Below are 72,089 nucleotides of genomic sequence, written 5' to 3' on the forward strand. Positions count from 1 at the left end.
CTTACGCGGTCGGGTGATTTATGGGACCCCCTTGACAGTTCGCTTTGAATAAAACTCCTCCAGCAAGGCCCAACCTTGGTTTTACCATTTGCCTCACCTAGCCCTTTCTCCCTTGGGAGTCGCGCATCTCGAGGGTCATCTTTATTACAGCCCCCCCGGGCCAATGCTTGTCTAAGTGTTGGTCCAAACTAGAGCACCGTGCGGGACCATCCCTTGGCAACTTGGGTTACGTCGGTTCCTGTACGCTTAGCTTATCCGGTGTTGCCCTGAGAACGAGATATGTGCAGCTCCTATCGGGATTGTCGGCGCATCGGGCGGTCTTGCTGATCTTGTTTTACCATTGCCGAAATTTTTTGTAAACCGGGATTCTGAGTCTAATCGGGTCTTCCTGGGAGAAGGTCTATTCCTTCGTTGATCGCGAGAGCTTGTCATGGGCTAAGTTGGGACACCCCTGCAGGGTATAATCTTTCGAAAGCCGTGTCTGCGGTTATAGGCAGATGGGAATTTGTTAATGTCCGGTTGTAGATAACTTGACACCAGATCCGAATTAAAATGCATCAACCGTGTGTGTAGCCGTGATGGTATCTTTTCGGCGGAGTCCGGGAAGTGAATACGGTTTCTGGGTTATGTTTGACGTAAGTAGGAGTTCAGGATCACTTCTTGATCATTACTAGTTGACGACCGTTCCGCTTGTTCTCTTCTCGCTCTTATTTGCGTATGTTAGCCACCATATATGCTTAGTCACTGCTGCAGCCTCACCACTTTACCCCTTCCTTTCCTATTAAGCTTTGCTAGTCTTGATACCCATGGTAATGAGATTGCTGAGTCCTCGTGGCTCACAGATTACTACAACAACAGTTGCAGGTACAGGTTATGCGATGATCATGACGCGAGAATGATGCTTGCCTATGTTGAGTTCTTCTTCTGCTTCTTCTTCGATCAGGGGATAGGTTCCAGGTCGGCAGCCTGGGCTAGCAGGGTGGATGTCGTTTGAGTTTCTGTTTGTGTTTCATCCGTAGTCGGATGATGCTCTGATGTATTGTGATGCTGTATTCATGTGGCATTGTATGCCTTATGTATGTATCCCCATCTATTATGTAATGTTGATGTAATGATATCCACCTTGCAAAAGCGTTTCAATATGCGGGTCTATCCTTAGTGGGACCTTCGAGTTCCTTTTGGATAGGGTCGCATATTGGGCGTGACAGTCGGCCGGGTCGCCGCCGCTGGCTCCGCTTCTCCGGCCCGCCCGCTGCGCCGGCCGGGTCGCCGCTGCCGCCTCCTGCTGGCCGGCTCTGCCTCACCGCTCCGTGTCCCACGCCGGCCGGGTAGCCGCTGCCGCCTCCCGCTCGTGCATGGGCCCCCCACCTTGCGCCTAGCCGGCTCCGGCTCCCCCCGCCTCTGGGCGCCTGCCCTAGGCCGGCTTTGGGTCACTGCCCGTGCCCTGTCTACCCGCTCTGGCCGGCTGCTTGTGCAGAAGAAGGGCCGACTGCCCATCCGACATTGAGAAAAAGAAAAAAAGTGAAGCCGGCTGGAGATAGAAAGAAAAAAAAGAAAAAAAGCCATCGGCTGCAAAAAAAAGAGGTTGCCCATCGCCTCCGCGATGTCGCTCTGTCGACGGTCCCGCCCGCCTCGACGCCCGACCAGACGTGCCAAGCCGGCTCGGCCGCGTCCCGCCCTGCCGCCTGGCCGGTCGGGCCTAACCGGATGGCCCCCCTTCGATCACCCGGAGGATCGAAGGCTACCCCCAGTGGGTGCGCCAGCGTGCTCTGCGAGCGCCAAGCCGCGCCGGCTGTCATCGACAATCTCCGCCTCGTCAGCGCCAAAGCAATGTGAGCTCCTCACCCGCGTATTTTCTGCACCACGCAAACCGGATACCCCCGAGCAAAACTCGGGGACCGATACGTCTCCAATGTATCTATAATTTTTTATTGTTCCATGTTGTTTTATTATCAATCTTGGATATTTTATAATCATTTTATAGTCATTTTACATCATTTTTTGGTACTAACCTATTGACATAGTGCCAAGTGCGAGTTGCCGTTTTTCTATGTTTTTTGCATCGCAGGAAATCAATATCAAGCGGAGTCCAAATGCCCCGAAACTTTACGGAGATTCTTTTTATGGGCCAGAAGGAAGAAGATGGGCCCTGGTTGCACCTGGGGGGAGTCCCGAGGAGGGGACAATCCACCAGGGCACACCAGGAGGCCCTGGCGCGTCCTGGTGGGTTGTGCCCACCTCGGGTTCCCTCGGACCGCCTCTTTGCTCTATAAATACCCCCAAAATACCAGAACCCTAGGGGAGTTGACGAAATATTCATCCAGCCACCGCAGAGTCCAGAACCACCAGATCCAATCTAGACACTGTCACGGAGGGGTTCACCAATTCCATTGGTGCCTCTCCGGTGATGCGTGAGTAGTCTTTGTAGACCTACGGGTCTGTAGTTAGTAGCTAGATGGCTTCCTCTCTCTCTCTCTCTCTCTCTTGATTCTCAATACAATGGTCTCTTGGAGATCCATATGATGTAACTCCATTTGTGGTGTGTTTGTTGGGATCTGATGAACTTCGAGTTTATGATCAGTCATACATTTTTATATCCATGAAAGTTATTTGAGTTTCTTTGATCTCTTATATGCGTGAGCTCTTATAGCCTCGTATTTCTTCTTCGATATTTACGTTTTGTTTGGCCAACTTGATCTATTTATCTTGCAGTGGGAAGATGTACCCGGTAGTGGGTTCAATCTTATGGTGCTTGATCCCAGTGATAAAAAGGGAACCGACATGTATGTATTGTCGCTACTAAGGATAAAAAGACGAGATCTAATATATGCCGCAATAGATAAATGGATCTTATCTACATCATGTCATCGTTCTTATTGCATTACTCCATTTTTCCATGAACTTAATACACTAGATGTATGCTGGATAGCGGTCGATGTGTGGAGTAATAGTAGTATATGCAGGCAGGAGTCGGCCTACTAATCTTGGACGTGATGCCTATGTAATGATCATTGTCTGGATATCTTCATAATTATTTGAAGTTCTATCAATTGCCCAACAGTAATTTTTTTACCCACCATTTGCTATTTTTCTCGAGAGAAGACACTAGTGAAACCTACGGCCCCCGATTCTTCCTTCTCATATATTTGCCGTGTGATCTACCTTTCCTTTGCGTTTTTTATTCAGATCTATCAAACCAAAAACACAAAAATACTTTGCTGCACTTTATTTTATTTGTGATCTATTATTTCAGTCTATTACAATTTTCTCCTGTCTCCTCGCCAATTTCTGGCGCCGTTACCCGAAAGGGATTGACAACCCCTTTAACACGTCAGGTTGCAAGTGGTTGTTATTTGTGTGCAGGGGTTGTTTACGTTTTGTCGCTTGGTTCTCCTACTGGTTCGATACCTTGGTTTCATAACTGAGGGAAATACCTACCGTCGTTGTGCTACATCATCCTCTCCTCTTGGGGGAAATACCGACGTAGTCCTAGCAGACATCATCAAGGGAATTTCTGGCACCATTGCCGGGGAGGATCTTCAACATAATCAGGTTCCTAATCACAAATCTCATCTCCTTGGAATTTACATTATTTTCCATTTGCCTCTCATTTTCCTCTCCCCCACTTCACAAAAATTTGCCATTTTATTCGCCCCTCTTTTTCCATTCGCCGTTTTCTTGTCAGGTCTATCTCTTTACTTGCCACCATGAATGATTTCGGTATGGCAGAAATAGATGATGGCCTAACTCCTAAAATGGAGCGTGCGGGCAATCTGGATGCCAAAACTTTTGTCTTGGGGCAAGGGAATTTTATGGGGAAAGAACATATCCAGGAATTTTTCAGTTGTGTTGGAAACTTAAGTCTTGATGATATCCCTATACTTCAAAGGACTAAATCTTATGTGGAAGCTATTTTAGCACTAGTTCTGAAACTTGAGACTAAGTCTATCCGTACCCATCCTACTTTGCAAAGATTGTTTTATGAGTTTCCTGTGATAAAGAATCCTAAAGAAAAAAAATTAGCCACTCTTGTTCTTATGGACGAATTTGACTACATAATACAGGAAGCTAGGGAGATCTTTGACTTTTATGGTATGAATCGTGAAAAACCCGTAATATATGAGATTCTTTATAATAGTGATTATGCTTTAAGACACTTGCTTGGGGATAACAATTTTTTATGAGAATCTTAGAAAGCAAGTCCCTGTTTTAGATCTCATTCAACAAGTTTTCAATAATGTTAATCAACATTATTCTTGGATAGCTACCGGAAACCAAAAGGGATATGATAACAAGCAACTTGATAGTGCTAATGTGTCCATGGAAAATGTGTTTTATGTTTTATTCACAAAACCTCCTGAACAAAACACCTTCAAGGGAAACGCAAACAAGATGACAAAACTTAGATCCTTGCCTTACGCCTAGCTAAGGGCGTAAAACTATAGTGCTTGTTGGGAGGCAACCCAATGAATAAAATTTATTTTTGCTTTTTTACTTTCTGTTCTTGTGTGTTCACACAATTATGCTACTAGTATGATTGTGTTTTTTGTATTTTAATTAGTGTTTGTGCCAAGTAAAACCTTTAGGATCTTCTTGGGTGATAGTTATTTGATCCTGCTGAAGAAGACAGAAACTTTGTGCTCACGAAAATAATTTTCATAAATCATAGAAAAGAGCTTGTGTCCTGATTCTTTTTACTTGAGATTAATATACAAATTACCCAGGTCGTCCTAATTTTGCAGAATTTTTTGAGTTACAGAAGTTTTCAAAAGTTCTAGATTATTACATACTGTTATGTTTTCACAGATTCTGTTTTCTTTGTGTTGTGTGCTTATTTTGATGGCTCTATGGTTTTCTTTGATGAGTTTTTGCCATAGAAAAGTCGGAATACAGTAGATATAATACAAAAAAAATATGAATTGGTTTGACACAACACTTATAGTAGTGGTTTGCTTTCTTTTACTAACAGATCTCACCAAGGTTTTGTTGAATTTTGTGTGATTGAAGTTTTCAAGTTTTGGGTTATCTTACGATGGATGAAAGAAGGATAGAAGAGCCTAAGCTTGGGGATGCCCCAGCATCCCAAGCTATTATCCAATAATGAGCAACCAACTAAGCTTGGGGATGCCCCTGAGTGGCATCCCCTCTTTCTTCTAACGGCCATCATATTTTACTCGAGGCAATATTTTTATTCGTCACATAATATGTGTTTTGCTTGGAGCATCTTGTATGATATGTGTCTTTAATTGTTTTATTTTGTGTTTTAAGTCATCAATCCTTGCTGGACACACCTATTTGAGAGAGCCAAAATTATATCATGACTTGTTAGAATTGCTCTCTATGCTTCACTTAAATCTTTTATGAGCTGGGACTTGCTCCAGTGCTTCACTTATATCTTTTTGAGCACGGTGTGCTTAGTACTTTTGAAGAAATGCTCTCTTGCTTCACTTAGATTTATTTGAGAGTTAGTAAAATTTTGAAGAAATTCTCTCTTGCTTCACTTAAATTATTTTGAGAGAAAGAAAATTTGTTATGCTCATGATCTTCACTTATATTTGTTTGAGCTTATGAAAAGCAACACATGAAAATTAGTCCCAAAGTGATAGATATCCAAGAAGGATAAATTAAATAAAAATGTCATGAAGATCATTGGACAAAATAAACTTGATTCTTAGTAATAATTTTGAGATATGATGATGTGATATGTGAGTTATGTTAATGAGTAATTATGCTCAAGTAAGAATATTGGTGTTAAGGTTTGTGATTCCCCATGCACGCACGAAAGTCAATAATCATGCAATGAAAATTATATCCTACTTGTGGTGCATTATTAGCTGTTAATTATGCTTAATTCTTGCTTTACGAAATTATTCGTTTCTTGGTTGGTCGCTTCTCAATCTTTTTGCTAGCCTTCATTTTGCACCAAGTATGACCTCTACTTGTGCATCCAAAATCCTTTAAACCAGTTTTGCCACATGAGTCCACTATATCTACCTATATGCGGTATTATTTTGCCGTTCTAAGCAAATTTGCATGTGCCATCTCTAATTTTCAAAATAAACTTCTCTTTTGTGTGTTTGTTTCGCTCGCGATACGGTAATGGGTGGCTAATATTTTCCATGCTGGATGTGTTATAATCACGATGAGTGTTTATTCACTTGTCATTGCACGAGAGTAAGGCAAGGGTTTTAGGGGGGATGCCCAGTCCCGAAATGCAAAAATGAATTTACTTTATGTTGTCAAATAATAAATTCCTTGGAAAGTGTTGGTATGAAAGGCAACCGTGGATTCAGCTAGCCATGGAAAGTGAAAGTATGGTGGAAAAAGGAATAAACTTTATTTACTGTTTGGGAACCGCCTATGGCATATCTAGCATGGAAAGTGTTCGAAACTCTGCGTCATTTTCGTTGGTGGGATGGATACACCTACCAAAATATTTTTTATCTCTATTTTTCGCTTTGAGCTCTGGCACCTCTACAAATCCCTACTTCCCTCTACGAAGGGCCTTTCTTTTACTTTATGCATTTTTTACTTTTGAATTTGAGTCTCCATCTTCTCTTACAAAAGCACCAACTAGGAGGCAATATGATCGTGAGTAAGTATTGGGTGTAGCTAATATGCGAGTTTGTTTCATGAATGGATCAATGTTTGAGCATGATGGGCCAGGGATAACTTATTTTAGCATTGATATTTTGAAAGACATGGTTGCTTGTTGATATGCTTGAGTATCTAAATTATTATGTCAAAACTAGACTATTGCTTTGAATCACATAAAAGTCCAAATGTGCATGCTATAAAGAAAAGAATATGATATGACTTGATGAACAACACTCCACATAAAAAATTCTGTTTTTATCACTTACATACTCGAGGACGAGCAGGAGTTAAGCTTGGGGATGCTGATACGTCTCCAATGATCTATATTTTTTGATTGTTCCATGCTGTTTTATTATCAATCTTGGATGTTTTATAATCATTTTATATCATTTTTTGGTACTAACCTATTGACATAGTGCCAAGTGCCAGTTGCTATTTTTTCTATGTTTTTTACATCGCAGGAAATCAATATCAAACGGAGTCCAAATGCCCCGAAACTTTACGGAGATTTTTTATGGGCCAGAAGGAAGAAGATGGGCCCTGGTTGCACCTAGGGGGAGTACCGAGGAGGGGACAACCCACCAGGGCGCGCCCTGGTGGGTTGTGCCCACCTCGGGTGCCCTCGGACCGCCTCTTTGCTCTATAAATACCCCAAAAATACAAGAACCCTAGGGGAGTTGACGAAATATTCATCCAGCCGCCGCAGAGTCCAGAACCACCAGATCCAATCTAGACACCGTCACGGAGGGGTTCACCACTTCCATTGGTGCCTCTTCGATGATGCGTGAGTAGTTCTTTGTAGACCTACGGGTACGTAGTTAGTAGCTAGATGGCTTCCTCTCTCTCTCTCTCTCTCTCTCTCTCTCTCTCTCTCTTGATTCTCAATACAATGGTCTCTTGGAGATCCATATGATGTAAGTCCATTTGCGGTGTGTTTGTTGGGATCTGATGAACTTCGAGTTTATGATCAGCCATATATTTTTATATCCATGTAAGTTATTTGAGTTTTTTTGATCTCTTATATGCGAGATCTCTTATAGCCTCGTATTTCTTCTCCGATATTTGGGTTTTGTTTGGCCAACTTGATCTATTTGTCTTGCAATGGGAAGAGGTGCCCGGTAGTGTGTTCGATCTTACGGTGCTTGATCCCAGTGACAGAAAGGGAACCGACACGTATGTATCGTTGCTACTAAGGATAAAAAGACGAGATCTAATATCTGCCACAATAGATAAATGGATCTTGTCTACATCATGTCATTGTTCTCATTGCATTACTTCGTTTTTCCATGAACTTAATACACTAGATGCATGCTGGATAGCGGTCGATGCGTGGAGTAATATTAGTAGATGCAGGCAGGAGTCGGTCTACTAATCTTGGACGTGATGCCTATGTAATGATCATTGCCTGGATATAGTCATAATCATTTGAAGTTCTATCAATTGCCCAACAGTAATTTGTTTACCCACCGTTTGCTATTTTTCTCGAGAGAAGCTACTAGTGAAACCTACGTCCCCCGGGTCTTCTTTCTCATATTCTTTGCGATCTACTTTCCCTTTGCGTTTTTATTCAGATCTATTAAACCAAAAACACAAAAATACTTTGCTGCACTTTATTTTATTTGTGATCTATTATTTCAATCCATTACAATTTTCTCCCGTCTCCTCGCCATTTCTGGCGCCGTTACCCGGAAGGGATTGGCAACCCCTTTAACCCCTTTAACACGTCGGGTTGCGAGTGGCTATTATTTGTGTGCAGGGGCTGTTTACGTTTTGTTGCTTGGTTCTCCTACTGGTTCGATACCTTGGTTTCATAACCGAGGGAAATACCTATCGTTGCTGTGCTACATCATCCTCTCCTCTTGGGGGAAATACCGACATAGTCCTAGCAGACATCATCAGGGACCACCTCCGCCTTTATTATAGTTGCACAACTGATTCGCCCTGGCGCCAACTAGCCTTGGCCCCGGGGCTGGCCGCTCGGCCCGATACGTCCGTTCCCACAGACGGTTTAGTAGCGTATACGGTATCAAAGTCCCACTCTCAGCCACAGACCGCCACACGGCTGTCCGGCTAGCGAGAGCAAAAACTAGAGGTTACCCCACGCGAAAAACGTCCCGGGAGAAGACGGCTTGGACGACTCGGTCGTTTTCTTTATGTGCTCGGTCGAGCCCGCTCCCAGAGTCTGAGTATTGTACACTCCATTCTGTGGCCCACTCTCAGCCACAGACCGCAAAGCGGCTGTCTGGCTAGCGAGAGCACATGCCAAAGAGCGGAGAGGACATGAAAAAGATTGAAGGGGGCTCAGACGAACCGAGTCGGCACCCTCTGCATAAAACTTGCACTGCTAAAAGCAAACATTTGATATATCTGCGCAGACTAACCTTGTATTTTACATGATCATCTCCATGGGGAACTCCCCCTCGCCCGGAGGCTCGGAGGCAGGTTGCAGGCCCGACGCTGGCTGCAACCGGCATTTCCGACATCGCCATCTGCTTCAACAACGGCAAGACCCTCCACCCGACTCTTTGAGTCGTTTGGAGGCTCAGAGGCTACACCCAGTGGGTGCGCTCGCGCGTCCCCACTCAGCTGACGGACTCTACGTCCGCGCCCGGTAGGGCCCCGCGCCCATCAGTCGGCAAACTCCACGTCCGTGCCCGGCAGGGCCTCGCGCCCATCAGTCGGCGGACTCCGCGTCCGCGCCCGACAGGGCCCCGCACCCATCAGTCGGTGGAGTCTGTGTTCGCGTCTGGCAAGGCCCTGTGCCCACCAGCCGGCAAACTTCGCGTCCGCGCCCACCAGCTGACGGACTTTGCGTCCGTGCCTGGCAGGGCCCCGCGCCCACCAGCCGGCGGACTCTGTGTCCGCGCCCGACACCCTCGACGTCATCGTCGGCTTCATCACCAACAGCAAGACCCTCCGCCCAACTTTTCCAAGTTGCCCTGAGACTCGGAGGCTACACTCAGTGGGTGCGCTTGCGCGCCCCCACTCGGAACACACCGCGCTTGTTGCACGCCCGCCGCCGGCTGAAACTGGCATTTCCGACACCATCGTCTGCACCAACAACCGCGAAGACCCTCCACCCAAAATTTCCAAAGTTACCCGAAGGCTCGGAGTCTACACCCACCGGGTGCGCTCGCGCACCCCCGCCGCGAAGCAAGCTGCGTCGGCTGCGGTCTGCAGCCAGCCGTCATCGACATCTTCTGCTTCATCGACGCCCGCTAAAAAACCTCCGCGCAACTTTTCCAAGTTGCCCGGAGGTTCGGAGGCTACTGTCGGGGGGATGACCCCCGGGTAGGCCCAAGATGGCGAAGCGACGCTTCAAAACATCGGGGCGACCGACGCCCCTCAGTCTGGCTGCTCCGGCCGGCTCGCCACCCGGCCGCTCCAGACGGCTCCTTGTCCGGCTACACCGGCCGGCTCGCTACCCGGCTGCTCCAACCTGCTCCCCGTCCGGCTGCTCTAGCCGGCCTGCTGTACGGAGTCAACCACAACATCGACACGACACGAACAAGACGGCAATACCCCGGGCACTGCTGAGCAATAGTGGCGCACTATAGCCTGTGTCATGCGTCACCTCGCATGACATCTCCAATAGTGTAGTTGGTGGGTGGGCCACCGCCCACCATGCCCACTCCCCCACTATAAAAGGGCACCAAGCCCTCCACTCTCTCATCCATTCTCTCACTCACACACTCACGAGATGAAGCTCCAAGCCATCATGCCCACACTAGCTCATACACACATTTATGATACAGCTCCAGGAGCAACTCTGTACTACGATACATTCCTCATATACAGACATGCAGGAGTAGGGGTATTATCTCCCCGGAGAGCCCCGAACCTGGGTAAACCTCCGCATGCTATTCGCATATCCGTCCCGGATATTCCACTGTAGCCTTCCTCCACCCACGATAAGCCACCCGTGGCATCTGCAGTGATGCGGTTCCCCCTGGCTATTCCCGTGAAAATCCCACGACACAGTGCATACAATCTATGCTACTAAGCATCCCCGGAAAGCCCCGACTGGCATTCATCGTCAACAAACCGGGTTGTATTTGCAGCATTTGGCACTCTCAAGAACTCCGGGCCAAACACCGCTATCACAACCTTGCAGAATCTATACAGGAGTCTAGGTACGTCGACTCACTTATTCGAACATACTCATCAATGAGATCACCGGGAACACTGTATGCAAGCATCCGAATAGTTGCAGTGCATTTTTGATAAGAGGAGAAGCCAATCTTTCCCAGGGCATCTTCCTTGCACTCGAAATACTTATCGTACGCCACCACCCTCCCGGATACGGTTGAACACATGTCTAGCCATACGGAAACGACGACGAAATAGGTGGTGTTTAAAGAGCGGGTTGGGGGTCTCAAAGTAGTCCTTCTAGAGTAGGAAATGACCGCTCTCTTGATTGCGATTCAATACCGGAGTGTGTCACGGGATCGAGCCCCCTGAACATCTGTAGTTGCCTACTAAGGTGGTCATGGACGTCCAACACATCGGCCACAAGCTCCTCATCGTCGGATGAAGAATCATCCGAGTCACAAATGAAACCGTGGAAAAAGAACTCGTCGAGGAGTCATTGGTACCTTGCGGGTAAAGCGTCGAACAACTTGTGGGCATGGTGGAAGAAGCTGGCCGGTGAAGAGCCTTACGCCTTCCCTGGACCAGGTAGCAGGTCTGTCAACATCCGGCGAGTGTGCGGGCGTCTGACGGAGCGAGGTCCCCACGCTTGGGTACTACAGGCGGTGGGGGTGGGGGTGGTGGTGGTGACGCGACGTCAGAGGTGCTGCGATGGCGGTAGGGCGAAGCGGTGGCGACGACGACGGGCGTCGGGAGACGTGCTTGGGGTGTGGGGTGGGGGTTATGCATGCAGACGACTGGGCGGCAGCGGCGAGGGGGAGGGGGGACTGGTGGCTGGGTGTGCTGGCTGTCGATGGGAGGAAGATGAAATGCCTATGTGTCACCGACTGACGGGTCAGAGGGATAGGCGGGCGTCACACGCGTTCATTTCGTGTCCACGTCGACACAAATGAGGCCCAATTTTGGACGTGAAATGAGTCGCGCGGCGGACAAAAAGCGGGCGCGCATCCGTTTGATCGGCATGTTAGACCAGACTTTTATGTCTGTTTCGATCCAAATGGACACGCGCGGATGAAATGGGCCGGGCTCCTTGGAGTTGCTCTAGAACATTCTCATGAGGAGACTTTTGTTTTTAGTCGACTCCACCGGGAGACAGGAGGCCCTACCCACGGGCCTACCCACCATCATCCGTCATCACGTGCACGACCGAGTCCTAACGGGCACCTTCAGCGCCGGTTCGGCTTACTGGCGCCCACAGGCGATGGTACTGGGCCGGCCCAGCAAATTTTTATTGATCGCAGGCGAAGTTTGCTCGCTCCTGGGTAGGGCGAAAAAATCGGCAAAAATAGGTCTCATAGTGGATCGAACACACGCCCTCACAAACAAGTTTACGGAAAGCTAACCACCTGGCCTAGCTACCTGCTAGTGAACAAGGACAGGGCGAATTGTTTAACAACACTTATACGAGCGCAATTTATTACACATCTATTTACTGTAGTGTTTGAATTTTCAACTATTTGAAACCATTTCGAAAAAAGTTTATGAATCACAAATGAAATCATTGATTTTGAAAAAGTTCATCAATTTTGAAAAAAAGTTCACGATTTTGAGAAAAAAGTTCATCGAATTTGAAAAAAGTTCATCAATTTTCAAAAATAGTTCACAAATATTGAGAAAAAAGTTCACGGATTTGAATTTTTTTCATCAGTTTTCAAAAAATAGTTCACAAATATTGAGAAAAAGTTCATCGTTTTCGAAAAAAAGTTCATCGGTTTTGAAAAATAGTTCAATGAGTTTGAAAAACATTCACAAAATTGAAGGAAAAATTCATCACTCTTGAAAAACGTTCATCGAACTTGAAAAAATGTCATCAATATTTTTAAAAAAGTCCATCAGATTTGGCAGAACGTTCAACAAATTTGAACAAAAGTTTACCAAATTTGAAAAGGTTCATTGAATTAGAAAAAAGTTAATGGAATTTGAAAAGGTTTATCAATTTTAAATAAAATGTGGATACATTCGAAAGATTACAAAACGTGTTCATAGTTTTCAAATCTATTCACTTTTTCAAATTTTGTTCAACATTTTAAATTGTTCAGTGTACATCAAAAAATGTTCAATGGGTATTTAAATGGTTTTTCAGTGCATATCACAAAATTGTTCAATTTGTAGTTAAAAATTATTCAGATTATATTACAAAAATGTTCAATGTATAAAATTTGTTCATCTTATATCAAAAAAATGTATAAAATGTTTTAAATTATTTCGATGTATATCACAAAAATGTTTGCTGTGTAGTTAAAAATTGTTCATCGTACACCAAAAAAATGTTCAGTGTATATTTGAAAATCTCTAGTCGTATATAAATTTTTGTTCATGTTCTCAATAATTGTTCACGTCTTAAAAAGTTCATGGAATTTTAAAATTTTCATCAAATTTTTAAAAAATTTCATCGATTTGATAAAAGTTCATGCAATTTTAAAAATTTCACGAATTTTAAAAAGAAAATAAAAAAGGAAAATGAGAAAAGAAAAGGAAAAAACGAACCAGAAAAAAAAACGCCCAGAAATCAGCGAGCAGTGAAAGCTGGTTTGGTGGGCTCTCGCGGCCTACGTAAATAAAAGAAGGAAAATAAGTAAAAGGACATGGTCTATACGGTGGTCTGTTGGTTAGTGCGCAGCTGGTTCAACAGAGAGATCGTGAGTTCGAGTCTTCACATTGGAAATAATGTTTTTGCTGCAGTTTTTTATCAGAAAGAAAAAGAAGGAAACGGGCTGGCCCAGCGCGCGCGGGGGTATGCGCCGGTTTGAGGAAATAGAAGAAACGGGCGCTTAAGGCGCCCGTTAGGAAATGCCCACGACCGATGCCCCAAACCAAAGCGCCAAAGTCGCCTGGCAGCCGCAGGCCACGCAAAGCTGCGGCCCGCAGAAGATCCCGGCCAGTTCTTGTATCCGCCCGCGCTTCGTCCAATGATCCCCTCCGTACGGGAGGAGCAATCCTATGAACACAACACACGCACCAGCAGCAACTCGCCCCACGAACCACTCACTACTAGTCAAAAGCACAAAAGCCACCCCCAAGATCAAACCCCAAGAAATCCAAGCACCCACTAATTATTCCACATCCCCCCGCATCGATCCACAAATATTCCCCGCACACAACAACAAAACAACGCAGCAGCAGCAGCAGCCAGAAAAGAAAAGAGGGCAATAAAAGGTGCCCGAACCCCCGACGAAAAAGAAAGAGGGGGAGAAAAAAGGGTTTGGTTTTTATTAAGCGAGAGGAGCAGCAGTAGTACTCTTACTACCCTAGCTAGCATACGATGGAAGCGATCCAAATCGGAACCCAATCCCAAAGGCGCATGAATGATCCACCAGCTCCAGCAGTGGCCCTCCCTGTTGCTGCCTCCGCCTTCCTCCCGCTGCTGCTGCTGTTCCTGTTTTTCTTTCCCCCAATCTCCCCACATCCCTATCCCCCCTCTCGTGCGCCTCGTCCCCCGTTGTTCGTAGTGTTCAAGTCATCATCATTAGTACTAGTGTTAACTGTCCCGCTTCGCTTCGTGGCGAAGAAGATCCGGCCGCACATCGATTCGACTTTTCCTCGCCTCGCCTGCGGCATATAGTGGGAAAGTGCCGCATTCGCTCCTGTTTCTTGGTGCGGGGAAAACCCTACCAGAGGGGAAAGCTTCTGGGTTCCTCTGCTGGAGTTCGGATCTAGGTTTCGGTCCTCGCCGCCATGGACGCCGCCGGCGCCGGAGACGGGCCGCCGCGGGAGGCGCCGGAGGAGAGGACGCCCCAGACCCCTGCGCCGCCAGCCGTGGCCGCCCCGGCCTCGGCCTCCGGGGGCGCCGCGGGCCCCTCTGGCTCCGGGGAGAAGCCGGTGAAGCGCATGATGAAGACCCCCTACCAGCTCGATGTTCTCGAGCAGACGTATTTAGGTGCGCGTGTTTCGATGTTTTGAGTTCTGTCGGATTTTTTGGGTTGTGTTCGATTCAGCTTTTCAACGAGGGTTCGGTTCATCGTTTTCGTTTCGTGCAGCGGAGCAGTACCCCTCGGAAGCCATGCGTGCCGAGCTGTCAGTGAAGATAGGCCTGTCAGACAGGCAGCTGCAAATGTGGTTCTGCCACAGGCGGCTCAAGGACCGCAAGCCGCCGGCCAAGAGGCAACGGCGGGACGAAGAGGGCCCAGCAACACCTGTGCCCGTACCGCCACAGGTGTTGCCGATACAGGCAATGCTGCTGGGGAGCACTGACATTATGATGAGCGCCGGCAGTCCTTACGATGAGCCGCTGCTGCCCCCTACTCACTCCCGTAGGGGAGCTGGACGGTCTTCGGCAGTGCCCAGGATTTCTGCACCTGACATTGGGAGGAGGTATTATGAGCCATTGTCTGTTATGCTGCCACCACCCGTGGCGCCGATGCAGTTCAGGCAAGCTGAGCTCAGGGTGATTACTTCTGTCGAGTCACAGCTTGGGGAACCGTTGAGGGAGGATGGACCCGTCCTCGGTGTCGATTTTGATCCGCTTCCTCCAGGCGCCTTTGGTGCACCAATCGGTACTTTTCCTAAAATCTTAAGTTATTGTGTTCAACGTGAGGGTTTTGAGCTAAAGAATGCCCAAGCTAATTTGTAGTTGAACCGGGTGGAAACTTTCAGGTCTCATTTGTCCGTGCTTAGTGTGATTTTGCATTCAGGTTTTTTATGTAGACTACTCTTAAACCCATTAATCTTATGCATCATTTTCTCTATAATGGATTAATGGTGAAGACTTAAATTTAGTTTACTCTATTTGTTACTTTCGTAACTTCCTTTTACTGGGAAGTGGAGAGTAGTAATATGGGATTGGAGTGACCGGATGAGTCATTATCTAATAATGAAAATGAACTGTAGATCATATGTTGGAGAATAATGATTGATCAACATAAAGCAGAAATGAGAAGTAAGACAAAACATCCCTTTGAACTTGGATTAAGAGGGCCATGTAGTATAGACTAACTAATTTCCTTCCAGTGAGAAGTGATTTAGATAATAACTACTACATATCATAGGATCTTATCAAACAAAGACGAATAACCTTTTTATGAATAAAGAATTTCACTGTCAACCTTGAACTTAAGCAAAAGTTCACTTTTCGACCCTCAAGTCTAAAGCCATTTGATTCGTAGCCTTGAAATATCGAAATCGTCCATTTTTACCCTTGCCCTTGGGTAGTTTCACAAGTGCTGATGTGACTGCCACGTGTCCACCACATCACTGCCATGTCGTAGCAGTGTACCATGTTCCGTTTATTGATATGTTTTCACCTATTTTTCTTAGCATCTGGTGATTTTTTTATTATCTTAAGTGATGGAGCTTGTTTTGGATTTTCGGAACTTGTTCACATCACTTAAAAGTTAAACTAATGAAAATGAAACCATAAGGGTGAAAATGGATGGTTTCAATAGTTTGAGGTGGCAAGTCATACGGTTTATAGAGTTTTAAGGTAGAAAACTGAACTTTTGACAGTAGACCTTTTTCCTCATTTGAATGAAATACACAGGAAGAAATAAGGAACATTAGTCGGTAATAACATTCCACCATCACCCTATGGAAAGTGGTTTACATTGGATCAGTCTGTAACACGAAATCCTAAAGTGCCTTGATCAGTGATCAGTAGTAAGTGTTCAGGGGTGAGCTATGGGCGTGTGTGCGGCAAGCTGCCCACCGCCCGAAGTCTGTAAATCTGATCCAGTGGCTAAAATGCGAGTTTGCATGACAGCACCTTGTGTGGGGGTGTTTCATTAGACTCTTCCAGATTATTGTTATACAAGTAAAAAAATAAACACACAGTTAAGCAATTGCCTAATGACATATAACTAAGGCCTGTACCATTGAGCTTCTCTATTTGGTGAAAGAAGATTCACGTGTGGTATCTATTGATAGCATGGACAGAGTCACCATTTATTCATAATTTCACATCCTTCTGATTGCTGACATACTTTTTCTCACGCAGTTCCGGAGCAGCAAAAGCAGCCTGTCCGATCATATGACGCAAAGATATTTTCTAGGCATGATCCGAATCTCTTAAAGGTAAATATTTAGGAAACTTGCATAAGTAAGTTTATGTATCTTAGTGCCTTATAAGCGTGTAGTGGATTTTCGTCACTGCAAAAATTGTTTCTGTAAACTTCTGTTTGCTTATGTTATAGAGTACCATTACTGCATCATTGAGATAATTTTGTATGGTAGTTCTGAGTCGACATTTTAGTCCATTGTTACATTGTTGGTTTGTATAACTTTTCAGCATATGGATATCATGGTAACTATGCTACTCTATTAGCCCCGTCCAGGAATTGTATTGCTGTCCCAATGAAATGAGTTCAGTGTATTGTGCTTAACACCAACGACGGAGATTTCATGATCTGGAGTAGGCCATGTATTTGGATCTACCAAATGGTAAAAAACGTTGGTGCCAACACGTGTTGATATGGCATCGTTACTGTGTAGTACGGATGTCTTGTCAACGTCATGCACAACCCTTACTAAAAGGGAAATAGCACCGAGTTTCGATGCATGCATTGGTTGTGCTCAACTGCAGTTCCAGGTTTTATATGGCCATATTTAGTGGGAACACTTGCTCTCTTTACGCGTGTTACTTCATCGGTTTACGTGTCACCCGTTGATACCTTTTCCATTGAAGTTCTCCCTTATCCAATGTTCCTAATTATTTATAACTATCTTCTCAGAGAGTCTACCACTATCTTGTTCTAATCATCTGTCGTGATCTTTATTTTGAGGACTGAAAGTGAGAGCACTGTTGGTGCGATATTTTATTCTAAGGCTTGAGTCCCCCTCCCCCTTGATTTCTTTCTCAAACCCACCCCTAATTGTTTATGCACCTTTTCCCCCACCAGGTGTCCTCATTTTTGCCCAGCATGGAGCACCCTTTTGTTCCGAATTCGTTTGCTGGGAAGAGAAAATCAATGGTTGGTAATCCACCACCTCAAGTTCACCCTCATGGTGGATCGAGGGCAGTTCATGAGTATCAATTTCTTCCTGAGCAGCCAAGTGATACATACGAGAGAGCAAGTAGATCTCATTACTATGACACTCCGGTTGAAGCTTCAAATTCGAGGATTCCATCTCTCACTCCAGGACCGCACCTTCTCCATGTATCTGAGGAGATGACACCTGGTTATGCTTTTGAAGGCCAAGGTCTTCTGCCTCAATCTGGCAGGCCTCAGGTGTTTTCTGCAGTATCGACAGATTACGAGATGAATCAATCTAATAGCAACATTAATTCTGTGCCAGTCGATGGTCAATTTGGTAGTTCTCATGTTGCTGGCTTTGAAGACCCACTTATATCATCGGAAACAAGGGCTTATCATGATGAAGATGCTTCTCGAGTGGATAGGAAGCGAAAAGTATGTTTCTCTCGAACCTCATATATGCATCTTTTTCTTCAGCCTTGGACATTTGTGAGCATATTGAATTTATCTGGCATGTTCTTCAGCATAACGAGGAAGCAAAAATTGCAAAGGAAGTCGAAGCTCATGAAAAACGGATTAGGAAGGAGCTTGAAAAACAAGACATAATGAGGAGAAAGGTATCTGCTTGTTTTCAGTTGATGGATATCATCAGCATATACTATTTGGCATGAAAGTCATTTATGGTTTCATGTCCTTGCAGAGAGAGGAACAAATGCGCAAGGAAATGGAGAGACATGATCGTGAAAGGAGAAAAGAAGAGGAGCGATTGCTTCGTGAGAGGCAAAGAGAGGAAGAGAGATTCCAAAGGGAGCAAAGGCGGGAACATGAGCGCATGGAGAAGTTTTTGCAGAAGCAATCTAGACGAGTTAGTTTTTTCAGTTCCTTTGAAATAAACTGTAACCCAGATATAGTACTGTAGTATATGTAGCACTAATTCTGTTTAGCATTAAGATCTGTCTACATATTTGCAGGCAGAGAAACAAAGACAAAAGGAGGAACTCAGAAAAGAGAAAGAGATGGCGAGGCAGAAGGCTGCTAATGAAAGGGCCACAGCACGAAGAATTGCACGGGAGTATATGGAGCTTGTGGAAGATGAGCGCTTGGAGCTAATGGAATTGGCTGCGCAAAGCAAAGGGTTACCCTCAATGCTTTGTCTTGATAGTGACACATTGCAGCAGCTGGATTCATTCCGAGGTATGCTTATTAAGTACTATTGTAAGTGAAATACAACAAAATCAAACCACTCCCGAATCTTGCACAAAAACTTAGTTCAAAATCCACCTCTAAAATTTATTGCCCAAAGAACTGATCAAAGTTAAATGGTGTCTAGTGATCTGAAGTCCGAGTGATTCATTTAATTAGTTAGTACTCGTTTGGTTGTGTATATATCCTTTTACGCACGAGTTATGACAGTATCAAAGAAGGGAAAAATCTAAATGGTTATTACTGGAGGAAGTGAGCTATGCATGCATGCAGAATCTTACACCTCATACTGACATCATCGACATATTGTACTAAATCTGAGTTTTTGATATAATTTATCTCAAACCGTTAATCCAATTAGCAATCCATCTTTATTTGTGAGTTTGTCTTGACGAGGGCTTCAAAACAAGACCCCATGCTGTTTCGTTTGATGAATGTTTTTTGTGGCGCCAGTTCCCAGATTATAGTACCACTGTTGCCATGTTAGCAGTTAACAGTTGCTACATTATAGTGTACGGTTCCAGGCAAATGGCAAAAGTTTATATGTTCTTAGGAAATGTAGTGTTCATGTAGAAACTAGAGTGAGTATTCAAGTGCTAAGAACGTTTAAGAGATGGTAAAAACCCTAGGAGTCCTATCATGCAAATCTTTACAGTAGTGGCAACCTGGTAGCCAGGTTATTATAATCTGGTAAGTACGTGGCTATAATCTGGCAACCGTTGACAAAAAAAGAAGTCACCGAAACATGTGAACATGGGATCTAACTTCGAAGATCTTGCCGGAACGAAGCCAACGGTGAAACTGATCGTCAATTGGATTAGTGGTTCGAGAGATATGTTTCTAGTTTTAAGAGTTGAGAGAATGTTGCTGATGTCATGCTTACATACTACATGCACACATCCTCTCTGTTTGCTGCATACATGCATTAGGGAAAAAAAATGGGGCGCCGCTGTGTAAGACTAGGGTGGGCAAGCTTGCCATGTCGAAATAGATGTGCAACGTCGGCCGTATGCTTTTGTTTAATGCATCATTGTTCCAACACGTGAAGTCTAACTGCACATTGCATTTTTCACCCCCCCTCCCTGCCTCGCATTCTTCTTCCAGGCATGTTGAGCCATTTCCCCCCTGAAATGGTGAGATTGAAGGCGCCATTGTCGATAAAGCCTTGGACAGGATCCGAGGAAAGTGTTGGAAAGCTTTTGATGGTAATGGTCTGATTGTTATATATGGTTGTTGCAATACTTGCAGTTGGCCGCGCTCCAATAATATGCAGATGTGCAATCCATTTCCAAAGAGATGTTACATTACACATGCTGCAAAGTGTTGCTTTTATCTTATCAAGAAATCACATATATGTTGCATTCTTGGTTGTATATCTTTCCTTGTCTTTGACTTTTTGTCAAGTGCATGTGGTAAATACTCCTTTTAATACATTTGAATCAGGTCAATGTGGATATAAACGACGCACCATGATCACTTCTTTTCCAGAGTATGCATACCATATTCTAGCATTCCATTGCCCCAAGAGATATTAAACCTAGAAGCATAGGACTAGCTTGTTGTTTTATTGAAAAGACATGTTCTGATCTTGTTTTAGATATTTCCATTAGGTGTTGTAGTGTCAAACTGCCAACAGATAATTAGAACACTTCATTTAATTACTGGACTACGTAGTAAGTTCACATTCATCTGTTAGTTATGTGCTTAGCTCAGTACACCTTTTGCAATTAACATTCTATCGGATAGAACTGCTGGTAATTTTTAAGCTAAAAAAATGCGCATGCTATTCTAAATTCCGAGTTATATAGTTCAGTTATGTGTACTTGATAATATTTGCAGTGAAACTGTTGCTACATGAATTGCAGGTGTGGAAATTCTTGATTACTTTTGCTGATGTCCTCGAGCTTTCTTCAGTTACACTTGATGAGTTTATTCAGTCTCTTCATGATTATGTAAGTGTTTTCTTTGGAGAGGGTAATTATCTGCCCTGGACTGTTCTAGTAAAAGGGACAAGGGGGGTGAATATATTTGTATTGTTTACTTGCTATATTGGGCATAAGAACTTGTATCAACATGTTTGCTGCAAAAAGTTATCACAGCACTAATATTTATAAATTTTTACCAGCACATTTTTGATAAACATTGATGATCAAACTTGGACCTGATGGACCTTGCAAACCAACCATTGATAGGTTTTTTGTATCTAATGTTTGCCATGAATTTGGTTTGTTATTGGCTACTCTGCTGTTTCCATCAATTTCATAGGTGCTATGTAACTACCCTCTTTTTAAACCCATAAGTTGTTCGATGTCATCTCTCCTGGCTACCTTTTCTTGTAGCTGTTGGTGAAGGCAATAATAGCCTAATAAGTAACGCCATGAGTTTGCTTACTGGATTTGTTTTGTAGGATTCAAGGTTGTTGGGGGAATTGCATGTTGCTCTTCTGAAATCTATCATAAAGGATATCGAGGATGTCGCCCGAACTCCGTCGGTTGCATTGGGGGTAAATCCAGGAGGTGGCCATCCACAAATTGTTGAAGGGGTATGTGTGTGCAGATATCCTGAAAGCTCTGATTGTTCCTTCAGTTTATTTGTTGTTTGCATGAGATTATATATTTTAAACCTTTTTGCAGGCATATTCTTGGGGATTCAATATACGTAACTGGCAGCGCCACCTCAATCTTCTTACCTGGCCTGAAATTTTACGGCAGTTTGCTTTATCTGCTGGTTTTGGACCTCAACTGAAGAAAAGGAATGCTGAAGATGTTTTTTATCGTGATGAAAATGAGGTTTGCATGCTATCTCTATACTTGTGCATGACAAGAAACACTTCTGGAAGAGTTTTAACAAGATTCATATAAAATTTGATATATAGGGCCAGGATGGTCAGAATGTCATATCCGCTCTCCGAAATGGTTCAGCAGCCGTGCGTGCTGCCGCTTTGATGAAAGAGAGAGGTTACACCCATCGTCGATCTCGGCATCGCCTCACTCCTGGGACGGTAAAATTTGCTGCTTTCCATGTGCTTTCTCTTGAAGATAGCAGTGGTCTCACAATATTGGAAGTTGCAGAGAAAATCCAGGTATGCAGATAAAGATATGCTAGCTTTATCATGCCTTCTGTTCTTCTATCTCTAATTTAATAGATTTATTTGCTCTTTCTCTGTTCAGAAATCTGGACTGAGAGATCTTACCACAAGCAAGACACCTGAGGCATCTATAGCTGCTGCCTTGTCAAGGGATACAAAACTTTTTGAGCGAACTGCTCCTTCAACATATTGTGTAAAGTCCCCTTACAGAAAAGATCCAGCTGATTCTGAGGCTGTGCTGTCAGCAGCACGTGAAAAAATTAGGGCTTTTCAGAATGTGCTGTCTGACTCTGAAGCTGAAAAAGAGGTGGATGATGTTGATAGAGACGAGGAATCTGATTGTGATGATGACCCTGACGGTGATGATGTGAATATTGAGGTAGGAGATGAGAAGGGCCCCCTTCTTGCTGTTAAAGCACAAGGTGTAATACCAACTGCGACTAAAGTTGGTGACGTGAAAGGGGATCCAGATGATTTGGATGCTGCATTAACTCAACCAATTAGTTCTACTACATCTCGAAAAGATATCGCCATGCTTTCTTTAGGCGACTCCAGTGCAGTAGGTACTTCAAGTGTTTCACCTCTCAGAGCTTCATCAGATCATCCTGAGGTAATCACTGGTGATCCTGAAGATACACAGATCGATGAAAGCAACCAAGGTGAGTCTTGGGTACAGGGACTAGCAGAAGGTGACTATTGTGATCTTAGTGTCGAAGAACGTCTAAATGCATTGGTCGCGCTTGTTGGTGTTGCCACTGAAGGGAACTCTATTCGAGCTGTTCTCGAGGTAAAGATCCTTCAACTATCCTTTCAGTTGTCACTTTCTTATTAGGCAACACTTGATCGTAAGAGTCTTGCAGGAACGTTTGGAAGCAGCGAATGCCATAAAAAAACAAATGTGGGCGGAGGCACAACTTGATAAAAGACGTTCCAAAGAAGAGTTTGCTAGCAAAGTGCAGTATAATTCTTACACGAGTTTAAAGGCTGATGTTATTCCAGAAAATAATGCCACAGAGACTACTCCAACTCCAGTCCGTAATCTTGATATAGACAATGATGAAAATGCAGGGACTTCAAACAATAATGAGATACTTAATCAACAGAATAATGCTGGCATTGTGTCTTATGAAAGGAATGGCACGGGGCAAGAAACCAGTGCAACACCAGATAATTTATCTGCTCAGCAGTATGCATATGCCGATAAAACACGGTCTCAGTTGAAATCATATATTGGTCATAGAGCAGAGCAGCTGTATGTTTACAGATTGCTTCCCCTGGGACAGGATCGGAGACGAAACCGATATTGGCAGTTTTCAACTTCCACATCACCAAATGATCCTGGTTCAGGAAGAATCTTTTTTGAATCGAGAGAGGGATATTGGAGGGTTATTGACTCAGAGGAGGTATTGATTTAGTTTGTATATATTTGAGCTAACCTGGTTATCGTACATATAACTCAAAACTGCAGTTTACTCGTCAGAACAGAATTCTGGAGAATATGTTGTTATGCTAATGAATATTCTGCTCTCTTTTTTCTGTGTTATAGTTTTTCAAGTACGATTTAACCCAGTTATACAGCACACTTAAATTTTTTGTAGTTATCAGAACACATTTCTGGAGAGTATGCAAGTACTATTGTTTTATCTTTTTTCTATGTGTTATATTTTTTCAAATATGATGCACTAGTCCACTTTTGAAGATTGATGTTAGCTTTCAGATCGTATGATTTTTCTTGAACCATTTATGCCCTGTTTAGAGTGCTGGAATAATGTAGGATTATTTTATAGGAAACAGTAAATTCCCACAGGAATCGCGGAAACTCCCTTGTTGTTTATAAGTTCGTAGATGTTAACTTTTAACTTCAACCTAACTAGTTTGAAGTTGGTTCTGTACTAAATCCCTCTTTTTAGATGAACATTTGAATTTCGGTATTTACTCTATCTACAATCTTTACTCTGCATGCAGTCCGTGCTTACCTTTTGAAATATATGACCTAATGCTGTTTTGTGTCCACAGATGCATATACCGTGTAGAAATCTGAAACCTGTTTGCCTCTGTTTCCAATGTTCCTTTTACAGTCAGCCATAGCAGGATATATATAGTGCATCCATCACATCGTCTCTAATCTTTAGATATTCCGTGTAATAAAACTGCAGGTGTTTGATGCTCTGGTAGCTTCCCTTGATACACGTGGCAGCCGGGAGGCACAACTGCACTCGATGCTGCAAAGGGTTGAATCAACCTTTAAGGAAGGTATTAAGAGGAAACGGGACGCAGCCATTGAACAATCAGCTGGAAGGTACCTAAAGAATGGAGCTACTGATACAATGCGTGCAAGTTATCGTAGTGAGTTTGGAAGCCCAAGCAGTACTCATTCCAGTGTCTCTGCTGATAGTGCCACCACATATTCTGATTCGTTCAAAATAGAGCTTGGACGTAATGATGTGGAGAAGATATCTATCTCAAAAAGGGCGGATGGTTTTTTAAAATGGATGTGGAGCGAATGTTGCGATCGCCAACTGACATGTGCCATGAAGTATGGGAAGAAAAGATGCTCTGCACTGATGCATTCTTGTAATTACTGCTATCAGATTTACTTAGCAGAAGAAAGGCACTGCTCGTCTTGCCATAAGACCTTCAAATCCATTTATAATTATTCTGAGCACACGTCACAATGTGACGAGAAGAGAAGAACTGACCCTAACTGGAAGATGCAAATTGCAGACTATTCTGTTCCAATTGGAATGAGATTGCTCAAGTTGCAGTTAGCTACCATTGAGGTGAAGTTTCTGTTGGTTGTTTGCTTCTCAGTTTAGCTTACTTGTCCACTGTAGCTGTTTGATGATATATTGGTGTTTTTTTACAGGCTTCGATACCATCAGAAGCACTTCAACCTTTTTGGAGTGATGGATATCGGAAATCTTGGGGCGTGAAGTTGCACTCTACCACATCCATCGAGGAAATATTCCAGGTTCTGCATTTATTTCTCCCTTACTCTGGACATGTGGTTAGATTTTTTTGTTTGGCAAACATTTATTGCCTTATGTTAATTGTTCTCTGAATATGTTGGCTAGAAGCAGTTGTGGTAGATGGTCAAGGCCTTATTAGAAAACAGCCTGAAACATTCATGACAATAAGACTACATTGTTCTGTGTCAGTGAATGTGGGTAATTATTAAATTGCTGAAATAGCGTTGGTTATAACCAGGATTAACCATCAAGCTGACTGACCATGATAGCTTGAACCATGTGGTTTTGAGTTTTGACCACTTCACCAGCAATGCCATCTCTTACTAGCTCCAGCCTTAGCATACATGAATTGAAGCACCAAGGGCGATGCTAATGCAACAGGCATAAACACTTTTCTTGAAGAATTTAGATTGTTTTGATGGCTCATGGCTTCCTATCTTATTACTTCTGTTACTCTCTTTTGGAAACTGGACTATGTTTTTATCGCTCATGGCTTCCTATATACTCTTGGAAATTGACATAGCTTGTTTTGATGACTCATGGCTTCTTACTGTTACTCTCTTCCTGGGTATATTTACACGATTCAAGTACAGATGCTGAAAATTGCGTGCATACTGATGGGTTCATTCTTATTTCATTTCTCTACCTTTTCACATAATATCTGTGCTGATGTTCTTCTCTCCCTTGCAGATGTTGACTCTGCTAGAAGGTGCAATAAGACGAGACTACCTGTCTTCTGATTTTGAAACATCAAATGAATTGCTTAATAACTCAAAGACAGAAGATATGCCTTCCCAGAATCCTTCCTCACTACCTGGAACTTCTGTACTTCCATGGGTTCCTGACACTACTGCTGCCATCACATTAAGAATGTTAGACCTTGATTATGCTGTTTCATACGTACAGAATCAAAAGAAGGAGAGAGATGGTGGAGATTCCATGGTAAGATAAAGTTCGAGAATACTGCCTTTTGTTGTTTGAACTTTAAGTAGTAACTACTGTATAAAATAGCATACTATCGTTGAAAAGTATTCGAACGTACCAGACTTTCTACTTCGTCTCTCGCTTGCTTTGCACCTTCTTGCTCTACTATACATATGAATTAAATCATTTATTGTCATCAAATGTTCAAGTTGATGATTTGTTTGTATGACATGTATGTTGCTTTTCATGTTTAATGCTACCATTAGCTGTGTGATTATTTTTCCCTTCCTGCAGAAGCTTGCATCAAGGTATACTGTTGTTAAGAAGGCACAAGATCTAGAGCCGTTGGAACCAACTGGTTTTGACCTGTATGATGCAAGGGGGTCTCCCAGTAGTGGCCGCAGGGGTCGTGGAAGAGGAAGTAGAGGAGGTAGCAGGGGAGGAAGAGGTCGAAGTCGAGGTGGAAGGATCCCAAGAGGTATTAGCAGCTCATCTAGGATTGAATTTATGGATGAGGATGCTGCATATGAGAAAGCCCCAAGAAAGAACGCACGTCGAGGCCGTGGCCGTGGCCGTGGCCGTGGGCGCGGACGTCGAACAGTTAGGCCTCGGCAGCCATCATCTGAGGGCAGAGGCAGATCAATTCCAAAGGCTAATCTGCTGGGAAGCTTCAGCATGCTTAGCAATGTGAAGCCTTCTGCTGTTGAGGAGTCTCCACGAAGCTCAGGTGCAGAAGAGTGGGGCTTGGAGAGCAGAAGACCGTACATCCAAGGTGATGGTGACGAGAACAGCTCTGAATCCGAATCAGATCAATCAGAAGACAACGGGGAAAACGGCCAGCCCATGGATGAGGAGTATGAGGAGCAGGTTCCAGATTACTCGAGAGCCTATTCTGGTGGGTTGAGACCCCATGCCCATGTCATGATGGATGATGAGACCGAGGATGATGATGAAGACGCTGAAGGGGACGGAGAGGGCGACGAGGAAGAATACGACGTGAACCATGCTTCGGCTGATGTTGATGATGAGATGGACGAGGATGATGATGATATAGGTAATGATGGGGATGATGGTGGTGATGGAGTTGAGGTGAATGCAGATGAAGATGAAGGCGCGACCTCATACTCGTCAGAGTACAGTGAATAAGAGCTTGTCTCAGGTGACCATTTACGCAGGTAGTGATACTGGTGGACAATAATAAGCCTTTTGCCCCTTTTTTGGGGGCAAAGTGGGCTAGACGTGGAACGGGGAAGCTGTTGCTCGGTGGGTTGGTATGTATGTAGTACAGCAGTCAGGTTTGTATTGGTTATCTGGTGGCACATCATGGTGGCTGCCTCAACAATCTGCCAGTGTAAAAAGTGTGTGCCTTGTTAGTTTACTAATTCGTTGGAGCAATGCAATTCCCTCATGTGTACAAGTACAATGTGCCCAAGGCAGAGTATAATTTTTATCAGAAGAGCCGCCTTTGTTCTCCCTTGCATGATATTTCTTCTGTTGGGTGCTGAATCTGGATTTTGTTTTCCATTCTCGCAGTGTAGTTAATTAACGCCGTTGGTCACCGATCCGGATAAGCTTGGGCGCAAGTGGTTTTGGGAACTGGGATATAAAAATGTTTGCATATTTGCTCTCCCCAGGCAGGGGTAGGATGTGGTACAGTGTTTGACATTTGGAGCATCTCTATCATTGACGCGGTTGAGCAATAACATATGGTACCTGTAAAGCCATAATCGATTGCTAACGACTATGTGTCTTCCTCAGGTCATGATTGGTATGCCTGGCCCCTCACATGATTGAGCATATGTTGGCGTTAAAATGTCAGTCTAGAGATACCGACCTTTCATTCGTTTCTCTGTCACTAGCCACACTTAACACCTCCAGGCAAAACAAAATTAACACCTCCAGGCAAAACAAAACGAACACAGATCAACGAAAAAGAAGATATCTGTCACGCAATAAAAACAGACACAATGAAACGCAGAAATTTAAAAAGCAACACAAAAGTGATACTGATGACTCGCGTCTTCTCATCAGATGGTCATGTTTCTTATGGTGAAACCTGATCATCCAGGTTCAATTTCTAGACTTGAAATGGGTGATCACGTCTTTTTTCCCCTCTTGTAAGGTGGCTAGTGCAAAGCCTTCCTCCCTCGATGAGCCTGTGGATTCGCCCCCCCTTCGGCGGAGGCGGTCGGTGGCGAGAAGGGGAATCCTGATCCGTTGGCTCCGGCTAATAGATAGGTTAGGGTTTCAGTCTTTGCAGGGGCAGCGCTCGGACGAATGGTGACGCTTCTTCTTCGACTCTGTCTTCCAGGCTCCGATCCTTCTCAAGTTGACCAGTTGGGACGGATTAGACTGAGCTTCGTCGTAGATTCCTGCCAGCTCTTCGGGGCGACGAGGTTAGGGTTTCTCATCGTGCGTAAGTGACAACGAGATTTGGTGTCAGATTCTTTGGATTGATTTAAAGGTTCAACGACGACTACTTCTCCAGGGCACTAGTCCCTAGGGATACGTGCACGAGTGCTTTTTGGATGTCATCGACAAGGTCAAGCCAGCTTCGGTATGAGTGGCGAAATCGACGCGTCGATGACTAGCTCTCGCGCGGCACTGGTTGTTCGATGGTCCAAATTTTGATGTACTTTTATTTAATTATGTTTGGGATTATCAACCTTTATAATACTTCCATACTAAAGCAGATTTGATCCATTTAAAAAAAGTGTTACTTCCATACTAAGCATCAAATTTACCAGGACTAACTAGAAAGCACCTAAATCCGGAAGTAATCTTAAAAAAAAATTCAATTATGGGAAAAAGGAGCAATATTGTACTCCTTCCGTCCCATAATATAAGAACATTTTTGATACTATACTAGTGTAAAATACACTCTTATATTATGGGACGGAGGGAGTATTTGTCTTCAAGAAAAACAGAAATTGCGTTTTCATTATGGTCCGACAGAAGGACAATTACTTAGATATGTACATATCACTAGAAAAGCAAGAATGTCAACAAGCCAGGTTTTACTACAATTACTTGAAATGAATTTGAATAATATCCTTTTTCGATTGGGTATGGCTTCAACCATTCCTGGGGCCCGCCAACTAGTCAACCGTACACATATTTTAGTTAATGGTCGTATAGTCAATATACCAAGTTTTGGTTGCAAACCCTGAGATATTATTACTACGAAAAATAATCAAAGGTCAAAAGGTTTGGTTCAAAATTATACCCACCTGATAAGTGCCACATGTGTGGCATGAAGGAACATGGTCTAAACGCATCCATCCACATTCATTCTGCCTGCACGAATCTTACAGCAATTCCCCGTGGGTCGAGTGCCACATCATCATGGAGTGGCGTGTGGTGAAACTGCTGCTCGCCCGAACGTCGTCTCACACGACCACCACCTGCGGTTACTTGAATCGGCGTGCGGGGGAATTGCTGCTCGCCCGAACGTCGTCTCACACGACCACCACCTGCGGTTACTTGAATCGGCGTGCGGGGGAATTGCTGCTCGCCCGAACGACGTCGCACGGCCACCAGCCCGCGGTTATTTCGACACGTAGCCGTTTTAATCGCCCCACTCACCTCCACTTCTCCTCCACCCGTATTCCACTCCATTCCCTTCTCCATCCTCGTGACAGTTCGGCAACACCGAGGCGATTTCACGTCAACTCTCCGGCGAAACCGAGGTGGAAGGGTCGTGAAGGCCGGTTGCTGTTGCTGGGAGTCCATGCAGCACTGCATCATGGCGAGACTTTGAAGTCACGCAAAGGTAATCGCGTGAAACCTTTGACGCTCCCCCTTTGTGCTCCAGTGGCGATTCCATGGTGAATCAACGGTGGATGGGGGAGGGTTCTCATTTCCCGTCGATGGGAGTTGCCGTCGCGTAGATAGGTTCGACGCGGATTTGGCATTTTAGCCGCGGGAAGCTCCACCCGCAGCCTCAGGGTATTGCTCCACGCCGCTCCTCTGTTTTCCGCGGTGGTTCCTTGTCGAATCCGCAACGGAATGGTACAGGTGACCGTTTCCCGTTGCCATTGGGGGGGGAGGGGGGGAGGGGGTCAATCCCCGCATGCTACCTAGCCCTGGGCTCGTCGTTGGGGTTTCTCATAGTGTAAATCTGCAGACACATAACATGATATGTTCGTTTTGTATGAACCCCTAGATTTAGATTGCTTTTTTTGGCACAAATATTCGTTTGAATTTATGTAGAATACTGTGTTTGATCATCACAATTTGTGAAATACCATGGCAATTTCCTGTAACCAGAAACCTACATAATTTCCATGTTGCTGAATGCGAACAAAGCAACTCCTTCTGAATCAATACCTTAAATATTTTTGCTGTACTGCTTAGTTAGTAGATGGCAACTTCCTCATATCCACAAACCCTTACTTGCCATGCTTCTTCATGGCAACATGGCAACTATCCCTGACATGAAACAAATACACGTTTTTCCGTTCCTCCAATTAGCAGACATGGAAACTTTGTCTAAACCACAAATGCATCAGTTGCCATGCTACATCATATTGCCATGACAATTTTATTCTGTTTTCCCCAACACTACACAATTTGTTTTCAACTAAAACTATCATGTTATGTACTAGTGTTGGGCATGCCACGTTACCTGCGTTTTTTGTCATAATTTGTAGATTCCTTACATTTTTAATAAGAACATGACAATTTCTGTTCAACCACAACTCATCATTTAGCCTTGTTAGAGCATCTATTGCAGACCCCTTAAAACCGCGCGGGCCGTACAATTCCGGTGACTATACGGGATTGGCCTGATTTTTGGGCCAGGCCAGACCCTGTATAGTCAGCCCGACCCGTAAAAAACTTACAGTGGCCTGGAAACAACCCCCCTCCCGCGCAGTATATATCCGGGTCCGTGGCCGCTATACAGGTCGAAACCCTACACCCCTGCCGTCGCGATTCCACACCCCCCTATGATTTCTCGCCGTCGGTGACATAAATCCGCCGCCCGGCCCATCGATCCGCCATTATGTGGGGCGAGATGTGGAGCTTTGGCCGACGCAGTGGCGACGAACCCAAGAGAAAGCGTTGCGTCATCTCCGACGCAGCGAGGAAGCGATCCGTCCGGCGGTACGCCAACCGTGGCCTTGAGCCATCGCCACCCCTTCTCCGCAGCAAAATGGAGGAGTACGACCGGCGGCAGGCTCGGCTCTCCTTCGGCGCGGGCTGCTCGTACGACACGTGTAGCTCCTCCAGTGCGTGCATCTCGTGCACGCCGCTGTCGCTGGTCAAGAGGTAGGCGGAGGATCGCCCGCCGCTCCGAGCGGTGAGGAGGGAGCATGAGGTGGAGCGGCCGCCCGCCAGCGTCGGGCCAGAGGACTACCTCCCTCCTCCGAGGCGGCCGTCATCGAGGCGGCGATTCTCGCGCGCAGTGCGCGGGAGGAGGAGGAGGAGGTGGTGCAGCACCGCCACCAGGACAAGGAGGTCAACAACGTCCTGCTCTAGCAGGACCTCATCAAGGCACTGGAGTTTGAGGAGAAGGAGGAGGCGTGGCACCATGAAGCTGAAGCACAAGACTCCATGTACATCGACCTCACCTTCGACAACGACGACGAGTGATCACCGCAGCGTCGCCGTCGCACCCGCAAGGCTTCGGTGAGCCCCATTTTGGCTAGTTTAGGGTTAGGGTAGGCTGACGCGCAATATGTAATCGATGAACTATATGTATGTATGAATGATCATCTCTATTATATGTATGTATGAATGATCATCTCTACTGTTTCTTGTTCACTTCTCGCTCATTTTTTTTTTCAAATTTACAATTTCATATAAGGCTTCTGCTCGGTTGTAGCCAAATTCCCCCCTTATAAGAGGGAAAACGTGAACCGTAAACTCCTTATATGGGCTAGCCTTGTAAGGGGTCTGCTAGAGATGCTCTTACTAACTATATACATGGCAACTCTCCCTATGCCACTTTGTCGTACTCCTTTCATAAGAACATGGCTTTTTTTTCTATACCAGGATCCATCAACTGCCATGCTGTCGGACATACACGTGGCAAATTTTTAGCCACTCTACATGTGTCGTATTCTGAACACTTTCCGTACTCATAAATTGAGTTCGTGGCAACTTTTCTCTAGACTAGGATGCATCAATCGCCATGCCAGGGAACAGAAACATGGCAACTTTTTAGCACCTCTCCATTTGCCATATTCTAAACACTGGCCGTACTCACATACTGAGAACATGGCAACTTCATCTGCACCAAGATGCATTAACTGCCATGCCAGTGAACATAACCATGGGAAATGTAGCCATTTTTTCATTATGTATGATGTTGTTTCCAACAAAATTGCTATGTTGTTCAGTCATATTGGTAATGCCACATTTCTCATGCTGTTACGATGGGTTACTTTAGTGTGAGCGTACAACTTCTTACTCACAAGAACCTATTTACTTGCCGTGTGACCGATCAATAAGCATGACAGCTTAATCTGGCCCAGGATCTTAACCACAATTGTTGCCATAGTACTGACTAACACCATGGCAACTTTCTAAACATTCTTTCCTTTTGCCTTTTTGTGCCTTTGTTCTTTTTACAACATCATGGTTTGCAACCACCATGAAGATGAAGACGACGACTTCATGGAGCCGCCACAAAATGATGTGGCTGGTGGCAAAAAAGATGGCAAGGAAGTTCTTCTTGCTTTCATCGCACCCCTGACAATTTATTCCTCCATTGTGGAAATTTTAGCAGACTGAACATGACAACATTTTGTTATTGCACATGGAAACTAGAACACAATGCATATGGAAACTACCCTTTCAGATTTCAAGCTTTCTATACAGTAGCTACCACATGGCAATTTTAGCACATTGCACTTGGTTACTACATATTACTTTATATGATAATTCCAGCACATGACACATGTCAACCACAACCCCTATGCCTTTTCAGAGAACCACACTCTCACACATTGCATACTCGTAGAGGAACATACATTCTATTTCTTTTTTGAAATGCACATCTTGTCAAGTTTTAAGTTTTTCTTTCTGATGACCTTCATTTTGTACTCTTGTCAAATGTTTCTAGAAGAAGAAACCACGCAATAGGGGTTTGTAAGAAAAGCTGACTGAACTAAACAAAGGATTCAACGAGGAGAAGAAGGCAACTAATGCGGAGATGGGGATGCAGGCTTTGATGGATGTCCAATGCACAAACTTGGCTCAGGGAGATTTATGACCCCGCTTCTGGGGAATTTGTTATTCGAGGACGTGCTTTGGATTAGGACTGTGTTTACTACACTTTGGGTGTCCCCCATGGCGGGATCGATGTCCCTTACCAGGTGGACAACAATGTTGAGGAATGTTTGGCCCCCCTATTGTTTCCTGGCGAGCAATCCATGCCTTTCAAGACTTCCCTTGAGAATTCTTTGGCTACTATGAAAATCCACGGGAGGTCTTCAAGATGAAGCTCTTAATGTACCTGATCTCATCCATATTTGCGCCTACCACGTCCCTTCCCCCAAGCAGTAGATGCTTTTCTATCCTGGTACATTCTCGTTGTCTTGGTACTCTTTGATTTTGTCTTTTTTGTTGTCATGTACTAACATATATTTTCAAATTGTTTTTTAACCGCGCATGATGTCCTTTTTGAATTTGTAGGACAAGTTGAAAGATGTAAAAACATGAATTGGTGTAAGTTCACTGCTGCTTCCTTCATGACGCCTTCGCCAAAAAGATGTACTACAAGGGTTGCCGCCTCTACCTAATGGTTAGTGTTTTTAAATGTTTACACATGGCACATTATTTCTTTCTTCACAATCTAGCGCATCCCACACGGCTAATCTAGCAGATACCACATGGCAACTCTAATAGATCAGATGTGGCAACTACAACAGTGCATATATGGCAAATACAGTGGCCCAGACATGGCATTTTTTGGTCATGACCACAAGTCACACAAAACACCTTTCAAATGTCAACTTCATTTTATTCTCCCACATTGTGATTGTAACAATGTTTAAATTTTTACATATAGTTTGCAACTCATGGCAATTATAGTATGACATACATGGCACACATAGAATATCAGACATGGCAAGTATAATATCCCCTCCGTCCAGAAATACTTGTCCTAGAAATGGATAAAATGGATGTATCTATCGATTTCTAAGAAAGTATTTCCAGACGGAGGGAGTACTTCATACATGGCAACTACATCATTTGAAATATGAAAAATTTAGTACCACCCACATGGAAAATATAGTAGTCTGCACATGGAAACCCTACTTTTACCACATGTCAAATGCAGCACTACCCAAGCGGCAAATCTTCTACCTCATGTCTCCTATTTCTTCCAAAACATTGCGTCATATGTGCTTTTTTTCTGTTCTCATTCTTCAATGATTCACTCAATGTATACTAACATGTTTCCCCTTTCCCCCCATTTTTTGGCCGTGTTCTTACAACTTATGTACGTTGACAAGCTTGACATCTCTAGTGTCAACCTCGTTGAGTTAGGAGGCCCACTTCCACCACATAAGTTTGTCATCCATGCTTGGAATTACGATGTGGTCAAGGTTGTCCTTCTTGCAGATAGGATATCCGACACAATGTATGCAAACTCCAGGTTAGCTTTCTCTTTTCCTTTTGCCAATTTCATGGATAGTTCTTTACTTTGTTGTTGTTATTTTCACCTTCAACTTCCACTTTTTCACATGGCAATCATATTAGAATGTTCATGGCAACTTTAACATATTCCTAATGGGAAATCTATTTTTTACCGCACACATGTCAACTGCAAAATTAGATGGGCATCTTTTCTACACACTCCACACGTGAACTATAGTTCATAATGTACGGCAAATGTTGTAAACTCCTCAAGCCAACTTTTAAAATTTTCAAAATTTAATTATGGGAACATGGCAAATCAGTTAGATCATGCATGGCACTTTGAAGTTTAATGCACATGTTTTTTAAACATTAATTTCACAATGGAGATGGCAAATTTGTGTATCAGTCAAGTTAAACTCAGAAATGCATATGGCAACCCCAGTTCCTACACAATCCACATGGCAAGTCTACAAGCGCGCACACGGAGAAAATAGTAGACTGCAAATGGCATTTTGTTTTTCCACATATGTGCGATCCATCTTTTTTTACTCCCTATGTGCCTGCAACCTCTTTTTTACTTTTATAATTTACCATTATTTATTTTTGTACCACTGACCTCTTGCCGGTATCTGCAGCTAATGGCAAAGCATTCTATTAACTACAACTTCTTTGGTGGACCATATAATTTCACCAAATGGTTGGATGTGCATTCAGGTCCATCTTGTTCCCTCGAGGTAATTCGGACATGTTATCTTTCACACACATAGTTACATGATCCATGCCATCTGGCATTTTTTGATTCCTTCTCACCCTCCCCCCTTTCCTAACGGGTGCATCTATTTTTGTTTGTCCAAACCAGGCGAGGGGTTTTGTCGAGCATCTTGTCGGCTAGTTTGCGTCTGGCATGAGCAACCTTCTTGGGAAATTGGTTCAGTGCTGGACGACATTGTTGGGTGCTGATGGTGATGCAGTTGCCAGTAATTTCATTTCTTTAGTTGGAGAACGCACATATCATCCAACTGGTTGCCATGGCTGGCACGATGACAACAATTCTCAGGAGCTCCGCAATACCCAAGAGGAGTTGTTCAGTGTTGGATCTGGTGGTGATGGTGCTAGTCTTTACAAGGAAGAAGACAACAGATGGAGAATGTGCACCAGGACATTGGCCATGATCAATCTCGGGAAATTCAAGATGGATCTCCTACTGACAAGGCTTCACCAATTGTTCCCCCATCCAGGAGACAAAATTCTTCCAGTGTCGCGAGTGACACCAGTGTTTCTACTTTGAAAAAGGGGAAGGGTGCCAGACGATGCCTCTTAGGTCCCTGCCGGCAAGAGGTTTGGATTGATCCTGTTGCTGCTTGGAGTAGGTTTGGTTTTTGTTCCTTTTGACATATGTTTTCATCATTTCCCAATGTTTTCGCCCGTAATAGGCTCTAACTCTTCTTCTTACTCTCTTGCCCGTGTTTTTCGGGTCCAGCGTGTTGGGGAACGTTGCAGAAAATTAAAATTTTTCCTACGGTTTCACCAAGATCCATCTATGAGTTCATCTAAGCAACGATTCATGGGAGAGAGATTGCATCTACATACCACTTTGTAGATCGCGTGCGGAAGCGTTCGAGAGAACAGTGATGATGGAGTTGTACTCGCCGTGATCCAAATCACCGATGACCAAGTGCCGAACGGACAGCACCTCCGCGTTCAACACACGTACGGAGCGGATGACGTATCTTCCTTCTTGATCCAGCAAGGGGGAAGGAGAGGTTGATGATGATCCAGCAGCACAATGGCGAGGTGGTGGATGCAGCAGAACTCCGGCAGGGCTTCGCCAAGCTGCTGTGGGAGGAGGACGAGGTGTAGCAGGGGAGGGAGGCGCCAAGACACAAGGGTGCGGCTGCCCTCCCCTTGCCCTCCTTTATATAGGCCCCCAGGGGGGGCGCCGGCCCTGGGAGATCCAATCTCCCAAGGGGGCGGCGGCCAGGGGGGGTGGAGTGCCCCCCAAGGCAAGTGGTGCGCCCCCACCTAGGGTTTCCAACCCTAGGCGCAGGGGGGGCCAAGGGGGGTGCACCAGACCACTAGGGGCTGGTTCCCCTCCCACTTCAGCCCACGAGGCCCTCCGGGATAGGTGGCCCCACCCGGTGGACCCCCGGGACCCTTCCGGTGGTCCCGGTACAATACCGGGTGACCCCGAAACTTTCCCGATGACCGAAACAGCACTTCCTATATATAATTCTTTACCTCCGGACCATTCCGGAACTCCTCGTGACGTCCGGGATCTCATCCGGGACTCCAAACAACATTCGGTTTGCTGCATACTCATATTTATACAACCATAGCGTCACCGAACCTTAAGTGTGTAGACCCTACGGGTTCGGGAGATATGCAGACATGACCGAGATGGCTCTCCGGTCAATAACCAACAGCGGGATCTGGATACCCATGTTGGCTCCCACATACTCCTCGATGATCTCATCGGATGAACCACGATGTCGAGGATTCAAGCAACCCCGTATACTATTCCCTTTGTCAGACGGTATGTTACTTGCCCGAGACTCGATCGTCGGTATCCCAATACCTCGTTCAATCTCGTCACCGGCAAGTCACTTTACTCGTACCGTAATGCATGATCCCGGGACCAGACACTTGGTCACTCTGAGCTCATTATGATGATGCACTACCGAGTGGGCCCAGTGATACCTCTCCGTTGTACGGAGTGACAAATCCCAGTCTCGATCCGTGTCAACCCAACAGACACTTTCGGAGATACCTGTAGTGCACCTTTATAGTCACCCAGTTACGTTGTGACGTTTGGTACACCCAAAGCACTCCTACGGTATCCGGGAGTTACACGATCTCATGGTCTAAGGAAGAGATACTTGACATTGGAAAAGCTCTAGCAAAAACGAACTACATGATCTTGTGCTATGCTTAGGATTGGGTCTTGTCCATCACATCATTCTCCTAATGATGTGATCCCGTTGTCAACGACATCTAATGTCCATAGTCAGGAAACCATGACTATCTGTTGACCAATGAGCTAGTCAACTAGAGGCTTACTAGGGACATATTTGGTCTAAGTATTCACACATGTATTACGATTTCCGGATAATACAATTATAGCATGAATAAAAGACAATTATCATGAACAAGGAAATATAATAATAATCCTTTTATTATTGCCTCTAGGGCATATTTCCAACAGTCTCCCACTTGCACTAGAGTCAACAATCTAGTTACATTGTGATGAATCGAACACCCATAGAGTTCTGGTGTTGATCATGTTTTGCTCGCGAAAGAGGTTTAGTCAACGGATCTGCGACATTCAGATCCGTATGTACTTTGCAAATATCTATGTCTCCATCTTGAACATTTTCACGGATGGAGTTGAAACGACGCTTGATGTGCCTGGTCTTCTTGTGAAACCTGGGCTCCTTGGCAAGGGCAATAGCTCCAGTGTTGTCACAGAAGAGTTTGATCGGCCCCGACGCATTGGGTATGACTCCTAGGTCGGTGATGAACTCCTTCACCCAAATTGCTTCATGCGCTGCCTCCGAGGCTGCCATGTACTCCGCTTCACATGTAGATCCCGCCACGACGCTCTGCTTGCAGCTGCACCAGCTTACTGCTCCACCATTCAACATATACACGTATCCGGTTTGTGACTTAGAGTCATCCAGATCTGTGTCGAAGCTAGCGTCGACGTAACCCTTTACGATGAGCTCTTCGTCACCTCCATAAACGAGAAACATGTCCTTTGTCCTTTTCATGTACTTCAGGATATTCTTGACCGCTGTCCAGTGTTCCTTGCCGGGATTGCTTTGGTATCTTCCTACCAAACTTATGGCAAGGTTTACATCAGGTCTGGTACACAACATGGCATACATAATAGATCCTATGGCTGAGGCATAGGGGATGACGCTCATCTCTTCTTTATCTTTTGCCGTGGTCGGGCATTGAGCCGAGCTCAATCTCACACCTTGCAATACAGGCAAGAACCCTTTCTTGGACTGATCCATTTTGAACTTCTTCAAAATCTTTATCAAGGTATGTGCTTTATGAAAGACCTATGAGGCGTCTCGATCTATCCCTATAGATCTTGATGCCTAATATGTAAGCAGCTTCTCCAAGGTCCTTCATTGAAAAACACTTATTCAAGTAGGCCTTAATGTTGTCCAAGAATTCTATATCATTTCCCATCAAAAGTATGTCATCTACATATAATATGAGAAATGCTACAGAGCTCCCACTCACTTTCTTGTAAACGCAGGCTTCTCCATAAGTCTGCATAAACCCAAACGCTTTGATCATCTCATCAAAGCTAATGTTCCAACTCCGAGATGCTTGCACCAGCCCATAAATGGATCACTGGAGCTTGCATACTTTGTTAGCATTCTTAGGATGACAAAACCTTCCGGCTATATCATATACAGCTCTTCCTTAAGATAACCGTTAAGGAATGCTGTTTTGACGTCCATCTGCCATATCTCATAATCATAGTATGCGGCAATTGCTAACATGATTCGGACGGACTTAAGCTTCGCTACGGGAGAGAAAGTCTGATCGTAGTCAATCCCTTGAACTTGCCGATAACCCTTAGCGACAACTCGAGCTTTATAGATGGTGACATTACCATCCGCGTCCGTCTTCTTACTAAAGATCCATTTGTTTTCCATCGCTCGCCGATCATCGGGCAAGTCAGTCAAAGTCCATACTTTGTTTTCATACATGGATTCTATCTCGGATTGCATGGCTTCTAGCCATTTGTTGGAATCTAGGCCCGCCATCGCTTCTTCATAGTTCGAAGGTTCACCGTTGTCTAACAACATGATTTCCAGGACAGGTTGCCATACCAATCTGGTGTGGAACGTGTCCTTGTGGACCTACGAAGTTCAGTAGCAACTTGATCCGAAGTACCTTGATCATCATCATTAATTTCCTCTCCAGTTGGTGTAGGCACCATAGGAACATTTTCCTGAGCTGCACTACTTTCCGGTTCAAGAGGTAGTACTTCATCGAGTTCTACTTTCCTCCCACTTACTCCTTTCGAGAGAAACTCTTTTTCCAGAAAGGATCCGTTCTTGGCAACAAAGATCTTGCCCTCGGATCTTAAGTAGAGGGTATACCCAATGGTTTCCTTGGGGTATCCTATGAAGACGCATTTTTCTGACTTGGGTTCGAGCTTTTCAGGTTGAAGTTTCTTGACATAAGCATCGCATCCCCAAACTTTTAGAAACGACAGCTTAGGTTTCTTCCCAAACCATAATTAATACGGTGTCGTCTCAACAGATTTAGACGGTGCCCTATTTAAAGTGAATGTAGCTGTCTCTAGAGCGTATCCCCAAAATGATAGCGGTAAATCGGTAAGAGACATCATAGATCGCACCATATCCAATAGAGTGCGATTACGACGTTCGGACACACCGTTATGCTGAGGTGTTCCAGGCGGCGTGAGTTGTGAAACGATTCCACATTTCCTTAAGTATGTACCAAATTCGTGACTTAAATATTCTCCTCCACGATCTGATCGTAGGAACTTTATCTTTCGGTCACGTTGATTCTCTACCTCATTCTGAAATTCGTTGAACTTTTCAAAGGTCTCAGACTTGTGTTTCATCAAGTAGACATACCCATATCTACTCAAGTCATCAGTGAGAGTGAGAACATAACGATATCCTCTGCGAGCCTCAACGCTCATTGGACCACACACATCAGTATGTATGATTTCCAATAAGTTGGTTGCTCGCTCCATTGTTCCGGAGAACGGGGTCTTGGTCATTTTGCCCATGAGGCATGGTTTGCATGTGTTAAATGATTCATAATCGAGAGACTCTAAAAGTCCATCAGCATGGAGCTTCTTCATGCGCTTGACACCAATGTGACCAAGGCGGCAGTGCCACAAGTATGTGGGACTATCGTTTTCAACTTTACATCTTTTGGTATTCACACTATGAATATGTGTAACATTACGTTCGAGATTCATTAAGAATAAACCATTGACCATCGGGGCATGACCATAAAACATATCTCTCATATAAATAGAACAACCATTATTCTCAGATTTAAATGAGTAGCCATCTCACATGAAACGAGATCCAGATACAATGTTCATGCTCAAACTTGGCACTAAATAACAATTATTGAGGTTTAAAACTAATACCGTAGGTAAATGTAGAGGTAGCGTGCCGACGGCGATCACATCGACCTTGGAACCATTCCCGACGCGCATCGTCACCTCATCCTTCGCCAGTCTCCGCTTATTCCGCAGCTCCTGCTGTGAGTTACAAATATGAGCAACGACACCGGTATCAAATACCCAGGAGTTACTACGAGTACTGGTAAGGTACACATCAATTACATGTATATCAAATATACCTTTAGTGTTGCCGGCCTTCTTGTCCGCTAAGTATTTGGGGCAGTTCCGCTTCCAGTGACCCTTCCCTTTGCAATAAAAGCACCCAGTCTCAGGCTTGGGTCCATTCTTTGACTTCTTCCCGGCAACTGGCTTACCGGGCGCGGCAACATCTTTGCCGTCCTTCTTGAAGTTCTTCTTATCCTTGCCCTTCTTGAACTTAGTGGTCTTATTGACCATCAACACTTGATGTTCTTTCTTGATTTCAACCTCTGCTGACTTCAGCATTGAAAATACTTCAGGAATGGTCTTCACCATCCCCTGCATATTGTAGTTCAACACAAAGCTCTTGTAGCTCGGTGGGAGCGACTGAAGGATTCTGTCAATGACTGCCTCGTCCGGGAGGTTGATCTCCAGCTGGGACAGGCGGTTGTGCAACCCAGATATTTGGAGTATGTGCTCACTGACAGAACTGTTTTCCTCCATCTTACAACTATAGAACTTGTCGGAGACTTCATATCTCTCGACCCGGGCATGAGCTTGAAAAACCATTTTCAGCTCCTCGAACATCTCATATGCTCCGTGTCGCTCAAAACGCTTTTGGATCCCCGGTTCTAAGCTGTAAAGCATGCCGCACTGAACGAGGGAGTAATCATCAGCACGTGATTGCCAAGTGTTCATAACGTCTTGGTTCTCTGGGATGGGTGCTTCACCTAGCGGTGCATCTAGGACATAATCTTTCTTGGCTGCTATGAGGATGATCCTCAGGTTCCGGACCCAGTCCGAATAGTTGCTGCCATCATCTTTCAGCTTGGTTTTCTCTAGGAACGCGTTGAAGTTCATGTTGACATGAGCGTTGGCCATTTGATCTACAAGACATATTTTTGCAAAGACTTTAGACTAAGTTCATGATAATTAAGTTCATCTAGTCAAATTATTTAATGAACTCCCACTCAGATTGACATCCCTCTAGTCATCTAAGTGTTACACGACCCGAGTCGACTAGGCCGTGTCTGATCATCACGTGAGACAGACTAGTCATCATCGGTGAACATCTCCATGTTGATCGTATCTTCCATACGACTCATGTTCGACCTTTCCGTCTCTTGTGTTCCGAGGCCATGTCTATACATGCTAGGCTCGTCAAGTTAACCCTAAGTGTTTCTGCATGTGTAAAACTGTCTTACACCCGTTGTATGTGAACGTAAGGATCTATCACACCCGATCATCACGTGGTGCTTCGAAACGACGAACTTTAGCAACGGCGCACAGTTAGGGGGAACACTTTCTTGAAATTATTATAAGGGATCATCTTATTTACTACCATCGTTCTAAGTAAACAAGATGCATAAACATAATAAACATCACGTGCAATTATATAAAGTAGTGACATGATATGGCCAATATCATATAGCTCCTTCGATCTCCATCTTCGGGGCTCCATGATCATCTTTGTCACCGGCATGACACCATGATCTCCATCATCATGATCTCCATCATCGTGTCTTCATGAAGTTTTCACGCCAACGACTACTTCTACTTCTATGGCTAACACGTTTAGCAATAAAGTAAAGTAATTTACATGGCATTCTTCAATGACACGCAGGTCATACAAAAAAATAAAGACAACTCCTATGGCTCCTGCCGGTTGTCATACTCATCGACATGCAAGTCGTGATTCCTATTACAAGAACATGATCTCATACATCACAATATATCATTCATCATTCATCACAACTTCTGGCCATATCACATCACATGACAATTGCTGCAAAAACAAGTTAGACGTCCTCTAATTGTTGTTGCATCTTTTACGTGGCTGCAATTGGGTTCTAGCAAGAATGTTTTCTTACCTACGAATAACCACAACGTGATTTTTGTCAACTTCTATTTGCCCTTCATAAGGACCCTTTTCGTCGAATCCGCTCCAACTAAAGTGGGAGAGACAGACACCCGCTAGCCACCTTATGCAACTAGTGCATGTCAGTCGGTGGAACCTGTCTCACGTAAGCGTACATGTAAGGTCGGTCCGGGCCGCTTCATCCCACAATACCGCTGAAGCAAGAAAAGACTAGTAGCGGCAAGCAAGTTGACAAGATCTACGCCCACAACAAAATTGTATTCTACTCGTGCAATAGAGAACTACACATAGACCTAGCTCATGATGCCACTGTTGGGGAACGTTGCAGAAAATTAAAATTTTTCCTACGGTTTCACCAAGATCCATCTATGAGTTCATCTAAGCAACGAGTCATGGGAGAGAGATTGCATCTACATACCACTTTGTAGATCGTGTGCGGAAGCGTTCGAGAGAACGGTGATGATGGAGTTGTACTCGCCGTGATCCAAATCACCGATGACCAAGTGCCGAACGGACAGCACCTCCGCGTTCAACACACGTACGGAGCGGATGACGTCTCCTCCTTCTTGATCCAGCAAGGGGGAAGGAGAGGTTGATGATGATCCAGCAGCACAACGGCGTGGTGGTGGATGCAGCAGAACTTCGGCAGGGCTTCGCCAAGCTGCTGCGGGAGGAGGACGAGGTGTAGCAGGGGAGGGAGGCGCCAAGACACAAGGGTGCGGCTGCCCTCCCCCCTGCCCTCCTTTATATAGGCCCCCAGGGGGGGCACCGGCCCTGGGAGATCCAATCTCCCAAGGGGGCGGCGGCCAGGGGGGGTGGAGTGCCCCCCAAGGCAAGTGGTGCGCCCCCCACCTAGGGTTTCCAACCCTAGGCGCAGGGGGCCCCAAAGGGGGGCGCACCAGCCCACTAGGGGCTGGTTCCCCTCCCACTTCAGCCCACGGGCCCCTCCGGGATAGGTGGCCCCACCTGGTGGACCCCCGGGACCCTTTCGGTGGTCCCGGTACAATATCGGGTGACCCCGAAACTTTCCCGATGGCCGAAACAGCACGTCCTATATATAATTCTTTACCTCCGGACCATTCCAGAACTCCTCGTGACGTACGGGATCTCATACGGTACTCCGAACAACATTCAGTTTGCTGCATACTCATATTCATACAACCCTAGCGTCACCGAACCTTAAGTGTGTAGACCCTACGAGTTCGGGAGATATGCAGACATGACCGAGACGGCTCTCCGGTCAATAACCAACAGCGGGATCTGGATACCCATGTTGGCTCCGACATACTCCTCGAAGATCTCATCGGATGAACCACGATGTCGAGGATTCAAGCAACCCCGTATACTATTCCCTTTGTCAGACGGTATGTTACTTGCCCGAGACTCGATCGTCGGTATCCCAATACCTCGTTCAATCTCGTTACTGGCAAGTCACTTTACTCGTACCGTAATGCATGATCCCGTGACCAAACACTTGGTCACTCTGAGCTCATTATGATGATGCACTACCGAGTGGGCCCAGTGATACCTCTCCGTTATACGGAGTGACAAATCCCAGTCTTGATCCGTGTCAACCCAACAGACACTTTCGGAGATACCTATAGTGCACCTTTATAGTCACCCAGTTACATTGTGACGTTTGGTACACCCAAAGCACTCCTACGGTATCCGGGAGTTACACGATCTCATGGTCTAAGGAAGAGATACTTGACATTGGAAAAGCTCTAGCAAAAACGAACTACACGATCTTGTGCTATGCTTAGGATTGGGTCTTGTCCATCACATCATTCTCCTAATGATGTGATCCCGTTGTCAACGACATCTAATGTCCATAGTCAGGAAACCATGACTATCTGTTTACCAACGAGCTAGTCAACTAGAGGCTTACTAGGGACGTATTTGGTCTAAGTATTCACACGTGTATTACTATTTCCGGATAATACAATTATAGCATGAATAAAAGACAATTATCATGAACAAGGAAATATAATAATAATCCTTTTATTATTGCCTCTAGGGCATATTTCCAACACAGCGAGGCGACCGCTGGTGGTATAGCAACAAAGCACAAACATGTGGATACGCCTTCTCATGCTTCTGTCCGATTGAAGAAGTTGCCACCCACTGTGGCTGGCATCTCGACCACACTCTTGTCTCCTCGCATAGCGTCGTCCAACATCGGGGATCCTGTTGTTCTGGAGGACTTGAGGAAAACAACTAGGAGGTGCCTTTTCTTCCTCTCTCTGTTTGGCTTCTAACTCGATGGTGTATCACATGGCAATCCTTGTCAAAATACACATGGCAAATTCAGTATGTTCCACATGGCAGTTCTTGTTTACCATCCATGGCAATTTTTTTAATTCACACCACAATCAGTGGTGTAGCACATGGCAATCCTTTTCAAAATGCACATGGCAACTTCAGTATATCCCACATGGCAACTCTTGTATGTTACTGATGTCTACTACACAACTTTTATTTCTTGTAGACTCTGTTGGGCCTCCAAGCGCAGAGTTTTATACGACAACAACAAATTTCCCTCAAGTGGATGACCTAAGGTTTATCAATTTATGGGAGGTGTAGGATGAAGACAGTCTCTCTCAAAAACCCTGCAACTAAATACAAGAAATCTCTTGTGTCCCCAACATACCCAATACAATGGTAAATTGTATACGTGCACTAGTTCGGCGAGGAGATGGTAATACAAGTTTCGTATGGATAGTAGATATAGGTTATTGTAATCTGAAATAATAAAAACAACAAGTTAGCAAGTAGCAAAAGTGAGCACAAACAATATTGCAATGATTGGAAGCTAGGCCTAGGGTTCATACTTTCACTAGTGCAATCCCTCAACAATGCTAACATAATTGAATCATATAACAATCACTCACGTGCAACAAAGAATCACTTCAAAGTTTCTATCAGAGAAAGTTAGATGAAAACGTGTATCAACCTGTGTGCTTAGATTACCCCAATGTGAAAGTGCGTTATATCGACTAGAAGGGGGGGGGGTGAATAGGCGATTTTTATGTATTCTTCACTGAGGAATTTGCTGGTGAGGAAATTCCTAAATGAAGAACTACTTGCAGTGGAATAAATACTCAAAAGTAAACATAGCTGAACACACGCATAGTCATCATGATGAAATGAAGACAAGCACAGAGTACAGAAAGCGTAAACACAGGATAACATAAGATGAAGACGGACAAACTGAAGAAATTGAACTGAGGAAATTGAGAAAGTCTTCAGTTAAAGTCTTCAAACAAATATGAACAAGCACATAACAACAGAGATGAGGAAATTAAAGAGTTGAGGAAATAGAACCAGTAAGCTGGATGAAGACAATGATTTGGTAGACCAGTTTCAACTGCTGTCTCAGTTGTACATCTGGTTGGAGCGGCTGAGTATTTAAACTCGAGGACACCCAGTCCCGGACACCCAGTCCTGAACACACAGTCTAGGACACCTAGTCCTCACCGTATTCTCCTTGAACTAAGGTCACACAGACCTCGTCCAATCACTCATGGTAAGTCTTCAGGTGACTTCCGAACCTTCACAAACTCGGTCACTCGGCGATCCACAATTCCTCTTGGATGCTCTAGACCTTGACGCCTAACCGTCTGGAAGAAGCACAATCTTCAAAGGAAACAAGCGTCGGATCCATGCAGGATCAATCTCTTCAGTGATGCTCAATCACTTTGGGTTTGTAGGTGTTGGGTTTTGGGTTTTCCTCACTTGATGATTTTCGCTCAAAGTCCTCGGAGGATGGGTTACTCTCAAATGACAGGTGTCAGTTTCTCTCGGAGAAGCCAACCAGCTAGTGGTTGAAGGGGGCGGCTATTTATAGCCTAGGGAGCATCCCGACATGATAAGACATAAATGCCCTTGTCTGATATGACCGTTAGGTGGGTAGATATTTTGGAACCGCTGGCGCATAGCACAGCAACGGTCGGAATTTTAACTATCAAAATCCTCAGGGCTATCATGTTCCTCACAGTGTAGGCAGTTCACACTGGTGAATTCCTAACTCCTTAGTCAGAACAAATTCCTCAGAGACCAGAAGAACTTCATCTCTGTCACTGAAGAATATGACTGAACTGTATGAGATTTCCAATGGCTTCACTCGAAGGGATTGGTAGGTGTAGGATTTTGAGTTGAGCATCACATGGAAATTTTTCCTTAGTATTTCCACGACCCCCTTTAACAGTACGGTGTTTCCTATGACTCAAGAAAGAGAAAATGAAACTACGAAAACAAAAGTCTTCACGCTTCATGTTCCTCGAATGATTGCCATGTCTTCAAGGTCACACCAATTTCTTCACTTTCAAAGTCTTCAGAAAGTCTTCAGAAATCCAAAGTCTTAAGTTGAAGAACTTCATTTTTAGGGGTTGACTTTCTCTGTAGATATCAAACTCCTCATAGACTTATATACCTGTGTACACTCACAAACGCATCAGTCCCTTAATCTATAAGTCTTCAATACACCAAAATCACTAAGGGGCACTAGATGCACTTACAATCTCCCCCTTTTTGGTGATTGATGGCAATATAGGTTAAGTTTTCAACGGGGATAAATATATGAAGTGTAGATATTGATGTTGAGGAATTTGATTGCAAGATATAGAAGAACTCCCCCTGAAGATGTGCATAGTGAGGAATTTGCTTTTGAAGCAATGCACACTTGAAGAGTATAATCATGGAGATCTCCCCCTATATCTTGTAATTCATACACGCATTTGATATATAATATGAAGAATTTGAAATGCATGATGAAATATGGTGACTGATGTAATTCAGCATGCAGAAGAACACAACAAAAGTATCAGGTCACCATAGAGTTTAAGATTACAACTCGATCCAGCAAAGTCATCAGAAGAACGAGAGTTGTAACTTAGCAAAAAGAACGCCCATATAAGATAGACCCGCTTGAAGACTAACTCAAATTTCTCCCCCTTTGTCATCGAATGACCAAAAGGGTTGAAACTTAGGACCAACGCCCTTGAGGAATATCATGTTGATGGAGGAGCGCCAGTGTTGTCAGGGTCTTGAGTCGTTGTAGGGCTTGCTGCACTGTCGTCCAAGTCTTCATGCTCGTCTGTGGCGCGTGATGAAGTATATGAGCTGGCCACCAAGGAAGGAACCTTGACTTTCTTGAATCTCGTCGGTGGAGGTGCAGACCAGGCAAAGTCTTCCTTGAAGCCCATTTGCTTCAGATCTTCTTCACCATATAGATGTGACAGAATAGCCCAGGTGCGATCAAACACTTCATGGAGGTAGTAGTGGTTTTTCTTCACTGCATTATGTGTAGAAGTCAGGTTGTGAAGAATAGAGCCAAACTGACACTTAACCCACTTGTGGTTGCGATCCACCTTCTGGTGAAGACTTATCAGCAGTTCACGATCAGTCAGCACACGAGGAGCAGTAGCTTGAGAACTTGTCTTGGTAGCATTGGCAGCAGTATCATGAGTGGCAGGGCAATCATTGGTGGAGTAAGATGTAGCTTTGCGGAACTGACCATCCAATGGACGAATGCCTTCATCGATTACGGCTGGTGACTTGCCCTTCTCACAAGATGAGGAAATTTTCCGCTTGAGGACTTCAATAGGGGGCAAGTAGCTGAGGTGATTCTGAAAATCATCCTTGTAGTTGAGTGAAGACCTTGTTCTGAGGAATCTCATGATCCACGGTGTGTAAGGCTTCAGCTCAAATGGAGAAAGTGCAACATTCGCCAGAGTCCTCATGAAGAAATCATGATAATTTATGGGGATGCCATGCATGATGTTGAAAAGCATATTCTTCATCATTCCGATAATTTCTTCATCAGATGAGTCATGGCCTTTGATAGGACTCATGGTCTTCATCAAAATGCGATAGATTGTTCTTGGCACATAGAGCAATTCCTTCACTAGGAATTTGGTTCTTGGAGGTTGTCCTGTTTCTGATGATTTTGGCAAGTTCTTCATCATCCGCCTCATCATCATCAGAGGGGACTTGGAAAGCGACTTGCTTCTTGTGAGGACTTGGTCGAATACCTCATCCAGCAGTGGCCTTTTTCTTCAGCAGTGAGGGACCAGCTGAGGAAGTTCGAGCAGCTAATGAGCTTGCAGATGCTCCTGAGGCAATAGAGAAGCCTTGAGTCCTTTGGCACGTGGCGAGATGCACATGTGCCGAGGATTTTGTCGGAGCAGTCTGAGGAATTTGCCGCAAGGGCCTTGAAGAATCTGGCCTTGATGGCATAGCAGAGGAGCTTGGCCGTGAGGGCATTGAAGGTGAAGCACTAGACTTGTGCGCAGGCTTCTTGTGCATTGCCTTCTTCGGCTGACTAGCAGAGGCCTCAGTAGAGGCAGCAGCAGCAGCAGAGTCTGTGTTGAATTTCTTCACTGCTTCCTTTGCTTGCTTAGCCAGTTTGGCTTGGCGCTTTGCCCATTCATCAGGATAATCCTCACCGCGCTTGAGGATGGTGGGATCTGCCAACTGGCCTGGTGCCAATGGAGGTCTTGGGCATGGAGGGTTGAGTGCAAATTTCTTCATATACTTGGGAGTTACATACCTATACTCCCTCGATTCCCATGCCCATCTCCTCTCTATCCTTTGTATGCGCACCTTGCGCTGATTCTTGTCCTCTTTGCCAAATTTGGCTTCATCAGGTGTGCAGTAGTCCTTATATATGTCCTCAAGGATTTCAAACACAGTATTGACCTCAGGCCTCTTTCCTCCCTTCTGTGGCCTTTTGTCACCCATTTTCTTCAGCTGATGAATATTAACAACTGAAGTTTCTGAAGAGATATGCAACTTTTCTTCGAGGAACGCTGCAAATGAGTTAAGTTGATGAGAACCTAGTGATTCAGCAATGGACATTTGTACCTATGAACAGAGTATAGTTGTGAGGAATTTGGAAAAGTCATATGCGTTCTCAGAAGGTTTTTCAAAAAGAATAGGTTTTGAGGAATTTGACCAGATGAGTCTTGAGGAATTTCACTAAGCATTCTTTGTCTTAGGTTCCAGAGTTGTATAGATTGAAAATCCGCACAATTGAGGAATCTTGAAGAAAATCATAGCTTAGAGAAACGAATCAAGAGCAGATGACATGTGAGGTGTTCATGTGTGTGAAGATTTGAAGAATAAACACCTTTGAAGATTTTAAGGAAAGCTTGAGAATCAAAGCAAGCAGTAAAAGTAACTTTTAATTACCCGAAGTGAAGAACACGACGAACTGGGAAGTGTAGATGTGAAGTTCGTCAGTTCAGATCTGCCACGCCCTAACTCGGCAGAGGAAGACGGCTACGGCGGCGGCGGAGTGAAGAAATCCGCAACCGGCGCGAGTACGACGGTGACGAGGTCGAGGCAGTGAAGCTCTTCCTCACCGGCGACGATGAAGTAGCGGCGACGCTAGGGTTTTGGGAAGCTCGAGCGAGAGAGAGCGCGAGCGAGGTGAAAATGTAGTGAGGAAGAGACAGGGGTATTTATAGAGGGAGTGAAAAACTGTTCAACCGAGGAAATCGGATGAACATGCCCCTGGCCCCCTCTCCTTCGATTGACATGTGTCACCCACGTACTGAGAGGTGGCGATCGTGTAGGATCGTGGGCGAATAGATAAGTATTGTCGTGAGAAGCGGAACGGTTTGAGCGGCAAAGCCGAAAATTCAGATAAGATAAGTTAAAAGTTCTGTTCGCAATTTCTTCAGCTGTCAAGGACACAGTGAAGAATTTGAACGAGTTTCAAATAGAATGCATATGAGGAATTTGTGAATAGACTGGGTTGAGTTTAGCATAGAGGGAAAAGGGTCCGATCACATTCACTTAGCAGAAGAAATCAACTTGAAGAAATAGCAATAAGTGAATGCTGTAGAGGACATAAAACTCATATATTCAAATGAAGAACAACACCGGAAAGAGTGAAGACAATGCAAAGTTGAAGAATTTGAAAAAATGAGGAATTTCAAAAACGAAGAAAAACTCATATTTAAGATTTTCAACTTTGGGTGGTGGCGTAACCCACCGTATAAGAAAGCTGATTTCAGACACCGCGTATAATTGTCGCAGGGCTCTGAGAATCAATTTCTTCATTAATTTCTTCACACTTCGAGGGTTAGTCTTCATTGATTGAAGAAAAAGGTTACTTCGTGTGTTGCGCATCTAAGTCACCAAGTCAGCATAAGTGTTAGGATGTGTGTCCATTTCAGAGAACATTCGAAGATTCTAGGATATTTAGCTCACACCGCAACTTGCTAAATCTCTTCTCATCCAAGGGCTTAGTGAAGATATCGGCCAGTTGATCTTTAGTGCTGACGTGATCGATGGAGATGTCGCCCTTCAACACATGATCACGAAGAAAATGATGAAGAATCTGGATGTGCTTGGTCTTCGAGTGCTGAACTGGGTTCTGAGCAATCCTGATGGCACTCTCATTGTCACAGTAGAGAGGCACATTCTTCACATTGACGCCATAGTCCTTGAGAGTTTGCTTCATCCATAATAGTTGAGCACAACATGATCCAGCAGCAATGTACTCAGCTTCTGCAGTGGAGAGTGATACTCAGTTCTGTTTCTTCGAGGACCAACAGACCAAAGATCGTCCGAGGAAATGACATGTGCCAGATGTTGACTTGCGGTCCACGCGATCGCCAGCATAGTCAGAGTCTGAATATCCAATGAGATCAAAAGTAGAGCCCTTGGGATACCATAATCCAAGTGGTGGTGTGTGAGCTAAGTATCGAAGAATATGCTTCACAGCCTTATGGTGTGATTCCTTCGATGTAGCTTGAAATTGGGCACACATGCAAACACTAAGCATAATATCTGGCCTAGATGCACATAGGTACAATAAAGAACCAATCATGGAGCAGTATACCTTTTGATCGAAGTCTTTACCATTTTCATCAGTGCATAGATGGCCATTTGTGGGCATTGGAATTTTGACCCCTTTGCAATCTTGCATGCCAAATTTCCTCAATACGTCCTTGAGGTATTTCTCCTGAGATATTAATATCCCATTGCACTGTTGACGAATTTGAAGACCTAAAAAGAATTTCAATTCTCCCATCATAGACATTTGATATTCTTCACTCATCATATAGGCAAATTCATCACACGCCCGAGGGGCTTGCTTGAGGCCATACAGGGCCTTGTTGAGTTTGAAGACTTTGTCGGGGTTCTTTGGATCTTCAAAACCTGGTGGTTGAGCAACATATACTTCTTCCTCAAGCTTACCATTGAGTAATGCACTTTTCACATCCATTTGTTGTAAGATAATATCATGATAGTTAACATAAGCAAGTAATATGCGAATATCCTCAAGTCTAGCAACAGGTGCAAAAGTTTCATCGAAGTCAATTCCTTCAACCTGTGTGTAGCCTTGAGCTACAATCCGTGCATTATTCCTCACCACAAGTTCATTTTCATCTTGCTTGTTGCGGTAGATCCACTTTGTGCAAATAATGTTGTGTTTGCGAGGATCTGGACGTTTAACCAGTTCCTAGACATTGTTGAGCTCGAACTGATGTAATTCTTCTTGCATAGCTTGAATCCACTCAGGCTCCAGAAATGCTTCATCTACCTTAGTGGGCTCTGTGATAGAGACAAAAGCAAAGTGCCCACAAAATTTAGACAAGTGTGAAGCTTTTGAGCGTGTGAGAGGACCTGGTGCTTCAATGTCATCGATGATCTTCTCGATTTGCACTTCGTTTGCAATGCGAGGATGAGCGGGTTGTCTTTGAGGAATTTGATCTGCATTTTCTTCAGATGCATTTTCCTCAACACCATTTTCTTCAGGTGCGCCAGCTCGACGTTCATCATGTTCTGGTGAATTCTTCAGCAGATTCTTCAATAGGAATGACATCCTCAGTGGCTTTGAACTTGATAGAATCCTCGGGTGCTGGTTCATCTATCACGGAAGGTAGGTGCTCTCTTTGCGAGCCATTAGTTTCATCGAACCGCACATCTACAGTTTCAACAACCTTGTGAAGAACACTGTTGAAGACTCTGTAGGTGTGCGAGTCCTTTCTGTAACCAAGCATGAAACCCTCATGTGCTTTTGGTGCAAATTTACAATTGCGATGTGGATCTCTAGTCCAACATTTAGCACCGAAGACTTTGAAGTAACTTACATTGGGTTTCTTGTCAGTGAGGAGTTCATAGGCAGTCTTCTTGAATAATTTGTGAAGATATACTCTGTTGATGATGTGGCAAGCGGTATCAATTGCATCAATCCAGAACCGATGAGGTGTCTTGTATTCATGAAGCATAGTGCGAGCCATTTCAGCGAGGGTTCTGTTCTTGCGCTCCACGACACCATTCTGCTGAGGAGTATAAGGAGCAGATAACTCATGAGTAATACCAAGTTCATGAAGATAGCCATCAAGACTGGAATTCTTGAACTCATTCCCATTGTCACTTCTGATGTGTTTGATCTTCACACCATAGTTGGTTGAAGCCCTCGAGGAAAATCGTTTGAAGACTTCCTGCACCTCATGTTTATAAGTGACAATGTGTACCCATGTGTAACGAGAATAATCATCAACAATAACAAAGCCATATAGAGATGCATCATTTGTAAGAGTAGAATAATGATTAGGGCCGAAGAGATCCATGTGAAGCAATTCAAATGGTCGAGTGGTAGTCATGATAGTCTTCGCTGGATGCTTGGCCTTTGTCATCTTCCCAGCTTCACAGGCTCCGCATAAGTGATCCTTGAGGAATTTGACATTCTCAATGCCAATGACAAGCTTCTTCTTCGCGAGCGTGTGCAGATTCCTCATGCCAGCATGACCAAGTCGTCGATGCCATAGCCAGCCTTCTGAAGCTTTTGCAAGTAAGCATACGGCCGGTTGTGGTTCTGTAGAGAAATCAACAATGTACAAGTCTCCTCTCCTAAAGCCTTCGAAGACTTTGGAATTGTCAGCTTCCATGATCACAACACAACGATACTTGCCAAAGACAACAACCATATCAAGATTACAAAGCATTGAGACAGACATGAGGTTGTAACCTAAGGACTCGACAAGCATGACTTTGTCCATGTGTATGTCCTTAGAGATTGCAACCTTACCTAGACCCAATACCTGACTTTTGCCTTTGTCAGCAAAGATGATATGCTTCAGATGTGACGGTGATAAGGGAGCATCCATCAATAGATTCTTGTCACCAGTCATGTGATTTGTACATCCGCTATCGAGGACCCACTCATTGGCTTTGGGTTGATCATCCTACAGATGAATTAGTGCATCTTACAAAACTCATATACTTCATCAGTGAAGAATATGACATCAATATCATCAGATCAATTTCTTCGAGCAAATAAAACGGATAAGCTGTTAGGAGGACGTGTGAAATGAAAGTTCATTTCATCACTATTAGCCTGCGTCCTATCAGGCACTGTTCAGGTCTCCAGCAAATTCTTCAGTCGTTTTGAGCACGACTGGAGACCTGACCCTGCAAAAGAGATTACTTCTTTTTCTTCACCACCCACATCTGGAGGGGTGGCAAAGAATTCATCACTCTGCGAGCACCATATGAGAAAGGTGGCATGGACGCCAGTCCACTTTGTTTCACATAAGAGGGGTTAGGATAAGCATATGAATAAGCAGAGAAATTCTTCGAGGACTTATGAACATAATGATTTGAAGAATAATGCACATATTCATAGCCCTTAGCTCTACCCTACGAAACAGAAGGGTTAGCACGATGATTGTCATATGAGGACTTTGTCCTTTTGAGGAATTTGATCCACGTGAAGAGTTTGGTCCATATGAGGACTTGGATCCATATGAAGAATTTGGTTCATATGAAGAATTTGATGTGGAGTTCCTTTTCTTCACAGGTGGTGTCATGAGGACATTCACCTGAAGATTTTCAAGGCAACTTTTGGGAACCCAGATTTTCTTCATAGGGGAACCGTTCCTGCAGTTAGTCCCAACATATCTAGCAAATACTTCACCATTCTGATTTTTGAACAGTTTATAGTTAGAGTCAAATGACTCATCAGAAGAATGAGGAGATTCACACGTAAAGCCAGACAAGTTGGATGGATCAACTGGAGGTCCCTTTGCAGCAACCCATGAGGTTTTGGGGTACTGCTCAGGCTTCCAATATATTCCATCAGTATTGAGTTTCCTCTCAAAGGCAATACCCTCTTTCCTAGGGTTTCTGTTGAGGATCTGCTTTTTGAGCACATCACAAAGAGTCTGATGCCCTTTGAGGCTTTTGTACATGCCTATCATGTACAATTCCTTCAGCCCTGCATCATCAGTGATACTTGCATTGTCCTCATATGAGGAATTAGTGATAGCAGAGACATATGAAGAATTTGTAGCATTAGAAGCATTTGAACATTCAGGTGAAGAATTAGCAGTTTCACGTTCAATGCACTTTAGACAAGGAGGAACAAATTCTTCCTGGGTAGCGCTGATTTGTTGAGCAAGTAATGAATCACGCTCCTTCTGAAGATCTTCATAATCCACTCTTAGCTTTTCAAGATCTTGCTTTCTTTGAAGAGATTCATAAGAATGCTTCTTGTGATCAGACAAGAGAGTATTATGATGATCTTGAAGGGCGTCAAAATTGGTCTGAAGTTTCTGAAGACTCTCAGCCAATGCTTTTGACTGATCCATTTCTTCACCCAACATATCATCGCTCTTATTAAGCATGTATTGAACTTTTTACAAAGCTCTTTGTTGTTTAGTGGCAAGGGAAGCAAGTTTGACATAGCTGGGGCCAAATTCATCACCTGATTCATCATCACTAGATTCGGAAAGGTAGCATTCAGTTACCTTGGCACCCTCTGCCATGAGGCACGGTGAAGAGGATGACGATTCAGGTGCGAAAGTCATCTCTTTGAGAGAATCTTTGTAATCCTCAAACCAAGGATCATGTCAAGTACGATGACCTTCATAGACCTCAGAAAGCCGGTCCCAGATTAGCTTCGCGTGATTGAGGTGCATGACGTTCCTGAACTGATTTCGGGACAGACAGGAGCAGATGACATCCTTCGTCGTGAGGTTCTGTAGAGTGTACTTGCGAACGTCATCAGCCTTCGCCATCTTGCATAGATCGGTAAGACCAATCTTAGTGACGGTCCACAGTTTGCTGTCTATAGCCATGAGTCGCTTCTTCATCATGGCCTTCCACCGAGGATACTCATGACCGTCAAAGATGGGGCAGGATACGTTCCTCAATCCTGCAGTCGACATAACTAAAACTCCAGGCGGTTAAACCAAAATCACACAGAACAAGGGAGTACCATGCTCTGATACCAATTGAAAGTGCGTTATATCGACTAGAGGGGGGTGAATAGGCGATTTTTATGAATTCTTCCCTGAGGAATTTGCTGGTGAGGAAATTCCTAAATGAAGAACTACTTGCAGCGGAATAAGTACTCAAAAGTAAACATAGCAGAACACACGCATAGTCATCATGATGAAATGAAGACAAGCACAGAGTACAGAAAGCATAAACACATGATAACACAAGATGAAGACGGACAGACTGAAGAAATTGAACTGAGGAAATTGAGAGAGTCTTTAGTTAAAGTCTTCAAACAGATATGAACAAGCACACAACAACAGAGATGAGGAAATTAAAGAGTTGAGGAAATAGAACCAGTAAGCTCGGTGAAGACAATGATTTGGTAGACTAGTTCCAACTGCTGTCTCAGTTGTACATCTGGTTGGAGCGGCTGAGTATTTAAACTCGAGGACACACAGTCCTGGACACCCAGTCCTAAACACACAGTCCAGAACACCTAGTCCTCACCGTATTCTCCTTGAACTAAGGTCACACAGACCTCGTCCAATCACTCGTGGTAAGTCTTTAGGTGACTTCTGAACCTTCACAAACTCGGTCACTCGGCGATCCACAATTCCTCTTGGATGCTCTAGACCTTGATGCCTAACCGTCTGGGAGAAGCACAGTCTTCAAAGGAAACAAGCGTCGGATCCACGCAGGATCAATCTCTTCAGTGATGCTCAATCACTTTGGGTTGGTGTTGGGTTTTGGGTTTTCCTCACTTGATGATTTTCGCTCAAAGTCCTCGGAGGATGGGTTGCTCTCAAATGACAGGTGTCAGTTTCTCTCGGAGCAGCCAACCAGCTAGTGGTTGAAGGGGGCGGCTATTTATAGCCTAGGGAGCATCCCGACATGATAAGACATAAATGCCCTTGTCTGATATGACCGTCAGGTGGGTAGATATTTTGGAACCGCTGACGCATAGCACAGCAACGGTCGGAATTTTGACTATCAAAATCCTCAGGGCTATCATGTTCCTCATTTTGTAGGCAATTCACACTGGTGAATTCCTAACTCCTTAGTCAGAACAAATTCCTCAGAGACCAAAAGAACTTTGTCTCTTTCACTGAAGAATATGACTGAACTGTATGAGATTTCCAATGGCTTCACTCGAAGGGATTGGTAGGTGTAGGATTTTGAGTTGAGCATCACATGGAATTTTTTTCTTAGTATTTCCTCGACCCCCTTTAACAGTACGGTGTTTCCTATGACTCAAGAAAGAGAAAATGAAACTACGAAAACAAAAGTCTTCACGCTTCATGTTCCTCGAATGATTGCCATGTCTGCAAGGTCACTGAGGGAGTCTTGGATTAGGGGGTGTCCAGATAGCCGAACTATCACCTTTGGCCGGACTCTTGTACTATGAAGATACAAGATTGAAGACTTCGTCCCGTGTCCGGATGGGACTTTCCTTGTCGTGGAAGGCAAGCTTGGCGATACGGATATGTAGATCTCCTACCATTGTAACCGACTCTGTGTAACCCTAACCCTCTTTGGTGCCTATACAAACCGGAGGGTTTTAGTCCGTAGGACGAACAACAATCATACCATAGGCTAGCTTCTAGGGTTTAGCCTCTCTGATCTCGTGGTAGATCTACTCTTGTACTACCCATATCATCAATATTAATCAAGCAGGAGTAGGGTTTTACCTCCATTGAGAGGGCCCGAACCTGGGTAAAAACATCGTGTCCCTTGTCTCCTGTTACCATCCGCCTAGACGCACAGTTCGGGACCCCCTACCCGAGATCCGCCGGTTTTGACACCGACATTGGTGCTTTCATTGAGAGTTCCTCTGTGTCATCATCCTTAGGCCCGATGGCTCCTCCGATCATCAACAACGAAGCGGTCTAGGGTGAGACTTTTCTCCCCGGACAGATCTTCGTATTCGGCGGCTTTGCACTGCGGGCCAATTCGCTTGGCCATCTGGAGCAGATTGAAAGATACGCCCATGGCCATCAGGTCAGATTTGGAAGTTTGAACTATACGGCCGACGTCCGCGAAGACTTGATCTTCGACGGGTTCGAGCCACAGCCGAGCGCGCCGCACTGTCACGATGGGCACAATCTAGCTCTACTGCCGGACAGTGCCCTGGAGGCCGCACAAGTGTCTGCTCCGACCCTTAGCTCGGAGCCGACTGCGCCGACCGAAGACGGGTGGCTGGACACCTCCTCGGGGGCCGCTATCTCTACGGCGATTGCGCCGAACACCAACCCCATCCTTTGCAAAGCTCGTGACTCCAAGGTGCCGGACTCCTCCCAGGTCTCCGATCCTTCCGCGCCCCAGCCGATCGAATCCGATTGGGCGCCGATCCTGGAGTTCACCACCGCGGACATCTTTCAGCACTCGCCCTTTGGCGACATCCTGAATTCACTAAAGTCTCTCTCTTTATCAGGAGAGCCCCGGCCGGATTACGGTGAACAAGGTTGGGATGCGGACGACGAAGAAATTCAAAGCCCACCCACCACCCACTTCGTAGCCACTGTCGAAAGTTTAAACGATGTGCTCTACTTCGACTCCGAAGACATCGACGGTATGGACGACGATGCAGGAGATAAGCATGAACCAGCACCTATAAGGCACTGGACAACCACCTCATCTCACGATGTATACATGGTGGACACACCTAAAGGAAGCGACGACGAGGAACAACGGGACGCCACAAGGGATCATTCCCTCGAAAAGCAGTCAAAACAGCGATGTAAGCGCCGTTCAAAATCCCACCTCGACAAAGAGAGTAGCCATGCAGACCCAGCCATAGAGCAGGGCGAATCGGTGGACGACGAACATGCCATCGCGCAACCGTCCAAACAGGACAACCAAGATAAACAATCCGTCCCCGGCGAAGATAACAGTCCAGACGATCTAACGCCGGACAAGCTGCTGGAGCAGAAGAACCTTCACAAAAGGCTCGTCGCCACCGCGCGTAGCCTGAAAAAGCAGAAGCGGAAGCTCAAAACAGCGGAGGAGGCGCTCCGAATCAGATGGAGCAAAGTACTCAATACCGCAGACAAATACGGCGATAGTCGCCGAACGAAGAGCTACCCGAAGCGAAAACTACTGCCCGAATTTGATGAGGAGGCCGTAGAGCCCCCGCAATCAAAAAGCAGGGAGACCACCCTGTCAGATAGACGACCCCATGGAAAACATAGAATGGCAAACGGCACCGCACACAAGCCGGCACGCGATCCGCATACGGATTTGCATCAAAGAGATGGCCCAGTTAGATCTATCTACGGGCCAAGAAAGAAAGCTCTAGTAAGCGATGCAACACATCAAGTATCCGAATGCTACAGTACACCTAAATATAGAGGTGCCGCACACCCCCTATGTTTCACCGATGAGGTTCTGGATTATGAATTCCCAGCGGGGTTCAAACCCGTAAACATAGAGGCATACGACGGAACAACAGACCCCGGAGTCTGGATTGAGGATTACATCCTCCACATACACATGGCTAGAGGAGATGACCTCCACGCCATAAAATACTTACCGCTCAAGCTCAAAGGGCCAGCCCAGCATTGGCTCAAAAGCCTCCCCGAAAACACCATTGGAAGTTGGAAAGAGCTCGAGGATGCTTTTCGGGCAAATTTTCAAGGGACCTATGTCCGACCTCCGGACGCAGACGATTTAAGTCACATAACTCAACAACCCGGAGAGTCAGTGCAAAAATTCTGGAACAGATTCCTTACCAAAAAGAACCAAATAGTCGACTGTCCGGACGCCAAAGCCTTAGCAGCTTTCAAACACAACGTCCGAGACGAATGGCTCGCCAGGCACCTCGGCCAAGAAAAGCCAAGAACAATGGCCGCATTAACGAGCCTCATGACCCGCTTTTGTGCGGGAGAGGATAGCTAGCTGGCAAGATGCAGTACCAGCAACCCAAGTACATCCGAAGTCAGGGATGGAAACAGGAAACCGCAACGCAACAAGGACCAGCGCCGGACCAAGGGAAACAACCCGAAGAGCACGGCAGTCAACGCCGGATTCAAAAGCTCTCGGTAGAATCATAAAAAACTGCCCCTTAAGGATAACAGGGACGAGCTATCTAACTTAAACAAAATCTTGGACAAGATATGCCAAATCCACAGTACTCCCGGGAAGTCTGCAAACCATACCCATAGAGACTGTTGGGTCTTCAAGCAGTCCGGCAAACTCAACGCCAAACACAAGGGGCTTGACACACCAAGCGAGGATGATGGCGAACCCCACAAGCAGAGCACCGGAATACAAAAGAATTTCCCGCAAGAAGTCAAACCAGTAAACTCACTTCACATGACAAAAGGGAAAAAATAGAGCGGTACCCATAGAGGTACGCGCCACACGGCCTATCCCAGAGGAGTCCCGCAACTGGTTGTTAAAACCAATCACCTTCGACCATCAGAATTACTCTAGAAGTATCGGGAATGCAGGATGGACTGCCTTGATATTAGATCCGATAATTGACAGACTCCAATTTACACAAGTCCTTATGGACGGCGGCAGTGATCTAAACCTGCTATACCAGGACACAATCCGCAAAATGGGGATAGACCCAACCAAAATTCGCCATAGCAACACTTACTTTCAAGGGGTAATGTCAGGCCCATATGCCCATTGTACGGGCTCTCTACTGCTAGAAGTTGTGTTCAGCTCACCCGACAACTTCCGCCGCAAAAAGTTAACCTTCCACCTCGCCCCATTTACAAGTAGCTATCAAGCACTACTGGGACGCGAAGCTTTCGCCCGCTTTAACGCAATACCGCATTATGCATCCCTTACACTTAAAATGCCTGGTCCACGAGGCGTCATATCCTTAAAGGGAAATATCGAGTGTTCCTCGAGCGAGAAAGATTGTGTGACTGCCTTGACAGCCACACACTAAAAACAGCTTCACTAAGCAAAGCACCTAAGTAGGTCATTCGGACCCCGGACACGGTTAGACGAGTCTGGCGTAAACATACAAGGGGCTCCACGCATGTACAACAAGAGACAGTAAAGCTCAATTTTATTCATTCTTTGAATTGTACTTTGTTTTTTTATAACGTACATTTTCGCACGATCTTTTTCAACTAAGTTCCTCTCTTTTCCAGATGAACACCGTGCTACACCCATCCAGGATACGGCACAACGGAGACACATGCGCAGACGTGCAGTAGGGACCCGTGACAAGGATTCTTTTCAGATTAAGACCCTGCGTAAACCTTTTTTACTGTCTCTTGTTGATACACATCCCCTGGTTTCTTGCTATAACCAAGGAGGAGGCTGACGTTTTGGCATGGTCCACGTCAGAATTTTGCGCGTACCTGGACACCAGGGGCTTATTACCACAGGCATTGTTCGGCCCATTTTCATAAAGACCGAATACCTTAGGGAGTGTTCGGTGTCTCGAGTTAGGCCTTATATGCATCGGCTCCGAATCATGTCTTTGGTCAAATGTTGGGTTTGCCCGGCTCCTGTGTTTTGCTGCCTTACGTTCCGCTCTACCGGCTAAGGCGGCACCAGGAGAACTACTGCGATTGTGCCCCGGTTCGGCCAAGCAAGCATCTCAGTAGAGAAAGCCGAAAACTAACTTTCATGATATAGCGTGAGACTGGTCAACCACTCGATGACCCGCCGGAATCTATAGGATTCCTCCGCATTGACGAAGGACCGTTTCCCGGTCAGGCACATACGCGTCCCAAATTCGGGTGAGCGCGGTGCCCCTAGGGGCTATGTCATAGCCCCACTGTCAAACTCCTATGGCTAAGTGAAAGTGATAAAGCATTATAGTCCGGTTGCCTAGTTTGCTGCGCTACCACCTCCTTTATAGGACCAAAACGTTGGATCAAGTGTGAAAATGCGCCTTTTCACAAACACCCCCGCATTATATGCGTGGGGGCTGAAGCCGAAGACTGCCATCTTTCAGGTTATATATACATATACACTAGCGGCCGCACATGAGGTATTTTAATTCTTGAAAGGCACAAGTATAAAAAGCTCTTATATTGTTTCACAATAATACATGTTATTCGAACATAATATCCTTCGAGCACTGCGTCTCTATTAAACGAGCGCCCTGCAGAACTTCCTGAAAACAGTGCTCGACAGGTACTCAGCTTCCGTCCAAATCTTGGGATGCAATATCGGCGGCCTTCATCTCCGCCCAGTATGTCTTGACATGGGCAAGAGCCATCCGCGCACCCTCTATGCATGCCGACCTCCTCATTGCGTTGATATGCGACACCGCACCAAGGAACTGCTGCACCAAGCCAAAATAACTCTTCGGCTCGGGCCTTCTCGGCCACAAAAGACTCACGACATCCTTCATGGCAAGTCTAGATAACCTATTCAGCTCCGCCCATTCGGCCAAGTGATCGGTTAATGGAAGTGGGTGCTCTGGATTATGGAACTGCGACCAAAAAACCTTTTCCATTTCGTTTTCCTTTTGATCTCGGAAGTGTTCGGCCGCGTCTGCGGCACTTGCCGCCAAGTCCAGATAAGCATCCTCCAAACTCCACAGCCGGTCCAGCTGAGCACATTTAGGATCCACGAATTTCCTCCGCAGTAGAAAGGGCTTTCCAGCCGCGATATCTCTGGACTGACGCATCTCCTCCTTCATAGCTCTCATCGCAGAGCAAGCATCCTTGGCCTCGGTAGTGGCCTTCTTCAGGTCCTCTTGCATCGCTCAATCTTCTTTTTCAAGAAGCTTACAGCGGTCGGCATCATTCTTAAACTTCACGGCCATCTCAGCCACTTCCTTCTTGCTTCGGCAGTGAGCAGCCTGTTCGGCTTTTAGCTCTTCGGCCGCCTTTAAGGCAGCCGCATCACTCTTTCTGGCCTGTTACTTGGCCCGGACGAGCTTCGCCCGTAGGTTCTCCATGGCAGCGGCACCATCTGCATCAAGCATACATGTTGTAAGGCACGGGCATCAAGCTCCCCTACCAGGTGTCCGAGGAGAAATTGCACACCTTGCGACTCGTCAAGTCGCTTATTGACAAGCACGATGTCGGCATACGCCACGTCAAGTTGCCGCTTTAGTTCGGTAAATTCCTCAGCCCGGCTAGCCACCGGACCCTTCGCCACCTACATAGGAAGGGCGACACATTATACCTGGGATTATGATCCTCGGCACGCTGTCCTTTTTGACAACACACCGAGCCTCAGGGGCTACTATGTACACAGGGCGCATGTTATATGCAGAACTGTCATAGGGTACATCATTTTGCGTACCTCAAAGCCTGTCAGTAAACTTCTGACGGCTTCGTGTAATCCGCTCTCAGCGGATGAGATCCTTTCAATCACCGCACCCATTAACGCACGGTGATCTTCTGAGATAGACGCTCACCCAAGCAGATCCTTCAGCTCCTCCGACTATACACCAGGTGGTGCCGGACTCGTCCGATGGCCTTTTTCGAATGCCGAACGCGGAGGGCTTTGAGGGGACATGCGACTGCCTTCCGGCCCCGCCAGACTCGGAGAAGCCCTCCGTGACGACACCTCAGGGTCGCCCGCCTCGCTAGACGGTACGGCAGGGGGAGGCGTTTCGCTCTCTATCATCTCCGGACGAAGATCCCCCAAAGATGAGCTCTGCTGAGAAGGGCTGAGATCCGAACTACAAGGTAAATTTCAGTCATCTTCATTAGAAATTGGGCAGGGATATCCTTTATTTTAATAAACTCCCCTTTTTTTACTCACGGCTCGGTAGAGGGCTGATCCCCTTGGGGGCATAATGCGACCGAGGCATCTCTCGGCGCAGGACCCTCTGGCGAAGATTTCTTCCCCCGATTTGAGACCATGGTCTCCGGGTCTTCAGAGGCGGTCCTCTTCTTCCCTTGGAGGGAGGGATTCTCGATCCCCCCTCTCCTGACAGCCTCCTTCGCGGAGGCGGTAGCTTCCTTGTTCCCCCCTTCGCCCTCTTCCGAAGGCGCAACCTCCAGCATCCTGGTTAACACGGGATCCGGCATGGTCTCAGGGAGGGGGGCCAGACACCTGATTAACTTTGCCTTCGCTATCCACTCCTGTTCAAGGAACAACTCTTTTAAAGGGAAAAATTCGTAATAAATACGGGATAGTGTGTTTGGATACAGGGCTACTTACTTGAGTATCCGGGCGATTGCATCTCAGACCTTCATCCTTGGTCAAGTCCGGACACATCGCTTGTGATCCGAAGAGAAGCTTGTACATATCCATGGGCGTCACGCCCATAAAATGTTGGAGAGCTCATGGTCCCTCCGGGTTAAATTCCCATAGGCGGAGGGGGCGACGTTTGCAGGGCAAGATGCGACGAATCAACATGACCTGCGCTACTATGACCAGAGTGATCTCCCTCTCTAGGAGGTCTCAAATGCGGCCCTGCAACAAGGGCACGTCCTTGGACGGCCCCCAGTCAAGTCATTTATTAACCCATGACGCCAGCCGCGGTGGAGGACCCGAGTGAAAGGCAGGTGGCGCCACCCATTTGGTGCCCCTGGGAACTGTGATATAAAACCACTCTTGTTGCCATAGGCCGAGCTCCTGAAAAAGCCCTCGGGCCACGGATCATCAGCATTCTTGCTTATAACAGCCCCTCCGCACTCTGCCTGCTGCCCCTTGATCATCTTAGGCTCCACCTTGAAGGTCTTGAGCCACAATCCGAAGTGAGGGGTAACACGGAGGAAGGCTTCCCATACGACAATGAACGATGAGATGTGGAGGATGGACTCCGGATCCAAGTCATGAAATTCCAACCCATAATAAAACATGAGCCCCCTCACGAAGGCGTCCGTCGGGAAGCCTAGCCCCCGAAGAAAGTGAGACGCGAACACTACGCTTTCGCCGGGCTTGGGAGTGGGAATAACCTGCCCTTGGGCAGGTAGCCTATGCGAAATTTCGCTAGTTAGATACCTGGCATCTCTTAACTTTAGCATGTCTTCCTCCATAATGGAGGAAGGCATCCACCGGCCTTGCAGGTTGGAGCCGGACATCATCGAAGGTCCGAAGCACCTGAATCTGGAGCTTTGGGTGTTGGAACTCGAGGCGAGGGGCGGATTCGATTGAGATTGAAAGAAAGGAGCGGAGCCTTGGTCTCTTTATAAAGAGGTTGAATACCAAGAGCCTTCCCCGTGACCGTTCGGGACTCGCCCTCGATAGAGGGGGCGTGCCAACGGGCACGATTGGGTTACCCACGCCCGTATTGATGAGAATCTCGGAATAAGGGGACACGATCTCTACTTTGACAAGACGTGCCAAGGAAACCGCCTCGCTAAATGCGCTGAGGTGGGACAATAAAACGATTCGAATGAAGGCTTGGCCGCGGCATGATGTCATGCCGCGGAATACATCAGCAGATTAGATTCGTCCAAATGTTATTCTCTCTACGGTGGTATGTGGAACTTATTTTGCAGAGCCGGACACTATCCTTGTGTTCAAAATCTTCTATGAAGTATTCGGAGGAGGAACCCGCCTTGCAATGTGGAAGACAATATGTGTGCCGGACTCGTCGTCATTGAAGCCTGGTTCAGGGGCTACTGAGGGAGTCCTGGGTTCGGGGGTGTCCGGATAGCCGAACTATCACCTTTGGCCGGACTCCTGGACTATGAAGATACAAGATTGAAGACTTCGTCCCGTGTCCGGATGGGACTTTCCTTGGCATGGAAGGCAAGCTTGGCGATATGGATATGTAGATCTCCTACCATTGTAACCGACTCTGTGTAACCCTAACCCTCTTCGGTGCCTATATAAACCGGAGGGTTTTAGTCCGTAGGACGAACATCAATCATGCCATAGGCTAGCTTCTAGGGTTTAGCCTCTCTGATCTTGTGGTAGATCTACTCTTGTACTACCCATATCATCAATATTAATCAAGCAGGAGTAGGGTTTTACCTCCATCGAGAGGGCCCGAACCTGGTAAAAACATCGTGTCCCTTGTCTCCTGTTACCATCCGCCTAGACGCACAGTTCGGGACCCCCTACCCGAGATCCGCCGGTTTTGATACCGACAGTCACACCAATTTCTTCACTTTCAAAGTCTTCAGAAAGTCTTCAGAAATCCAAAGTCTTCAGTTGAAGAACTTCATTTTTAGGGGTCAACTTTCTCTTTAGATATCAAACTCCTCATAGACTTATATACCTGTGTACACTCACAAACGCATCAGTCCCTTAACCTATAAGTCTTCAATACACCAAAATCACTAAGGGGCACTAGATGCACTTACAATCTCCCCCTTTTTGGTGGTTGATGGCAATATAGGTTAAGTTTTCAACGGGGATAAATATATGAAGTGTAGATATTGATGTTGAGGAATTTGATTACAAGATATAGAAGAACTCCCCCTGAAGATGTGCATAGTGAGGAATTTGCTTTTGAAGCAATGCACACTTGAAGAGTATAATCATGGAGATCTCCCCCTATATCTTGTAATTCATACACGCATTTGATATAAAATATGAAGAATTTGAAATGCATGATGAAATATGGTGACTGATGTAATTCAGCATGCAGAAGAACACAACAAAAGTATCAGGTCACCATAGAGTTTAAGATTACAACTCGATCCAGCAAAGTCATCAGAAGAACGAGAGTTGTAACTTAGCAAAAAAGAACGCCCATATAAGATAGACCCGCTTGAAGACTAACTCAAATTCCTCCCCCCTTGTCATCGAATGACCAAAAGGGTTGAAACTGAGGACTAACGCCCCTGAGGAATATCATGTTGATGGAGGAGCGCCAGTGTTGTCAGGGTCTGGAGTCGTTGTAGGGCCTGCTGCACTCTCGTCCAAGTCTTCATGCTTGTCTGTGGCGCGTGATGAAGAACATGAGCTGGCCACCAAGGAAGGAATCTTGACTTTCTTGAATCTCTTCGGTGGAGGTGCAGACCAGTCAAAGTCTTCCTTGAAGCCCATTTGCTTCAGATCTTCTTTACCATATAGATGTGATAGAATAGCCCAGGTGCGATCAAACACTTCATGGAGGTAGTAGTGGTTTTTCTTCACTGCATTATGTGTAGAAGTCAGGTTGTGAAGAATAGAGCCAAACTGACGCTTAACCCACTTGTGGTTGCGATCCACCTTCTGGTGAAGACTTATCAGCAGTTCACGATCAGTCAACACACGAGGAGCAGTAGCTTGAGAACTTGTCTTGGTAGCATTGGCAGCAGTATCATGAGTGGCAGAGTCATCATTGGTGGAGTAAGATGCAGCTTTGCGGAACTGACCATCCAATGGACGAATGCCTTCATCGATTACGGCTGGTGACTTGCCCTTCTCATCAGATGAGGAAATTTTCCGCTTGAGGACTTCAATAGGGGGCAAGTAGCTGAGGTGATTCTGAAAATCATCCTTGTAGTTGAGTGAAGACCTTGTTCTGAGGAATCTCATGATCCACGGCGCGTAAGGCTTCAGCTCAGATGGAGAAAGTGCAACATTCTCTAGAGTCCTCACGAAGAAATCGTGATAATTTATGGGGATGCCATGCATGATGTTGAAAAGCATATTCTTCATCATTCCGATAATTTCTTCATCAGATGAGTCATGGCCTTTGATAGGACCCATGGTCTTCGTCAGAATGCGATAGATTGTTCTTGGAACATAGAGCAATTCCTTCACGAGGAATTTGGTTCTTGGAGCTTGTCCTATTTCTGATGATTTTGGCAAGTTCTTCATCATCCGCCTCATCATCATCAGAGGGGACTTGGAAAGCGACTTGCCTCTTGTGAGGACTTGGTCGAATACCTCGTCCAGCAGTGGCCTTTTTCTTCAGCAGTGAGGGACCAGCTGAGGAAGTTCGAGCAGCTGACGAGCTTGCAGATGCTCCTGAGGCAATAGAGAAGCCTTGAGTCCTTTGGCACGTGGTGAGATGCACAGGTGCCGAGGATTTTGTCGGAGCAGCTAAAGACTTTGACAGAGGAGCTGAGGACTTTGAAGGAGCAGTCTGAGGAATTTGCCGTGAGGGCCTTGAAGAATCTGGCCTTGATGGCATAGCAGAGGAGCTTGGCCGTGAGGGCATTGAAGGTGAAGCACTGGACTTGTGCGCAGGCTTCTTGTGCATTGCCTTCTTTGGCTGACTAGCAGAGGCCTCAGCAGAGGCAGCAGCAGTAGCAGAGTCTGCGTTGAATTTCTTCACTGCTTCCTTTGCTTGCTTAGCCAGTTTGGCTTGGCGCTTTGCCCATTCATCAGGATAGTCCTCACCGCGCTTGAGGCTGGTGGGATCTGCCAACTGGCCTGGTGCCAATGGAGGTCTTGGGCATGGAGGGTTGAGTGCAAATTTCTTCATATACTTGGGAGTTACATACCTGTACTCCCTCCATTCCCGTGCCCATCTCCCCTCTATCCTTTGTATGCGCACCTTGCGCTGATTCTTGTCCTCTTTGCCGAATTTGGCTTCATCAGGTGTGCAGTAGTCCTTATATATGTCCTCAAGGATTTCAAACGCAGTATTGACCTCAGGCCTCTTTCCTCCCTTCCGTGGCCTATTGTCACCCATTTTCTTCAGCTGAGGAATATGAACAACTGAAGTTTCTGAAGAGATATGCAACTTTTCTTCGAGGAACGCTGCAAATGAGTTAAGTTGATGAGAACCTAGTGATTCAGCAGCGGACATTTGTACCTGTGAACAGAGTATAGTTGCGAGGAATTTGGAGAGGTCATATGCGTTCTCAGAAGGTTTTTCAAAAAGAATAGGTTTTGAGGAATTTGACCAGATGAGTCTTGAGGAATTTCACTAAGCATTCTTTGTCTTAGGTTCAAGAGTTGTATAGATTGAAAATCCACACAATTGAGGAATCTTGAAGAAAATCATTGCTTAGAGAAACAAATCAAGAGCAGATGACATGTGAGGTGTTCATGTGTGTGAAGATTTGAAGACTAAACATCTTTGAAGATTTTCAGGAAAGCTTGAGAATCAAAGCAAGCAGTAAAAGTAAGTTTTAATTACCCGAAGTGAAGAACACGACGAACTGGGAAGTGTAGATGTGAAGTTCGTCAGTTCAGATCTTCCACACCCTAACTCGGCAAAGGAAGACGGCTATGGCGGCAGCGGAGTGAAGAAATCCGCAACTGGCGTGAGTACGACGACGACGAGGTCGAGGCAGTGAAGCTCTTCCTCACCGGCGACGATGAAGTAGCGGCGGCGCTAGGGTTTTGGGAAGATCGAGCGAGAGAGAGAGCGTGAGCGAGGTGAAAATGAAGTGAGGAAGAGACAGGGGTATTTATAGAGGGAGTGAAAAACTGTTCAACCAAGGAAATCGGACGAACATGCCCCTGGCCCCTTCTCCTTTGATTGACATGTGTCACCCATGTACTGAGAGGTGGCGATCATGTAGGATCGTGGGTGAATAGATAAGTATTGTCGTGAGAAGCGGAACGGTTTGAGCGACAAAGCCAAAAATTCAGATAAGATAAGTTAAAAGTTCCGTTCGCAATTTCTTCAGCTGTCAAGGACACAGTGAAGAATTTGAACGAGTTTCAAATAGAACGCATATGAGGAATTTGTGAATAGACTAGGTTGAGTTTAGCATAGAAGGGAAAGGGTCCGATCACATTCACTTAGCAGAAGAAATCAACTTGAAGAAATAGCAATAAGTGAATGCTGTAGAGGACATAAAACTCATATATTCAAATGAAGAACAACACCGGAAAGAGTGAAGACAATGCAAAGTTGAAGAATTTGAAAAACTGAGGAATTTCAAAAACAAAGAAAAACTCATATTTAAGATTTTCAACTTTGGGTGGTGGCGTAACCCACCGTATAAGAAAGCTGATTTCAGACACCGCGTATAATTGTCGTAGGGCTCTGAGAATCAATTTCTTCATTAATTTCTTCACACTTCGAGGGTTAGTCTTCATTGATTGAAGAAAAACGTTACTTCGTGTGTTGCGCATCTAAGTCATCAAGTCAGCATAAGTGTTAGGATGTGTGTCCATTTCAGAGAACATTCGAAGATTCTAGTATATTTAGCTCACACCGCAACTTGCTAAATCTCTTCTCATCCAAGGGCTTAGTGAAGATATCGGCCAATTGATCTTCAGTGCTGACGTGATCGATGGAGATGTCGCCCTTCAACACATGATCACGAAGAAAATGATGACCAATCTGGATGTGCTTGGTCTTCGAGTGCTGAACTGGGTTATGAGCAATCTTGATGGCACTCTCATTGTCATAGTAGAGAGGCACATTCTTCACGTTGACGCCATAGTCCTTGAGAGTTTGCTTCATCCATAGTAGTTGAGCACAGCATGATCCAGCAGCAATGTACTCAGCTTCTGCAGTGGAGAGTGATACGCAGTTCTGTTTCTTCGAGGACCAACAGACCAAAGATCGTCCGAGGAAATGACATGTGCCAGATGTTGACTTGCGGTCCACGCGATCGCCAGCATAGTCAGAGTCTGAATATCCAATGAGATCAAAAGTAGAGCCCTTGGGATACCATAATCCAAGTGGTGGTGTGTGAGCTAAGTATCGAAGAATATGCTTCACAGCCTTATGGTGTGATTCCTTCGGTGTAGCTTGAAATTGGGCACACATGCAAACACTAAGCATAATATCCGACCTAGATGCACATAGGTACAATAAAGAACCAATCATGGAGCGGTATACCTTTTGATCGAAGTCTTTACCATTTTCATCAGTGCATAGATGGCCATTTGTGGGCATTGGAATTTTGACCCCTTTCCAATCTTGCATGCCGAATTTCCTCAATACGTCCTTGAGGTATTTCTCCTGAGATATGAATATCCCATTGCGTTGTTGACGAATTTGAAGACCTAAAAAGAATTTCAATTCTCCCATCATAGACATTTGATATTCTTCACCCATCATATAGGCAAATTCATCACACGCCCGAGGGGCTTGCTTGAGGCCATACAGGGCCTTGTTGAGTTTGAAGACTTTCTCGGGGTTCTTTGGATCTTCAAAACCTGGTGGTTGAGCAACATATACTTCTTCCTCAAGCTTACCATTGAGGAATGCACTTTTCACATCCATTTGTTGTAAGATAATATCATGATGGTTAGCATAAGCAAGTAATATGCGAATAGCCTCAAGTCTAGCAACAAGTGCAAAAGTTTCATCGAAGTTAATTCCTTTAACCTATGTGTAGCCTTGAGCTACAAGCCATGCCTTATTCCTCACCACAAGGCCATTCTCATATTGCTTGTTGCGGTAGATCCACTTTATGCCAATAATGTTGTGTTTGCGAGGATCTAGACGTTTGACCAGTTCCCAGACATTGTTGATCTCGAATTGATGTAATTCTTCTTGCATAGCTTGAATCCACTCAGGCTCCAGAAATGCTTCATCTACCTTAATGGGCTCTGTGATAGAGACAAAAGCAAAGTGCCCACAAAAGTTAGACAAGTGTGAAGCTTTTGAGCGTGTGAGAGGACCTGTTGCTTCAATGTCATCGATGATCTTCTCGATTTGCACTTGGTTTGCAATGCGAGGATGAGCGGGTTGTCTTCGAGGAATTTGATCTGCATTTTCTTCAGATGCATTTTCCTCAGCACCATTTTCTTCAGGTGCGCCAGCTCGACGTTCATCATGTTCTGGAATGAATTCTTCAGCAGATTCTTCAGTAGGAATGACATCCTCAGTGGCTTTGAACTTGATAGAATCCTCGGGTGCTAGTTCATCTATCACAGAAGGTAGGTGCTCTCTTTGCGAGCCATTAGTTTCATCGAACCGCACATCTACAATTTCAACAACCTTGTGAAGAACACTGTTGAAGACTCTGTAGGTGTGCGAGTCCTTTCCGTAACCAAGCATGAAACCCTGATGTGCTTTCGGTGCAAATTTAGAATTGGGATGTGGATCTCTAACCCAACATTTAGCACCGAAGACTTTGAAGTAACTTACATTGGGTTTCTTGTCAGTGAGGAGTTCATAGGCAGTCTTCTTGAAGAATTTGTGAAGATATACTCTGTTGATGATGTGGCAAGCGGTATCAATTGCATCAATCCAGAACCGATGAGGTGTCTTGTATTCATCAAGCATAGTGCAAGCCATTTCAGCGAGGGTTCTGTTCTTGCACTCCATGACGCCATTCTGCTGAGGAGTATAAGGAGCAGATAACTCATGAGTAATACCAAGTTCATCAAGATAGCCATCAAGACCGGAATTCTTGAACTCAGTCCCATTGTCACTTCTGATGTGTTTGATCTTCACACCAAAGTTGGTTGAAGCCCTCGAGGAAAATCATTTGAAGACTTCCTGCACCTCATGTTTGTAAGTGACAATGTG

The 72,089-nt window shown here is 45.2% G+C and overlaps 1 protein-coding gene across 2 annotated transcripts; it reads left to right on the forward strand.

The window, feature by feature from the left end:
• The first annotated feature begins 13,746 nt into the window (after positions 1-13,746).
• Positions 13,747-27,309, forward strand: LOC119276509 (homeobox-DDT domain protein RLT2-like). Of its 2 annotated transcripts, none has more exons than XM_037557582.1 (18): positions 13,747-14,623; positions 14,724-15,239; positions 16,676-16,752; positions 17,577-18,086; positions 18,176-18,268; positions 18,352-18,516; positions 18,623-18,845; positions 19,959-20,059; positions 20,720-20,806; positions 21,262-21,396; positions 21,488-21,643; positions 21,730-21,936; positions 22,025-22,729; positions 22,803-23,345; positions 24,099-24,722; positions 24,809-24,913; positions 25,602-25,853; positions 26,133-27,309. In XM_037557582.1, the coding sequence occupies exons 1-18, from the start codon at positions 14,422-14,424 to the stop codon at positions 26,979-26,981; spliced, it is 5,550 nt and encodes a 1,849-aa protein (XP_037413479.1). In that variant the 5' UTR covers positions 13,747-14,421; the 3' UTR covers positions 26,982-27,309. The 2 variants fall into 2 exon arrangements, with proteins under 2 accessions (XP_037413479.1, XP_037413476.1); XM_037557579.1 differs by having other exon boundaries at positions 13,749-14,623; positions 26,130-27,309.
• Positions 27,310-72,089: the final 44,780 nt, after the last annotated feature.

This window comes from Triticum dicoccoides, chromosome 3B (genome assembly GCF_002162155.2).
Source record: "Triticum dicoccoides isolate Atlit2015 ecotype Zavitan chromosome 3B, WEW_v2.0, whole genome shotgun sequence".
NCBI lineage: Eukaryota > Viridiplantae > Streptophyta > Magnoliopsida > Poales > Poaceae > Triticum > Triticum dicoccoides.

Bases quoted from the DNA above. Each gene is read 5' to 3' on its own strand.
- LOC119276509 (XM_037557579.1), top strand. From the start codon at position 14,422: ATGGACGCCGCCGGCGCCGGAGACGGGCCGCCGCGGGAGGCGCCGGAG. The intron at 22,730-22,802 runs GTAAAGATCCTT...AGAGTCTTGCAG, and splicing joins CTATTCGAGCTGTTCTCGAG to GAACGTTTGGAAGCAGCGAA. The intron at 24,914-25,601 runs GTTCTGCATTTA...TCTCCCTTGCAG, and splicing joins CCATCGAGGAAATATTCCAG to ATGTTGACTCTGCTAGAAGG.